Here is a 53,022-nt window from a genome sequence, read left to right as displayed (position 1 = left end):
GTTTCTGCCCTGTGTGAGTTCCTGTCCTGACTCTTCAATAGTGAACAGTGATATGGAAGTGTAAGCCAAATAAACTCTTTCCTCCCCAACTTGCTTTTTGGTCATGGTGTTTCGTTGCAGCAACAAAAACCCTAACTAAGACAGTCTGAACCAGGAGTGGGTTATTGCTGTGACAGACCTGACCATGTTCTTTGGGGGAGGATTGTGGAAGGACTTTGGAACTTTGTGCAAGAAAAGCCATTGAGTGTTCAGCACCTGGTAAGCTGTTCTGTAGGAGCTTGGAAGATAAGAATGTTGAGAGCAAAGCAGAGATAGAGGCCTGGCCTGTGAAGTTTCAGAGAGAAGTTTAAAGGCCCTACCAAAGCCATTTATTGTTTTGAATTAAGATTCTTTGGTTCTTGCTATCTGGGGTTGAAAAGAATCACCTGCAATTAATGAGAGACCAGAATTACTAAAGTAAAACCTTTGCTTTGCTGAAATACTGGATACTGGTTGGCTAAAGCTGAGAAATTAGTGGTGATTAAGAAGAGCCCAGCATTGTTGAGGTGAAATCTTCTGGGAAATGTTTGCTCAGGGTCAGCACACACAAGCTGTATTCCAGAAGCGGCCAAGGTTGTACCTTGTGCTGGCAGTTGAAGTTGGTAATGTAAGAATCACTCTGGTGGTACTGGTTTTGAAGGTGTGAAGGGGTCATGGAGAGCAGCTGAGGCTTGGCCCTGTGGGAGGACAGGAAAGGCCATTGGTGGAAGTGCAGCCCAGTTGCAGCAGAAGACCCAGCATTTTAGAGATGGTGGTACCATGGGATGACACAAAGAACAGCAGCATCAGTGGAGTGGAGCCAGAAAACAGGCTGTATGTGATGGGGAGGGCAGAGCCAGAGAAGTGACCAAACCCTGGGAGGAGCACAGAAGAATGCCAATGAATCCTCCACACTGGAGGCTGAGTTATCTACACTTTGGGAGTATGGTTTTGCTTTGATTTGATTGTTGCTGTTCCCTGGTTCTTCCCTCTTGAAATAAGAAAGTAATTTATTTTTTATTTTACTGGAGCTGAGAGACTTAGAATTTTAAAAGACTTTGGATTTTAAAAAAGATTGGCTATTTTAAAAAGACTGAACTTTTAATGTGTTTGAATTTGTAAGGGCTGTGGGATTTTATAAGTTATTTATATTTTTAATGAGAGATTTTGAGGATGAATGAGAAAGGAAAGGTTGTGGCTTAGCAGTGATGTGTTTGTGTGTCAAACTGACAAGGGGACAGTTATGCTGGACAATTTTATGTCAACTTGACACAAGCTAAAGTCATCTGAGAGGAGGGAACTTCAATTAAGAAAACACCTCTATAAGATCCTGGTTGTAGTCATGCCTTTAAGGCACTTTCTTAATTAGTAATTGATGGGGGAGGGCCCAGCCCATTGTGGGTGAGGCCATCTCTGGGCTGTGGTCCTGGGTTCTATAAGAAAGCAGCTGAGCCAGCCATGAGGAGCAAGCCAGTAAGCAGCACCCCTCCATGGCCTCTGCATCAGTTCCTTCCTCCAGGTTCCTGCCCTGTTTGAGTTCCTGTCCTGACTTCCTTTGATAATGAACAGCAATATGCAAGTGTAAGCCAAATAAACCCTTTCCTCCCCAACTTGTCTCTTGGTCATGGTGTTTCAATGCAGCAATAGAAACCCTAACTAAGACAGTCTGTACTTATACCTTATAATAAAACTTCCTGTTTCCTTCACAAAGACTTATGAGGGGCTAGAGAGATAGTTCAGCAGTTAAGAGCTCTTTCTGTTCTTACATGGGACAGGGATTCCCAGCACCCACATGGAAGCTCACAACTGTAACTCCAGTCCCAGGGGATCTGATGCCCTCTTCTGGCTTCTGGGCACCAGGCTCCCACGTAGTACAAAGACATGTATACAGGCCAATACATACACACACACACACACACACACACACACACACACACACACACACACACAAAGTAAAACAAACACAATATTCATAAACTTTTGAATGGCAGGAAGACTGAAAGAAAAAAAGAACCTATATAAGAATGTTCACAACTGCATTCCTAACAGCCTCAAATTGTAATAATAACCCAAAAGGATAAACTGTGGCATAATAATAGATGGTACACAAAGCAACACCAGAAACAATAAGCCTCCCCACCTCCTTCCCTCTCTATCTACCATCTATCTCCCTCTCTCTGTCTGTCTTCTTGGTTCTTAAGGACCAAGAGGAAGGAAAGGAAATCAGTAAAGGTATAAAATCCCCCTTCTAAATCCTATCTAGCTCCTAGACAAAAACTGAAAGCTGGCTCCTGAGAGCAATTTCAACAGGTAAACATAGGTTCATTACTGAGTAGTGTGTTGTGGTGTTCTTTTTTTAGCCCTGAAACGTAACTTCAAAAGGAAAAGCATCAGTCACAGAAAAGCAGAATGTTCTCCTAAGCAGTCCCTTTGTCTTTCAAATCAAACCAACCTAATTAGACTTTTTCTTCCTGCAAAGCGTCTTTACACTTAGGAAACCGTCAGCTTGAAACTGTAGTCTCTGATATTAGGTCACTGGCCAGTGCAGAGTAACTAAGAGTTCCCGTCAACACAAAGCGCCCGGGAACTTTTCTCCATGTTTTTTTTTTTTTCCTTCATTCTCGGTCTTGGTGGGAGTCCACAGAGGAAGATGAGCTGAGCCCAGAATCATTTCTCCTCGCCGCCCCCACCCTCCCCAACGACGCCACGCCCCCCGGCGGCGCCACGCCCCCTGAGTTTGGTGAGTCGCCTGCTGCTGTGTCTCTATGGAAACGGCTACTGCTTTCCCGGTGCCACAAGCAGAATGGCGGCTGGAGAGCCGGGTTATCTAGGCGGCTTCTACTTCAGATTCCTGCCTCAGAGAACCTTCTCGTCCCTGAGCACCCGGGAGATCACCAGCCGGCTCCGCCAGTGGTGAGGACCGGGGGAGGGAGGGCGGCCAGCGGCGGGCTCGGCTCCGGTGGGCTCCGGTGGGCTCCGGTGGGCTCCGCACTCTGCTCCCACTGACTCTCCCCCTCTGCCAGGTCCATGCTGGGCAGAATCCAGGCGCAGGCGTTCAGCTTTGACCAGACGTTCCAGCCCTACCAGAAGGATGATTTTGTCATGGTTGGTATGGGGAGGTCTCTTCTGATCTTGTTGGGAGCACTCCATGACGTACGTGTTCTTGGAGTATTAAAAAGTGCAAGTTGGGTTTTCTTTTGTTTTGTTTCTTACGGGGCTTTTTGAGACAGTGTCTCATTCTGTAGTGGTCTGGCCTGGCACTCACCGGGATCCTCTTGCCTATGCCTCCCAAGTGCCATCACGACCACCTTGCAAATCGTATCTCTTACCCACCTTTGGGATTCTACCTTCGGTAACTTTATAATTCTGTAATGTTTTTAGACAGTCTCACTGTGTAATTCATGATGGCTTTGAACCCATGTCAGTCATCCTGCCTCAGCATCTCCTGTGCTGGAATACGGAGATGTGTTACCGATTCTGACTGAAAATCGTGAGGGGTATTTTTTTTTTAACAAGCACATCTTATTTTTAAATACTATTGCCCAGCTTTATCCCTGACTTTATTAGGCTTAATACTTTGAAATACTTCCAAATACTTTGAAAATCACATCTTCCTGAGAAGTGGGCCTCAAGCTCCAACACAGTGCCCAAACAGGACTTCCTCCCAAAGGTTTCAAACAATGGCCTGCTTGGAAAAAGCCTTTAGCTAGAGAGGAACTCTTTGAAGAAGGCAAAGTTCATTCAAAGGTGTGAGTCTTAAAACTCAGCACTACTGTTTTCAATGTTGTCTCTTGCCCAACAAAAGAGAAAGTATTGTTAGGTGTGTGAAGTGACCTTCATTCTTTGCCATTGTCGTCTGAGCATTGGCTTTAGTTATGGTTGGCATGTAATCTATTCACTCTTGACACTTTTTGAAGACCTACTGTGTGCCAGGAACTTCTCAATAGCTAGAGATAGAAATGAGTCAAAAGATAATCCAGGTCCTTACCAAGAATGCCAGCAAATAACAGGTCATCTTCCAAACTGCCAAGAGTGAAAAGAGAGTGTCTCTGAAGATCAGGAGTGGTTCACTCTAATGAAACCTGTAGAAGTGAATCCTTGCCTACTCCTGGCTCCAGCTGACCAGCTTCCCATAATCCTTGTCATGACTTTGATCTCTTCTAAAGACACCAGTCGTACTGAATTAGGGACCTATCCTATGCCAGGATAACATTAACATCTGCAATGACCCTCTTTTTGACAGCATTTTCTGAGATTGAAGGAAGGATATGAATTTTGAGCTAAATTGGTCCATTTCCCTTTACCTATCATATGGTTATAATGCCATTGTAGCATAATACTATTATTATGTCTTAGCTTATTTATGGTTAGATTTTGATAATTAACCAGTACTGGCCCTCAACTATTTTTTTTTTCTTATTCTTCTCTCATACAATACATCCTGACCACAGCCTCTCCTCCTCCAGTCCTCCCAGTCCTTCCCCCAACCCCCACTTCTCCTCTTCTCCAGATCCACTGCTCTTCTATTTCCCTTTGGAAACTAGCAGGCCTCCCGGGGATATCAACCGAACATGGCATAACAAGATGCAATAAGACTAGACACAAACCTTCATATCAAGGCTGGATGGAGGCAACCCAGTAGGAGGAAAAGGGTCCCAAGAGCAGGCAAGAAGAGTCAATCCCCCAATTCCCACTGTTAGGAGTCCCACAAGAACACCAAGCTACACAACTGTAACATATATGTAGAGGGCCTAGATCAGTCCCATTTAGGACATTCAATCTCTGTGAGCCCCTATGACCCATGAGCCCAGGTTAGTTGATTCTGTGGGTTTTCTTGTGGTATCCTCAACCTCTGGATCCTACACTGCTTCCTCCCCATCTTCCGCAGGTTTCCCTGAGCACCACCTAATGTTTAGCTGTGGCTCGCTGCATCTGCTCCCATTGACTGCTGGAGGAAGCCTCTCATGTCAGCTGGGCTAGACATCAATCTATGAATATAGCAGAATATTGTTAGGAATCATTTCGTTTACTTTTTTTTTGTCAGTAGTGTTTGGTCTACCCTAGGTCTCTGAGCCATCCAGCTTCCGGTTCCTGGCATCTAGGCATTGTTGAGTACTCATCTTTTTTTTTTTTTTTTTAAGATCAGAATTTTGAAATGCTGTAAACTTTTTTCTTTTTTTTATTTATTTTTGAGACAGGCTCTTACTGTGTGGCCCTGGCTGGCCTCAAACTCGAGAGATCTGCCTGTCCAAGTGCTGAGGCTAAAGGTTTGTGCCATCACACCTGGCTTTTTTCTTTGATACTTTTTTTGTTTTCATATATAACTTTTTGTTTCTTTTTAGAGACAGGGTTTCTTTGTGTAGCATGTCTGTCTAGAACTAACTCTGTAGACCATGCTGGCCTCAAACTCACCTGCCTCTGCCTCCCAAGTGCTAGGATAAAAGGCATGCACCCCACCACTATCCAGCTCATATGTAATTTTCAATATCCCTGTTTATCCAGTAAATATTTGTTTAATGCTTTCTTTATCCCATTTGGGAGTAAGATGAGACCTCACCCTGACTTGTAAGACACACACAATTTCAGTAAACCAGCCTCCATGGGATGCTGAAGTAGTTGTTCTAATAGATGCTATAGAAACTGTCCTGGGCAGAGGGAAGGGTCACCTGTTGGAAGGTGACAGGTCTACATTTCTTACTTTTTTTTCTTTTTGGTTGCTCAGTAGAGTTCTTCAACAGGTTCAATATTTATTCATAAAAGTCAACAGACTTCTTTCCATAATTCCAAGCATTTCTTCCTCATTTTGAAGTTCTGCTCATGCTAAGGATGTAGCTGAGGCGGCAGAACGCTAGTTCAGCATGCATCTCCAGCCCACATAGACCAGGCCCAGTGACACTGGGAAGGTGGAGGCAGGGGGATTCAATCTGTCCAAGGACAGCTTTGGCCCATCTCAAAAGCCAAAATAAGACTCGTAGTTAAAATATTGGGGATCCAGTGTGGTGGCACATGCCTTTAATTCCAGCACTCAGGAGGCAAAGGCAGGTGGATCTCTGAGTTCAAGGCCAGCCTGATCTACACAGTTCCAAGACAGCCAGAACTACACAGAGAGACGCTGTCTAAAATAAATAGATAAATAAATGAACAAACAAATGAATAAAATATTAGGGAGCTGAGGAAGTGGCTCATGGTAGAGTACTAGCTTAGCTAGCATACACGGAGACCTGAGTTCTATCCCTGGCACTAGAAAATATATATACAATTCTTTAAAGTATTTTTAAAGATTTATTTGTGGGGCTAGCGAGATGTCTCATCTGTTAAAGACTAAAGCTCACAACCAAAATGATAAGATTTACAGGTGTGTCTTTGTGTCTATGGCTCTGTGAGTGTATGCATATTGTGTATGCCTGTGCCCAGAGACCAGAAGAGGATATTGAGTCCCTTGAAGTTTGAGTTGAATGCTCTTGTGAACCATCTTACATGGGGGACTAGGCTCAGTATACCAGTCCGTACATTGAGCAGCAAGTGTTCTTAACCACTGAGCCATCTCTCCAGCCAGTTTTTACAAATTTATTATTATATGTGTAGAGGGCATATGTTCAGGTGGCACCTATGGAATCTGTCTCTCCGCAGCTATAGTTGCAGGAGGTTGTGAGCTGCCAGCTTGAGTGCAGGGAACCAAACCTAGGTCCTCCACTAGAGCAATGTGGATGCTTAACCACTGAGCCAGTTTTCATTTTACTACGTAGTCCAAGCGGGGCTTGACTACCAGGCCTGGCTCAAAAGTTATTTTTTTAATAAAGTAATTAAAACCATACATGGCCGGGCGGTGGTGGCGCACGCCTTTAATCCCAGCACTCGGGAGGCAGAGCCAGGCGGATCTCTGTGAGTTCGAGGCCAGCCTGGGCTACCAAGCAAGTTCCAGGAAAGGCGCAAAGCTACACAGAGAAACCCTGTCTCGAAAAAACCAAAAAAAAAAAAAAACCATACATGATAGCTTATGTGTAGATTTGCAGCACCCAGAGACTGAGGCAGAAAGTGTAAGTTCAAGACTAGCTTGAGCTACATTGTGAAACCCTATTTTCTTTCCTTTCTGTTTTTTTTTTTTTTTTTTGCTTGTTTGTACACAAGGTTTCTCTGTGTACCCCTGGTAGTCCCAGAACTTACTCTGTAGACGCAGCTATCCTTGAACTAAGAGATGTGCCTGATGAGGTTAAAGGTGTGTGGCGCCACATCAGGTGTGTGGCACCACATCAAGTGTGAAACCCTATTTTCAAAGAACAATTACTTAAAACATTGATGTGACAGTTGTGTGAAAGGCTGGTTGCTCTGTTCAGAGTCTGGAAATAGTAAAACAAAATTGGACAACACCTCCAGACAGTGTTTGGTTCTGCATTGGTGGTATTGTGATGAGCATGGTTGCCTTCTGGACAGTGTTTGGTGGGGTCCTCATTTTAGACTAACCCTAAAAATAACTCAGAGAAGGGCATAGAGAGATGGCTCAGTGGTTAAGAGCACTGAGTGCTCTTCCAGAGGATCCAGGTTCAATTCCCAGCACCCACATGGCAGCTCACAACTGTCTATAATTCCAGTTCCAGGGGACCCAACACCCATGGCAAAACACCAATGCACTTAAAATAAAAATAAATAAATTTTAAAAAATGACTCAGAGAAGTACTTATGAGGGAAGCATAAGGGCTAAGATACTGAGAGTAAGGAGAGACAAACATGTTGGACAAATCCCAGGTTCCTGATGTAGTTGACTGGAGTAGCTGATTACACTATTAAACACGTAAAAGATGGAGAGTAAATGCTGAAAATAAGCTTAGCGTTAGGCATGCTCAGTCACAGGATGCATCCAGGTGGCTGTCTTCTAGCTCGTTGGCTGTAAAGTCTCACTTAAGGGTCTCAAGAGAGCACTATCAGATCAACATATAGTGCTCCGAGCCTTACCCTAGTGACATGTGCCAGATAATGAGGAGTTTTCCATGTAAACAGTGACAAGCTTTCTGTTTTGCAGTTTGCCCAGAGGCCTGCACATGCTCCTGTGTACATCTCAGGAGCAGAACTTAGGCCTATGGCTGTATCCCACCAACCCTAGCAGACTTGGGTGAGCGCATGCCAGCCCTACAGGGTGTGTGTGTTCTTTCATGTTACCAAACAAGTTTATTTAATCTTTATGTGCATTTTGATATCAATGCTTATTACTGCAAACTAGTTTATGAGTTTTTAATTTATTAAAAGTATATAAATATAACTCGAATTGCTAAATTGGTCTTATAATAAAAAACCTGGACTCAGGTATTGGGGTAAATACTAAAAGATCAGAGAGACAAAGGAACAAGCCACAGTCACATCTTACCTCTAGGACTCCTCAGTCTGATAAGCTTTAGTTCCTGTCTCCTCATGCCTTATGTACCTTTCTCTGCCCAGCCTTGTTAGTGCTGGGATTAAAGACGTGTGACTCCCAAGCATTAGGATTAAAGGTGTGTGCCACCACTGCCTGGCTCTGTTTCTCTCCTAGACTGAGTCAATCTCACGTAGTCCAAGGTGGCTTTGAACTCACAGAGATCCACACGGATCTCTGCCTCCCAAGTGCTAGGATTAAAGGTGTGTGCCACCACTGCCTGGCATCTATGTTAATCTAGTTGCTTGTTCTGTCCTCTGATCTTCAGACAAATTTTATTAGGGTACACAATATATCACCACACATCAGTTTTCCTAAAGTTGACATACAGGAAGTCCTTCTGATGCCTTGATGTCAGTGCTATAACAAACTAACAAAACTGTTTACACATATACAGACCCTCTCTGTTCTTTCTGTTTTTAATACATTTTTGCAGATATAGTTATAATTTCAATTTTTAAAAAGTTGTTTTGACTTACTTAAGAGGCCTTTATATAAAGTATTTCGGGGGGCTAGAGACATGGCTTAGCATTAAGAGCACTTGCTTCAGTTCTCAGCACCCACATGGTGGCTCACAACAACCTGTAACTCCAGTTCCAGAGGATTCAGCGATCTCTTCTGGTCTTCACACGTAGGGTACATTCATACATGCACGCCCAAAATGCTCATATGCACAAATAAAAGCAAAATCTTTTTATGAAATCTATTTTAAAATAAAAATACATTTTGATTGGCTCTAGGTCAATTGCTGCAAGTCAGTTGGTCTGCTTCTGTTTATGACAGCTAAACAGGGTTATAAGTAGCACCCGGGTTCTGAGACAGGACTGGCCCTATACTCTTGATCCTCCTGCCTCCGTCTTCTAAATGCTGAAGATTATAAGCATGTGCCCCCATATCGGATTGACTTAATTTCTTTCATTTAAAAAAATTCTGTCATTATTTTATGTGTATGTGTTCATGTGCATGGGTGAGCTTGTACCACAGTGCACATGTGGAAGCTGAAAGACAACTTTGGTTCTTCTACATGGAACCTGGGGTTGGACGTGGATTGTAAGGCTTGTGCCCTGTTAGCCTCTGAACCGTCTTCACTGTCCCTTGATTTCATTTCTTTTCTTTTCTTTCTTTCTTTTTTGTTTGTTTGTTTGTTTGTTTTGTTTTTCGAGACAGGAATTCTCCATGTAGTTTTGGAGCTTGTCCTGGATCTCGCTCTGTAGCCCAGGCTGGCCTCGAACTCACAGAGATCTACCTGGCTCTGCCTCCAGAGTGCTGGGATTAAAGGCATGCACTATTGCCACCTGGCTTCTTTTGTTTCTTTAAAAGAAAGTTCATTAACCTTTTATTGACTTAAAGCTCTTCCAGCCAGTATGATGGTACACACATCTCACCCAACACTTGAAAGATAGAGGCAGGGGCCTCAGGAGTTAAAGGTTATCCTTGGGTATATAGTGAGTTACAAGTGTATTGCTGCATGGAGAGCCAGCCTCCAGGAAGCCCAGGGTATACAAAAAAAAAATCCATAAATGTGGTGAGGGCTAGACTTTTTCAATCTGAGAGCTAAGGAAGAAATGAAATACAGTCTTTCTGATTGTAACTTTCTCTTTTACTTCATCTTAAAAAAATCTTTTTCTGAAAATCTCTCTGTCTTCACACAGCTACATCTCTTTACACAGCTACATCTACTCTACACAGCTCCCTCTACACAGCTCTCTCACACAGATCTATCAGTTCTCTCTACACAGCTCTCTCACACAGATCTCTCACACAGATCTCTCTATCAGCTCTCTCTACACAGATCTCTTGTAGCCAGAAGTTTTCCTGGTCCTACCCGGCTCCCACAGTCCTGTAGTCCTGCAGCCGCTCAGACCCAAATGAACACACAGAGGCTTAATATTAATTAAAACTGCTTGGCCATTAGCTCAGGCTAACTACTGACTGGCTCTTACACTTAAACTCAGCCCATTTCTGTTCATCTATATGTCGCCACATTTTCCTTGGCTTTACCTGTGTGCCATTACATGCTGCTCCCTGGACAGCAGGCTGGCGTCTCCTCCTCAGTTCTGTTTTTCATTCCCAGAATTCTCCTTTTCTGCTTATTCCACCTATACTTCCTGTCTGGCTACTAGCCAATCAGCGTTTTATTTATCATCCAATCAGAGCAACACATTTACAGCATGCAGAATATCCCACAGCACCTCCCCTTTTTTGTCTAATCAAAAAGGAAGGGTTTAACTTTAACACAGTAAAATTACATATAACAAACAGTTATCAAGAAAGAATTACAATATCTAGTTACAGTTACAATATCTAGTCTATTTGTATTTTGTAAAATTAAAGAAAATATTCTATCTATCCTATATTTGTGAGTAAAGTTTCATATCCAATTTATCTTTTATCATAACCAAGGAAAATAATAACTATCTAGTCTTCAACTACATCAAAGACCTCAGAAGGATACAGTATTACCTAAGTAAACAGGAAGTACATTGTAAGCAACTTCCAAAAATCTAGAATGACAGAGACAGCTGTCTGCCTGGACAGACATCCCAAGTTCCTCTGTAATGTCCAGGTATCCATCTTCAGTCCACAGGCCTAGAGTCTCTCAGTCACTTCTCTCTGTATCCTGTAGAATGTCTGGCAATTTCTTCTGCAAAGCAGGAACCTGAAGGACCATCTCACCTTGCAAAGTTCAGTGGTCACCTTCCTATGGGTCATGCATGTCCAGTTTATACAACATTTTATCAAACAGTCCAGGCAAGAACCATTTCTTACCCAAATGGCTATTTTTGCCAAGAAGAAGATAAACTCCATATGGAGTGTCTTCGATGCCCATCCTTCTTTTTAAAGTAAATCAGTCCTGCCAGGAACAGACGTGTCTCATTGTCCAGAAAGTCTAAGTTTTTAAAACATTTTAAATGCCATATTCTGTAGGTCTTTGAAGTGTTCGAAGATTACCTACCTAATTGAAATATATCTATGTATACCTAGAAAACTTAACTAACATGACTGTAAGTTTTATTATCATAGATGACTAATTATTAATCTATTTCTTAATTATCCATTACAATTTAAATGAGTTATATGAACATAATACCTTAAACAAGAGTAGAAATATACATACAATATAACAAAATTAACTTTAAATTTGTATCAATTAACCAAAATCCATAGCAATGTAAAATATTTTAAGCAAGTTGTTGCTTTTTAAAAGTAGGTTCAGGGCTGGAGAGATGGCTCAGAGGTTAAGAGCACTGACTGCTCTTCCAGAGGTCCTGAGTTCAATTCCCAGCAACCACATGGTGGTTCACAACCATTTGTAATGAGATCTGGCGCCCTCTTCTGTGTACATAATAAATAAATAAATCTTAAAAAAATAAATAAAAAAGTAGATTCAATAATCTACCCTTTCATCCTATCATATCTATATCCTGTATTTCTATATCATATCCTCCTTTCTTCTTTTAGAAAGAGATTGACTATGACCAATAACAATTTGCAGCCAACAATCTAAACAAAGACAAACATCCATAATCCATTTTTTGTGAATGTGGGCATAGTGTTCTAGGCTATTTCCTACTGATGGGGGCACTGGTAGTCTTATGGGGCTCCTGAGAAAATTCAAGATAATAGTCAAGTCTTGGGAAGACCGTTGTTAATAGGTACCATCTGTTAAGGTTCAGGAGGTGGTCTTCCATCTGAATCTGCCTTATTGTGAATCTATTGCTTTAAACTGTAGCATGACTAGGACTGAAATGGCAGCTTTGGCTGCTGGCTCTGCCCACCTAAGCTTTCCAACATGGCAGTGGTATATTTACAGCCAGTTCTGGGAACCAAGCTGACCACCAACTCTGGGAAGCAGTGGGTCTATGCTTCCATTCCGCAGCGTCTAGTCCAGAAACTTTTTTTTTCTTTTCTTTTTTTTTTTTTTTTTTTGTCTGTACTAGCAAAGGCTAAATCCACCAGGCACCACACTGTGCAGCTTGGAGACACCTCTGTGTACTGTGGCAGGAATCCACAGCCATGCCGTGGGTCAAGCCCACACACCAGGTACCCACCATACTTTAGCTCCAGCCCACATGTTGCCTTGTCTTACTGCCCACATGAGACATGAAGGAGGAACCTGTTTTTGGCTCCGTTTAGAAGTGCTTATTAAATATTCTCAGGTTTCTGTTGGGCGCCATTGTAGCTGGAAGATTTCCTGTGTCCCAGCCTGCAGGTGGTCAGGACAAATCTCTCCCACTTGCATCCCCCAAGTAAACACACAGAGGCTTATATTAATTATAACTGCATGGCCATGGCTCAAGCCTTTAGCTAGCTAACTCTATGTCTTAAATTAGCCCATAACTATTAATCTATGTAACGCCACATGTTCCATGGCTTTCCCTGCGTCCCATTACATGTTGCTCCTTGGGCAGCTCACTGCTGTCTCTCCCCGCCTTCTTCCTGTCTCTCTCTCTGAATTTCCTGCCTGCCTCTAAGCTGCCTTGCCATAGGTCAAATGGCTTTATCAACCAATTAGAGCAACACATGTTCAAATCATACAGAAAGACATTCCCCCATCACTCTCTCTACACAGCTCTCTACAAAGCTCTCTCACACAGCCCATCTCTTCCACTACACATCTCTCTTCATTTCTCTTTTCACATATCTTGAAAAATCTTGTCATCAGGCCGGGCGGTGGTGGCGCACGCCTTTAATCCCAGCATTCGGGAGGCAGAGCCAGGCGGATCTCTGTGAGTTCGAGGCCAGCCTGGGCTACCAAGTGAGTTCCAGGACAGGCGCAAAGCTACACAGAGAAACCCTGTCTCGAAAAACCAAAAAAAAAAAAAAAAAAAATCTTGTCATCAAAAGAAAACTCTAGACAATATATGAACTACACCTTCAGGGTCACAAAGCATTTCTTGAGTAAATAATAAGTGGTGGCACACGCCTTTAATCCCAGCACTCAGGAGGCAGAGCCAGGCAAAACTCTCTGAGTTCAAGACCAGCCTGGTCTACAGAGTGAGTTCCAGGACAGGCTCCAAAGCTACACAGAGAAACCCTGTCTCAAAAAAAACAAAAGCAAACAAACAAACAAAAACAACCCCCCCCCCCAAAAAAAAAAAAAAGAAACACAGAGCTATTCTGATCACACAGTTTTTTTTCAGGCTAGGGAAGTCACATTGGCTGGAAGTAAGTAACCATGGCAACACTTGGCTGTGTGGTTGGGAGGCACATAGCCTCAGAGACATCACAGAGAGTGACATTGAATTCAGGACCTAAGCAATAAACAGTTGGCTGGCTGAACCTTGAGCCTTGTATCATAAAAGTAAAAAAGTGAGGTTAGGAGTACATGCAGAAGGTCAGTTGCTGAGAGGATTTGTACAGGGAGTTGTGTCTTTAATGTTATCTGCCAGGCGTTTGCAAGTGAAAAACTGGCACTAAAGTTGTTTTGTGTCTGACCTTGATTCAACAGACACCTGAGAATCTGTCCTTGTGCATTCATTTGCACAGGCAACTAGTCTGCTTTGAATTAGTTTTGAGGTCTAAAATCAGATAGTGGTGTAAAAAGCTGTCTTTGTAACTGAGAATATTGCTACTTTCCTATGTCATTCTGAGCTATGAAAAATATCCTAGTATTATTTCTGTTCATCAAAATTATACAGATTAAGAAGAAATCATCTTCCTGACCATCCACAGATAAATGTGCCCAAAGAGTACAAAGCATAACACCAATGGGCTGTGGAAAGAACCCCACAGCTGTTCTTTTTAGGGAGGAATTGTGGCAGCCCATGAGTAAAATTACAGATAGAAGCAACCAGTTTCCACAGCCAGTAACGCCATGGTCTTTGCCTAGTGGGGCTCTCCATCAGAGTTATTCATCTGGTGGGTTGACCTGTTGAATATTAGTTGTCGTCTGCTGCATTTATGTCATGGCCTGTGACAAGCCTGGATACATGAGATCCTGTCTCAAAAAAGAACACAAAGTCCTTCAAGCTGGACATAGTGGCACACACCTGTGATCCTAGCACACAGTGCTGGGACCAGAGGACTAAGGTTTTTAGGGAAACCTGGGCTGCATAGCAAATTCAAAGCCAGCTTGAGCTACATAGTGAGACCCTGTCAAAAAGTCAAGGGCTGGGGTAATAGCTCAGGAGTAGAGCAGTTGCTCAGTGTAGACAAGGGCCTGGGTTCGATGCCCAGGACCTTAGGAAAAAAAAAAACACAGTAATTAAAGCAGGGCTTTTCTTTTTTACTTTGGATTAAATGATGTTTTATTAATTTTGTTTCAGAAGTTAATTTTATTTATGATAAAGTTTCTAACATGTTCCCTTGCAATTTGTGTTTTAGGCTTTTTTCAAAGACCCAAATGTTATTCCAAATTTGCAGTTACTCTCAGATTCTTCTGGACAGTGGACCACATTAGGTAAAGAAAATTAATTTTAATATTTCTAAGTTAACTATTTTAATAAAATTTGCCTCGGCCATTATCACTAGTGATTTGTGTCACTAAAATACAAATTGTGACATTCGTAATAATGTGTGACCAGCTGTGGCAGGCCTGCCCTGCCTCTCTGTTCTGGAAATCTCTTGCTATCATCCTGGCATCGCACATCAGAGCAATTTTCTTTTAGTAGTTTAGAAAATATCCATCCTAGGCCTTCCATTTACTCTGCTAAATGCAAGTCACGCCAAGATGAGCAAGAAGAACATGGCACTCATGGAGTTCATGGATCCTCTAAGGGAGGCTGGGGATACAGCGCTGTGTGTTGTTCAGTCCCCAGCATCACTGTGGCCTTGTTGGAGTAGGTGTGATCCTCCTTGGAGGAAGTATATCATTGTGGGGGAGGGCTTTGAGGTCTCATATATGGTCAAGTCATGCCCAGCAAGTCAGTTCACTTCCTGTTGCCTGTGGAGCAAAGATGTAAGAATTCTCAGAACTTTCTCCAGTACCGTGTCTGCCTGCATGCTGACATACTCCCAGCCACCATGCTCTCCACCATGATGATAATGGATAACTGTAAGCCACCACCTCCATTAAATGTTTTCTTTTTTTAAATATGAGTTATTTATTTGCATTGGTGCATCTGTGTAAGGGTGTTGGATCGCCTAGAACTGGAATTACAGACAGTTGTGAGCTACTATGTGGGTGCTGAGAATTGAACCCGGATCTTCTGAAAGAGCAGCCAATGCTCTTAACTGCTGAGCCATCTTCCCAGCCCCTAAATGTTTTCTTCTATAAAAGTTGCCATGGTCATGGTGTCTCTTCACAGCAATAGAAACCCTAACTAAGACAATTACATAAAACACACCTGTAATACCTGTAATCCCGATACTGGAGAGGTAGAGACAGGAGGATCAGAAGTTTCAGGCCATCCTCTGATACATGGCAAATTGAGGCCAGCCTAGACAACATGAGATCCTGTCTTAAAATAATAATAAAAAAAATTAAAAATAAAAAAGGGAGAGGAATGGTATGGAAGGAAAGAAAAGGAGGGGGAGCTAGAGAGATGGCTCAGTGGTTAAGAGCACTGCCTGCTCTTCCAGAGGTCCTGAGTTCAATCCCCAACAACCACATGGTAGCTCACAACCATCTCTAGTGGGATCTGGTGCCCTCTTCCGGCATAAAGTTGTACATGCAGATAAAGCACTCATATACATAAATTAATAAGGAAAGAAAAAGAGGGGCTGGAGAGATGGTTAAGAGGCTTAGTGACCCTCCAGAGGACCTGAGTCCACTTCCCAGTACCCCATATCCAGCATCACAGCCTATGACCCCAGCTCCTGGGGGTCCAGGACCTGTGGCCTCTGTAACACCTGTGCATACATGCACGCCCTCCCACGGACATATACACAGTCATGTAATTAAAAATCTTAAATGAGCCGGGCGGTGGTGGCGCACGCCTTTAATCCCAGCACTCGGGAGGCAGAGGCAGGCGGATCTCTGTGAGTTCGAGGCCAGCCTGGTCTACAGCGCGAGATCCAGGAAAGGCGCAAAGCTACACAGAGAAACCCTGTCTCGAAAAACCAAAAAAAAAAAAAATCTTAAATGAATAAGTGAAATAAAGACTATAATAGTGCATTCTAGGTTTTTCCATAGAAGTGAGAACATGGGGAAGGAGATGGTCAGTTCTACCCAGGACAGCGTCCACTGATGGGAGTGCCTGGGCAGAGTGCAGCTGCAGCTCACAGGGGCTTTGACAGGAATTGACTGCCCTGGAACTTTGTAGAATAACAACAAATCATAGAGAAATGACTTCTTAAAGGGGGGCCTTTCTCTAGATGACACTTTAATAATATACTAAAACATACCTGGGGAATTTTAGTGTGTGTGTGTGTGTGTGTGTGTGTGTGTGTGTGTGTGTGTGTGTGTGCAAGCATGCTATATGGAGGTCAGAGGCCAGCTTTCCGGAATCAGTTCGTCTAAACTGAGCCATCAACTGACATGCCCACCACTTTTCCCACCTCAGCCACCACCTCCCCCAAAGACTGTTGTGAAAACCAACGTGAATGCTGTATTTTAAATTCAAGTTTGAGTTCTCAACCATGGAACAGATAACACCATTCCATTTAGAAAAAGAATCTGTAATACCAATTTGTGCACAAGAAAATGCAAATTGCTTAGAAAATAGATTATTTGTTTAAGAGGGGGTCTTTTGTTAAACAAAGTGTGTCTTCATGAAATTCTAAGAAGCTGTAAGACAAAGTCACTTTTTTAGAGTATTAGGTAAGAACAAAATGACAAAAAGGTTCCTGTTAGACCCAGCAAGTCAGATTTTATTGCTTTTGGCCAAGAACTGCTGCCAAATTTGCAGAGGAGAAAGCTGGTAGAGCCTGATCTGCAGACTACATACAAAATTAAACTCAGTTCCTAAGCTCATATATTTGCCAGCTTGGATTTTTGAAGAGAATAATCAGAGCCATGTAGCACGGAGTTTTTTAAACGTTTAATCTTTTAAAAAGAAAACGATATCCAAAGAAGTGTGAGCGGTCTCCCCCATCTCAGCACAGACTTCACAGAATAGGGCTAACTTGGTCCTAAGTTTTGTTCAAGTTTTTGTTTGTTTGTTTTGTTTTGTTTTTCATGATTGTCTTAGCTAGGGTTTCTATTGCTGTGAAGAGACACCATGACCACAGCCTCTCTCATAAAGGAAAACATTTCATGAAGGTGGCAGCTTGTAGTTTAGAGGTTTAGTCCATTATCATCATGGCAGGGAGCGCGGCAGCTGTGATTATGTGGGTGTGCAGGCAGACATGGTGCTGGAGCTGAGAGTCCTACATCCTGCAGGCAACAGGAGGCGGTCTGTCTCACTGGGAGTGGCTTGAGCATACATGAGCCCTCAAAGCCTGCCCCCACAGTGACACACTTCCTCCAAGGAGAACCACACCTACCCAACGAGGCCACACCTCCTAGTAGTGCCACTCCCTTGGGGGCCATTTTCTTTCAAACCACCACAGTGATTTAATTTCTTTTTAATGTATTTTGTTTTTGTTTTTCAAAACAGGGTTTCTGTGTAACAACCCTGGCTGTCCTTGAACTCTCTCTGTAGACCAAGATGGCCTAGAACTCATAGAGATCCACCTGCCTCTGCCTTGGAGTGCTGCTATTATAGGTGTGCACCACCACCACTTGGCTTCTATATTTTTTTAAAGCTAACTCTCCAGGCCCAGTAGTAGTGATGTTCAGGTGTACATGGGTTTGGGGTATCCCCTGGAGCACGGGTGGCTTACCAGAGGCCACTCCCCAAAAAGAAGAATGATTCTGTCTCCCCCCAGGGACTGTTGGCTCCTGTGTTAAGGCCGGGTCCTTCTTAGCTCACACCCCCACCCCGATGGAATTCTAGCAGGTGGGTCCTGTGCAGGTAAGCACAGCTGTTGTAAGCTTGCAGCAGACCTGTCATGTCCAGAGGACAGCATTCCACAGCACTCTGCCCCATCTTCCAGCTCTTACACTCTGTCCACCTCCTCCACCAAGGTGGTCCCTGAGCCTTTGCTATTGAATCTTAAAATTACGTTTATTTACTGTGTGTGTGTGTGTGTGTGTGTAGGTCAGGGGACAGTTTGCAGGAGTTGGTTCTCCTTCTATCATGTGGGTCCCAGGGATTGAACTCAGGTGCTGACCTCATCAGGTCCCTTTCCCCTCCGAGCCATCTCAGCAGACCTTATTCTAAGTTTGGATTAAAGCGCTGCACAAAGAGAACTTCTGAAGTGCCGTATTGCTTGACAAGTAAATTAGAAACTCTCCACTTGGGTTTGTTTTTCTTTATTTTTATTTATGTGTACATGTATGGGTGTGCACGTGCAGGTGCCCAGAGAGACCAGACAAAGGTATTGGATCCCCTGGAGCTACCTGGCTGGATGCTGAGATCTGTAAGAGCAGAAGGTGTTCTTAACCACGAGGCTTCTCTCCAGCCCAGCACTCATGTTTTTGTATGTTACCAATGCTCTTCCACCAGCTTGGCTCCCTCTCATTTTCTGCATTTTGTTGTTGTTGTTGTTGTTATTTTTCTGGTATATTGAAGTCTTCCCCTCAGTTTTCATTTGGAGTTCTTATAACCTCTCCCCCCCCAAAAAAAATCACCTTTTGTGTTTTTCCCTTACTTCCCTTCATAGCCCAGGCTGTTAAGATTCTGTATGTAATTCAAACTTAACTTTGAACTCAAAGCAGTCCTCCTGGCTCAGCTTCTGGAGTGCTGGGTTACAGGCCTGCACCACCACACCCACTCTATGCTCTGCTGGGGATTGAACCCAGGGCTTCATGCATGCTAGGAAGTACTCTACCACCTGAGCTGTCTACAGCTTGAAAAGGAGGCATTTTTTTTTTAAAGATTTATTTATTTATTTTGTATACAGCAAGTATGACCAGAAGAGGGCACCAGATCTCATTACAGATGGTTGTGAACCACCATGTGGTTGCTGGGAATTAAACTCAGGACCTCTGGAAGAGCAGTCAGTGTTCTTAACCTCTGAGCCATCTCTCCAGCCCCCGAGAAGGAGGCATTGTTAAGAAGGGACTCAGCCGGGCGGTGGTGGCGCACGCCTTTAATCCCAGCACTCGGGAGGCAGAGCCAGGCGGATCTGTGAGTTCGAGGCCAGCCTGGTCTACAGAGCGAGATCCAGGAAAGGCGCAAAGCTATACAGAGAAACCCTGTCTCGAAAAACCAAAAAAAAAAAAAAAATTAAAAAAAAAAGAAGGGACTCGAAGGGGATGTGAAGGTTCATGGCCTTGCTAGATTGTGAGAAACAAGAAACCCTGTTCTGAAGAGAACACCAAGGATATGGTAGGAAAACCATCTGATAAAGAGATCAGGGTGTGACTCATGGATTTAATCAGTCATTTCAGCAGAAACCAAAAAAGAATGGGATAGTATCAGTGAAGATGTTGCTAGCTGATACTAAAGGGCTCTTGACTTCTTAACTCCTATGGGCTGGTCCATAGAGCTTCTCAGCTGCCAACATGAGCTATTTGTTAAGGAAAGACCCAGAAGGCGAATCAGGGCTGGAGAAATGGCTCAGCAATTAAGAGCTTGTACTGCTCTTCCAGAGGACCTGAATTCAGTTCCCAGTGCCCTTGTTAGGCCATTCAGATTCAGGGAATCCAACACCTCTGGCCTCTGAAGGCATGTGCATTCACACACACAGCACAGCACAATTTAAAAAATAATCTTGGTAACAAGTCTTTGTCTGTCCCACCAGCCAGTTCCCAAATAATGACACGGAAACTTATTAATTATGAAAGCTTGGCCTTAGCTTTGGCTTGTTTTTAACTAGCTCTTATAACTTAAATTAACCCATTTATATTAATCTACATTCTCTCACATACCACCCACCCTGCTTCCTCCATGTCGCCTCTATCTCTCTGTCTCGCGCATGCCTAGATTTCTCCCCCTACTTCCTCTCTCTGCCCCGAAGTCCCACCTATACCTCCTGCCTAGCTATTGGCCATTGAGCTTTTTATTACACCAATCAGAGCAATACAACTTCACAAAATATACAAATATCTCATAACAAATCTTTTTAAAAAGAGGTAAGTCAGAGGTCATTTTACCAGACCAAATAGTCTCTAATCTTATCCTCATAGACAGGGCCACCCATACAGAGTTTGGGGCCAAGTTAACCCCAGAAACCTTAGGAATTGGTTCACCTGGTGCCTGAAGGGCTCTCCCCAGAACAGGAAGCTGTGAAACACTACCCCAGTGGGTCCAGAAGGCATAATATAATAAAGCAAAAGTGCACTATCCTTGAGTCCAAGAGTTGGAGGACTCAGCCTCCTCTCGGTTAGACTTGCTGGGAAACTAGCACCCAGTCCCTAATAAATGTTTCTCTGGTTTGGGGCCAGAAATGCTTGTCCCATGTTCATCCCATCAGTGTATTTTATTTTTGGTTTCTCACTCTGTAGACCAGGCTGGCCTCGAACCCAGAGATCCTCCTGCCTCTCCCTTCTGAGTGCAGGGATTAAAGGGTGTACCACACTGCCTGGCCCATCAGTGTATTTTAGAAGCATATACTTGATGTAACAGGTTTACATAGAGAGGAATTCAGCCCCAGAATGAACTGCACCTCAGTCTTACTTTGTATCAAGTTTAAATGAAACTTTGGACCTGAATGAGTTCAAATTTGGAGTCTTTTGAAGTGGAATGAATAGTATTTTGCATGTGAGGAAACTGAATTTAGGAACTAGGGACAAAATCCTATTAGCTGAATTGTGTTGCCCAAAGTCCAGTCTTAGTTACTGTCCAGCTGTTCCAGCTCAGAATGCAGTTTCACTGGGTTAGGCCATCATCCTGTGAACTGATGATATACATCAGTCCATAGCAGGTGCTATTTTCACAACTTAGACTAAGTGGTTTGAATTTAATTTAGTAAATCAGACGTATTAAAATGGCATGTGCCGGGCGGTGGTGGCGCACGCCTTTAATCCCAGCACTCGGGAGGCAGAGGCAGGCGGATCTCTGTGAGTTCGAGGCCAGCCTGGGCTACAGCGCGAGATCCAGGAAAGGCGCAAAGCTACACAGAGAAACCCTGTCTCGAAAACCCAAAAAAAAAAAAAAATGGCATGCTAGCCAGGTGGGAGTGTGCACCAGTAGTCCCTTCACTGGGTAAGGGAGATGCAGGGCATTGTCAGTTCAGGACCAGCCTGGTTTACAAAGACACACACACACACACACACACACACACACACACACACACACCACACACACACAGACATACACACACACACACACCACACACACACAGACATACACACACACACACACACACACACACACACACACACACACACCACACCCCCCACACACACACACCGTCTCTTTTCCTATGTGGTACTCACCAGCCAATTTTATGGAACTGCTAGGCTCTCTGTACTACCCTTCCATTTTTCAGAAGCATCCAGAGCTAGTCCATCATAGTCTGTAGGCTTTTTGCTTTATCTGCTCCCTAAATGGATTGGGCCTCAGAAACAAGAAGAGCTTCTTTTTCAGGAGCACAGCTTTTGAAGTCATTGAAACACACATAGTTCTTGGCTTTAGGCATCTTTCTCGTCCCCATGTCCAGGATCATGATCTGCAATGACAGGTTCCAGCATGACCTGGTGAACAGTCAAAACAGGAAGTGCAAACAATTGCCAGGATTACTTTTAAGCCCTGGCATTTCTAGCAATACAGCAGTGGGGCCTGTAGGTGGAACACAGCAGTAGCATGTACAGGGCCCTGAGTTCAGGCCTGTACCCCCAAAACCAACAAGGTAGCCAGAAGACAAAAGACCATCATCTCCTTATATCAGACTGTGTATTAAAAGAAAGGGGAAGTTGATTGAGGTGATAATAAAAATATTTGTCTTAATCTTTATGGCTATATAATTTAAGTTGTACTAACAGGAAAAATATTTCTAAAAGATATATTCAAGAAATAAGTGTGGCCTGGGGACTGGGAAGCAAAGAAGGAAGAGCTAAGGCTATAAAAGAAGCCAAGAGCCGGGCGGTGGTGGCGCACGCCTTTAATCCCAGCACTCGGGAGGCAGAGCCAGGCGGATCTCTGTGAGTTTGAGGCCAGCCTGGGCTACCAAGTGAGTTCCAGGAGAGGCGCAAAGCTACACAGAGAAACCCTGTCTCGAAAAACCAAAAAAAAAAAAAAAAAAAAGAAGCCAAGCCCACCAGACAGTGGTGGCACACGCCTTTAATCCCAGCACTCAGGAGGCACAGGCAGGTGGATCTCTGTGAGTTCAAGGCCAGCCTGGTCTACAGAGTGAGTTCCAGGACAGCCTTGTCTACACAGAGAAACCCTGTCTTGAAAAACAAAGAAGCAGCTGAGCCCCAGTACAGTTATCCCACCCTTCTCTTCTGAACCTATGATGACCCGACCAGCACTGCCTTAAGTTTAACCTTGGCTTGGAAAACTGTGTCGTACACACTGTCAGTGAGACCTCATAGGAGACTTTGTAATGAAGAGAAAATATTCTCAAGGCATCCTCAAAGACTTTACAAATGATCATTAATTAAATTATTGTTTTGGTTTTGATGTTTTGTTTTCTGAAATAAGGCCTCTTTGCAGCCCTAGTTGGAACTTGCTATGTCTGTCTGTCTTCCTGCTTTGCCTCAAGTGATAGGATTATAGCCATGAGCCACAGTGCTGCTTCTTGTTGTTGACATTTATTTGGTGTGAGTGTGTATTTATGTGCACATACATGCCAGAGGATAATTTTCAGGAGTTGGTTCTGTCCTTCCACCATGTGGGTCCAGTGTCTTGAACTTAGGTCATAAAAATTGGTAGTAAACACTTTTGTCTACCATTGTGCCAACCGTTGGTGTTTTGGTTTTGGTTTGGTTTGCTTTGCGGGTGTGTGTCTGTGTGTCTGTGTGTGTGTGCAGGTGCCTGTGGAGGTCAGAGCTGTCAGATCTGGGAGCTGGAGTTACAGGGTCTTGTGAGCCATCCATTGTGGGTTCTGGGAACTGACGTCAGGTCCCCTGCAAGAGCAGTCTGTGCTCTTAACCACAGAGCCATCTTTTCAGACTACCCCCACTGCACCCATACCTACCTGTTTTGAGACAGGGTTTCACTTTGAAGCCCAGACTGGCCTGAGGCTTACCCTGTGGCTAGCTGAGAATGCTAGTCTACCTCACCTCTCAAGTGTAGGCCTTATGGGTCTATGCTGTCAAACCTAACTCTAAATTTGTATAATCCAAACTATAGAGCATTTGGCATTATGGAAATCCAAAATTATGTGAAGAAAGCTTATGGTTTTCATTGGCAATTCTAGACTTGATCTTTGCCAAAGGCCAAGGAGCCCTGGGTTCTAGGCAGTTCTGACATATGCATTTCAGTAGAGTGCATGCCTGGCATGTGGGAGCCCTGGGTTCTGTCCCCAACACCAACTAGAGCTGGGTATGGCTGTGCAGACCTGTAATCCTACCATAGAAGAGGTAGAAGCAGGAGGATCAGAAGGTCAAGCTCATCCCCTGCTGCACAGTGATTTCAGGGTTAGCATGGGCTACGTGATACCTTGTCCCAATAACATACACATGCACACGCACATGCACACACGCGTGCGCGCGCTCCCCGTCTATAAACCCCTGACTAAACACACAAAGTATTTTGCTTTACGGCAGTCTCTAGTTCAGGGATTCTCAACCTTTGGGTTGAGACTCCTTGGGGTGGAATGACCATTTCATAGGGGTCACATATCAGATATCCTTTATGTCAGATATTTACATTATGATTCATAGCAGTAGCAAAATTACAATTATGGAGTAGCAATGAAAATAATGTTATGGTTGGAGTCACCACAACATGAACTGTATTAAAGGGTCACAGCATTAGGAAGGTTGAGAACCACTGCTCTAGTTTATGTTCACCTAGTTCTGAAATAAGATTTTATTATAAACTGTTTTTGTTTTGGAACTCGAGTATCACCCTGTGGCCTGTGCTGGCTTGGAACTTACTGTGCAGCCCAGCCATCCTCAGGCTTGGGGTAGTCTTCCTGCTTTACTCTCCTGGATGCTGACATCGTAGCCACTAGCAACCTGGAGCTAAACGATTTTTAAGATTTATTTTATTAAAACCAAAAAAACCTTAAATAAATAAAAAAGATTTATGTCTGTGTGTTGGGGTGGGGTGCCTACTGAGTCTTATTGGAGCTAAAGTTACAGGTGATTGTGAACCACTTGAAGGGGGTGCTGGGATCCAAACACTGGTCCTCTGGAAGACTCTTAACCACTGATTCACCTCTCCAGCCCCTAAACTTTATTTCAGTTTAATGTATTATTAGTAGTAGTATGTCTGTGTGTGTGCTCATGCACTACAGAAGCTGCTTGGGGGATGGGTTTTGTCTTTTCATGGTAGTTCAGAGACCTAACTCATGACTTTGTGTAGCACGTTTATCCACTGAGCCATTGAGATATGTGTCCTATTTGGTTACTTCTTAGAATCTATACATAATGATTGATTTTAAAAATAACTAAAAATTGGGGCTGGTGGCACACAACTTTAATCCCAGCACTCGAGGAAAGACAACTGTCTGTGAGTTTGAGGCCAGCCCAGTCTATATAGTGAGTTCCAGGACAGCGAGGGCCATATACCGGGACCTTGACTCAAAAACAAAACAAAAACAGAGAAGTGGAATTTGAATCCCTGTCATATGGCTCACAGCCACCTGTCACAGCAGGTCCAGGGAGTCTGATGCTGCCTTCTGGCTTCTGTGGGTACCCGGTGCACACATGTGGCAGACACACAGATACCACATATGCACACAAATAAAAAAAATAAATAAAACATCATTTTTAAAAGTTTAGAAATAACTAAAATCACTAAATTTCACTTTTACATTGTCACTCTTTACAAAATCTCTTTTCTCAGGAACTGAAGTGAAAAATATTGAAGCTATAAATGTTCCATGCACACAACTTTCAATGTCATTTTTCCAACGGTTATACGATGAAAATATTGTACGAGAAAGTGGGCACATTGTCAAGTGCTTAGATTCTTTCTGTGATCCATTTCTCGTTTCAGATGAACTACGAAAAGTAAGTACAGAATTTTAAATTTTCACAGTGGAAGTTTATTGAAGGAAATGAAAAATGCCAAAACCTTAAGCCTGGTTAAAACTTGTTACCTCTAACTAGTCAATCTGACCAGTGCAAACCGTCTCTTCTTACTGTGAACGTACTGTGGACCTGTACCTGTCAGTCAGACACTGCTGTCACAGGACAGTTCCTCCCGACAGTCGCCTGGCTCAGTGTATCAGCACTTCCCAGGGAAAGAGACTCTGGCCTTTTTCATGACTAGCTACTGTCTTCTGTAGGAGTCTTTACATCAAATGACTATTAAGAATATACGTGGAAAGCTGGTAATAGTGGCACATGCCTGTAAGCCTAGCACTCAGAAGGTGGAGGCGGGGATCAGGAGTTCAAGGCCAGTCTGGCTTATGTAGTTACAGGCTATCCTGGGCTATATAGCGAGACGTATCTCAAAAGCAAAACCAACAAACCTAAACTAAAAATGGGGCTTGGGACATAGCACGGTTGAGAGACTACTTCATCTAGTGTACACAAAGCCTTGGGTGTGATCCCCAGCACTTCATAAACATGACATGGTGGCACATGCCTATTAACCTAGTACTTGGGAGGTGGAAACAGGAGGATCAGGAGTTGAAAGTCATCCTCATCTATATAGTTCAAGGTCAGCTTGGGATACATGAGACCCTGCCCAAGAATTTTTTAAAAAGTAAAATAAAGAAAGATAATAGTAACTTGGTTTTTTTTAAGGATATTTTGTGTGTGTGTGTGTGTGTGTGTGTGTGTGTGTGTGTGTGTGTGTGTGTGAATGTTTTATCTATATCAACGTGTATGTACTGCATGTGTGCCTAGTGTTCATGAAGGCCAGACAAAATCTGGATTCCCTGGTATTAGAGTTACAGACGGTTGTGAACCACCATGCAGGTGCTGGGAACTGAGTCCTTTGCAAGAGGCGGAAGCTAAGCCATCTCTCCAACCCCTGTATTGTTTGTTTATGACAGCCTCATGTATCCCAGGCTGACCTTGAACTCACTGTGCGGTTTAGGATGACCCTGACCTGATCCTCAGGTTTCCATCTCCCAGTGCTGGGTTACAGAATACACCACTGTGACTGGCTGTGACTGGCTCTCAAAAAAAATCTTAAGATTGGTCAGGGAGTGCAATTCAATGGTAGAGCACACACCTATCATAACACTACTCTGTGTGATGCCCAGCACCACAAAAAGTACTAATTTTAAAGTACTGATTTTAAGGACATGTTAAAACTTCCAAAAGCTTAAAATCATAACCCTATATAATATAACTCTATAATCATAACCCATAATGTTATACATTACATTGCTTTATGATGACTTTTCTCATCTTAGGTTTTGCTCATGGAAGATTCTGAAAAATATGAAGTCTTCAGCCCGCTGGAAAGGGATGAGTTCCTGTTCCGTCTCTTTAAGCACCTCTGCCTTGGAGGGTCTCTTTGTCAGTATGAAGATATGCTCAAGCCGTATCTGGAGACGGCAAAGCTGATCTATAAGGACCTGGTGAGGTAATTAGATCTCGAGCCAGTAGAGAGAGTTCTTTTTGTTTAACCCTGGTGGGATTACCCAGCCTCACTGGTGTTCCTATTGGCAATGCCACCGGCCCTTTTGTAACCTGCCTCTCCCTCCTCCGGCCAGAAGGGTTTTGTGACTGTTTTTGTTTGTTGTTTGTTCATGAGATAATTGTTTCTTCCCAATGCTGATATTGAACTGAAGACCTTGATTTACAGGCAAGCATTCTACCACTGAGGCACAGCCCTGTCTTTAGGGTTATTATCAGTTTTTGTGTGTCTTGTCTGGTGAGACAGTCTTACACTGCAACTCAAGCTGCCTTAGAACTATGTGTTCCAAGCAGGCCTGCTTGGACAGCCCAAGTGCTGTGTTACTGCAGCGCCCAGCTCCCCAGGCTTCGTTCCCAGTCTTTCCTCCTTTCCTCATTCAGACTGGTCGTTCTCTCTGCCCCACCCAGTCCTATGCACCTGCCTGCCATCTTCTGTTCCTCTCTCCACTCTCCTCCCTTCAAATGCCAAAGGAACACAAGAGATCACATGTGCACACATGTGTGTGATGTGTGTTAAACCTTTATGCTAAACAAGTGGAAGAATTTTCATTTAGATGTAATCTTTACCCTTCCAAATTAATCCCGAAGACATGTAGTTAATTTTAAGTATTCTACTAGGCTCACCCTCCTTCTTCCCACCCTTCCTTACTTTTTGAAGCTCAAATGAAGATTAAACTATAAACTTGAGCCTGGAGAGAGGCTCAGCACTTAGGAGAGTCTCCTGTTCTTTAAGAGGACTCCAGTTTAGTTCCCAGAACCCACATGGCAGCTCACAACCACTTGTGACTGCACTTCCAAGGGATCTGATGCCCTTTTCTGGCTTCTTTGGACACTACATACATGTGGTATGCATACAGGCAAACATTCAGACACACAAAATATAAATAAAGAAATCTTTAAAAGCCATAATTTCAAGATTAGGAATTGGGAGCCATGCCTGTAATTCCAGCCCCAAGGAGGCAGAAGCAGGAGGATCACTGCAGGCTCTAGGCTAACCTGGTCTGCATTCTGATTCCAGGCCAGCCTAGGTTCCATAGTGAGACTCTGCCTAAAAAAAAAAAAGGTCACAGAAATGTGAAGGCAGCAAGACGACTCGGCAGGTAAAGAATCTTGCATTACTAACCAAATGGCCTGAGCTCAGTCTCTGAGACCCATGTAAAGGGAGAAGAGAATAGAGCATAAAGCTGACCTCTAACCTCTACACTGATGCTGTGGAAGAGAAAGCATTTTCAGGAAAAGCATGCATATCCAGCCAACATTCATCTGTAGCTCCTGTGAACCCAGGAACCTGAAGTCCTTCCTCAATGCATGCCAGCCGTGCATGCACAGGCTACCACTCCGCCCTGCCACAGGAGCCTGTGGAATGTCTCACTGCTGTGTGTAGTGGGGAAGGGTTCACTGGAGTATTTGAAACAAGTAGCTCTAGAGCTTACACACTGCAGAAATGCTCTTTCCACCAGACCCTACTCATAGTCTAACCTGCAGCTTTCTCTACATTTACAAAGGGCCTATTGGTGTCTATTAGTTATACATAACAATGGGTTTTATCATGATAATTTAATAGAAATATGTGTAATGTATTTTGATTGTATTCTCCCCATTGCCCTCTTCTACATTTTTTTGTGTTAAAATTTCAAAAAGACCTGAAGAGTAACAACAGTTCATAAAAAGAGCAGCTAAATTGATGATGTCTTATTTTTCATGATTTATTTGTATGTGTACACATGCACAAGTCCAAGGAGGCCAGAAAAGAGTGTCGGATCCCTGGAGCTGGGGTTACAGGAGGTTACAAATCACCTGATGTGGGTTCTGGGAACCAAACCCAGATCCTCTGCCTTCCCTTGGAAGTGCAGTCACAAGTGGTTGTGAGCTGCCATGTGGGTTCTGGGAACTAAACTGGAGTCCTCTTAAAGAACAGGAGACTCTCCTAAGTGCTGAGCCTCTCTCCAGGCTCAAGTTTATAGTTTAATCTTCATTTGAGCTTCAAAAAGTAAGGAAGGGTGGGAAGAAGGAGGGTGAGCCTAGTAGAATACTTAAAATTAACTACATGTCTTCGGGATTAATTTGGAAGGGTAAAGATTACATCTAAATGAAAATTCTTCCACTTGTTTAGCATAAAGGTTTAACACACATCACACACACGTGTGCACATGTGATCTCTTGTCTTTTTGTAATATTATATGGGCATTTTGTCTGCATGTATGTCTGTTCACCATATGTATGCCTGGTTCCTGAGGAGCCAGAAGAGGGTGTCAGAACCCCTGGAACTGGTTGTAAGGATATTTTCAAGCTGCCCTGTGCATCCTGGAAACTGAGCCCAGGTCCTCTGCCAGAGCAGTGGGTGCTCATAACCACTGAGCCAGTTCTCCAGGCTCTGGCTTGTTATATTTTAAATATGCCTTTTCCCCTCATCTTAGTGTTCGGAAACATCCTCGAACCAAGGAAATACAAATTACCTCTTCTGTCTTTAAAGTGAAAGCCTACGTGAGTATTGAGCTTCTTGATTACTCAGTACAGATAGAATTGCTGTACTTGTGGCTTAGGAAGTAGAGCTAGATTATGCCTGGGGGGAAAGATGCTGCTCCTAAGTATTTTCTGAAATTCAAACGTGATAGGGTACAGCTTCATGGGAGGGAGTCAGGGCTGGAACCTGGAGCCAGAAGCAGAGACTGTGGAGGGATGTTGCTGCCTGGTTTGCTCTCAGTACTCTCTTCCAAGTCCCCACAGAAGAGCCCACTACACTTTGAGCACTAAAGGCTTTCCCAGCTCAGAGCTCCAAACTCCTTCCACAGTTCTTCCCAAACAACATGGTCAGGTGTGTCCCAGCAACACCTCACTCTCTGGTACCAGGTTCTATATTCGTTTGCTCTCTGTTGTGATGAAACACTGACCTAAACCAGCTTAGGGGAGGAGAGGGTTTATTTGCCTTGCATGTCCCAGCCTCACTCCACTATTGAGGAAGCAGAGGCCGTGGGAAAGCGCTGCTTACCAGCTTGCCTCATGGCTTATTCAGCCTGCTTTCTCATGTGATCCAGACCACCGGTCAGTGTTGGCACCACCCGCAGTGGCCTAGAGTCCCAGGGCCCAAGGGACTAAGGCAGAGGGCTCCTGAGCTCTAGCTTGGTCTACACAGTGAAACCCTGTCCCAGCATACACACAAGTAAGGAAAAGCCAGTGGGCATGGTGACTCACACCTTTAATCCCAGCACTAAGGCAGGATCATCATGAGTTTGAGGCCAGCCTGGGGCACACACTTAAAGCGCAACAAAACAGCAAAAATATCATGGAAAGAATATGATTGGACTATACATTCCTTAAGGGCAAGAGTTACAGTTGTGATACATGTGTGTAATAGATATGTACTGTTAATAATACTATTGGCAGTTTATTGCCAATTTATTATCAAAAATTATTATATATGTTTAATGTTTTCTTTTTTTTATTGAGACAGACATCTTGCTGTGCATTTCAGACTGGCCTCAAACTCAGTCCTTCTGCCTCAGCCCCCAAAGGACTGGGACTAAAGGTGTGTGCCATTACACCTGCCTATGTTTCATGATACTTGGGCAGAAAAATGTATGATAGTCAAAGACTTCAATGTGGTTGAACACTGATTCAGGTTTATCTCTTCAGGACTCTGCTGGTGTGTGCTACCCTTCAGCTAAAGAGCATGAGCAGACGTTCTCTTACTTCGTCGTGGATCCCATCAAGCGTCATGTGAATGTCTTATACCACTGCTATGGTGTGGGCGAAATGGCTTAGGCTCCTCAGTCACTGGTCTCTGTGTAAGCACTAGTGGACGGAGGTGTGCTCTGGCAGAGCAGTTGAAAGCAACTGTCAAGAGCCTATTTCCAGCTGAAACACTAAAGTGCCTCTCTCTCTACATTTGCCCACACACTCCTGCAGGGATCCCTGAAGGAACCTGCACAGAGCAGAAAGTCACAGTTTGTTTCTTCTATCAAGATGCAGCCACATTCTCAATTTCCTGTATTTTACAGTTGTTTGGCAAAGACAGACAGATCTCCATGAGTTTGTGGCCAGCCTGGCCTACAGAACTAGTGCCAGGACAGCCAAACCCTGTCTTGAAAAACCAAATACATAAATTAAACTGTTTTTAGTTTTTTGAGAAGTGTCTCATCTAGCCCAGGACAAATGAGCCTTAAACTCACTATGTAGCAGAAGCTGCTCTTGAACTCCTGATCCGCCTGCTCTATCTCTTGGGATACAAACATGTCCCGCCAGGCCTTGCTGTAAGTATTTTGTTTGGGAAGCTAATTAATTCTGGATTAGAATCGAAGCATTCGACATTTCCACCACCAGTCATTAATGTGAATTAGTACAGTCTGTAAACTTCAGTTCACGTAATTACATTTTTCTCATTGCAGAAAGGTTTATGTCTCGCTGGTGTAATGGTGCACACCTTCAGTCCCAGCACTCAGGAGGCAGAGGCAGCAGATCTCTGTGAGTTTGAGACTAGCCTGGTCTACAGAGCGAGTTCTAGGATAGCCAGGGCTATACAGAGAAATGCTGTCTTGAAAAGAAAAAAGGAAAAAAAAAGGAAGGTTTATGTCTGTACAGTTAGGAGAAAACAGAATTCTTTTACTTCAATTTTTTTCCACTTAAAATCCTCAATTAAAAATAATTGTAAATTCTTATTCTATAACAAATTCCAACTCTGACTGCCATACCGTTTCTACTGCTGCACAGTAGTGATACAGATGTTATGGGGCACACGGGAGGTGGTGCTGTACCGTTTCTACTGCTACATAGTAGTGATACAGATGTTATGGGGCACACGGGAGGTGGTGCCATACCGTTTCTACTGCTGCACAGTAGTGATACAGATGTTATGGGGCACACTGGAGGTGGTGCCATACCGTTTCTACTGCTGCACAGTAGTGATACAGATGTTATGGGGCACACTGGAGGTGGTGCTGCCAATACTGGAACCCAGCATTCTGCGCATGAATGCTAGGCAAGTGCTCTACCCACCGTGACGTCAGTGCGAGGTCTCATAGCTGGTCTGCAGATTATCCAGGGATAACCTGAGATAACACAGAAACCCAGTTCCAAAAAAACCCAAAACTAAAACAACAACAAAAAACAAAAGCCAGCAACAAAATGGAATTGATGGGCCAACAAGATGACTGAGTGACAGGTGCTTGGTGACAAGGCTAGCAGACCTGATTCTAGCCTCAGGACCCGAGCAGTGGAAGAAGACAGTGCAGGTTGTCCTCTGACCTCCGTACCCAGACCATGGCTCCATAAATAAATGTAATTAAAAAAAACTCAGATCAGGGCTGGGAGCATAGCCCCATGCCAGAGCACTTGCCTGCAGTGTGTGAGTTCCTGTGTTCAGCCCCAACACTGCAAAAGAAGAAATGGAGTCAGACAAAATCAATGTGACCCAAAAAGGAAAGGGTTAGGCGGCTGGCTGAGTTCTGAGGTTACAGGGCTCTGCGACCCGGAAGTGGGGTTTGTGGGGGAAGTTGTGGTTAGCCAGGGGAAATCCCTCAGCTGAGCCTTCCCTTTTCCTCTATGCCCTGAGCCTTTGTTCTCTGATTCACAAGCCCGCAGGCATTGTTCTTGAGGCACTGCTCTAAGCTGCGCTCCACTCTTGGACCTCACACTTTTGAAAACAGGTTTACAGACCCTAAAAGCTGGCTGGAGGCTTTTTAAGGAACTATCCTAAATTCTCTTAACCAATTAATCAGCACTAAATGGTACAAACTAATGTAGCTGGGTGTGGCTGCACACACCTATAATCCTAACAGGTGGGAGGCTTTTCAAAACAAACAAAAACCTGTTTTTGTTTATTATAATTGCCTACTGTGTTCCAGCCACAATGCACGTATTCTGTGTAAAGGTTTGGAGTGGTGAGTCCTGCTTGTAGTCTCACTACTAGAGAGGCCTTAGCTGGGATTCCTGCAAGTCTGAGGCCAGGATGACCCACATGATGGCCTGACTGGAGACGAAGACGACAAGGGCTCTCAAAAAGGACCTGAATGTGGTTCCCAGCACCATCAGGCCACTCACAGTCCTCGGTACTCCAGGGAGTCCGACACCGGCTTCTGACCTCCCCAGGCATCTGCATGCATGTGCACACATTCACATACATACACATACTTTATACATAAATACATTTTTTCAAAGAGTAAGCTCTTTTCTTGTTCTGCCCATTCTCTACAAAAGGTTAAAATTTAATATATTTTTAAAGGTGTATTTTTATTTTTGTGTGAATGTGTGCATGTGAGTGTGTGTGTGTGTGTATGTCACATGTTCAAATGCTCAAGGAGGCCAGAAGATGGTGTCAGACCCCTGAAGCTGAAGTTACAGGCAGTTTTAAGCCACCCAATGTAAGTGCTGGGAACTGAGTCATGTCCCCCCAATGTAAATTCTGGGAACTGTGTCATGCCCCCCCCCCCCCAGAGCAGTAAGCACCCTTAATCCCTGAGCTATCCCTCTAGCTCTGATGTAAGTTTTAAGCAAAGACCCCTGTGACCATTATGTGGTAAATGGGTTCAAGAGGCTATGTAGAAGTGAGAAAACAGTGTCTGAACTAATGACTACGAAAAGCAGTTGAGCTAGATGGCTTCTGTGAAGATGGAGTATTATGGGAAGAATTGAGCCCTCTTCCTGAATTTGTCTTACAAATATACGTTCATTTTTGTTTTGTCTAACAAAAAAAAATTAATTGGTAGTACCCCAGAAGGTAACTGTATTTGGAGATAGTACCTTTAAAGAGATAATTAAAATGAAATTAGATTGTATGGGGTAGGCCAATCTTATTGCTGTTCTTAGAAGGGAAACAGGTTGGAACACAGAAGGAGCTGGGCAAGATGGCTCAGGGGATCAAGGAGGTTGCTGCATAAACTGACTACCTGAGTTTGGTCTCCAGAACCCACAATGGAAGAGAGAAACAATTCTTAAAGTTCTCCTTTGATTTCTGTAATGTGTGGCGTGCATACACACACACACACACACACACACACACACACACACACCAATAAATTTTTTTTTTTTAAAAAAAAAACAGAGATAGACCAACAGGGAAGAACGTGCAGAAACCAGGAATACAAACAAGAATTAAACCTCAGGAGAAACCAACCTCACAAAGGCCTTGACCTCAGGCTTCTGGTCTCCAGGACTATTGGGAAACATGCTGCTGCTCAGACCGGCTAAGAGGGAGGGAAGTAAATGTTCCAGATGCTGCCTTGAACCCGGAACCAGTGCTACTTGCTGGTGGACTTCAAAGAGACTTGTGTGCATTAGAACAGTTGGGAGTTAGCATGGTGATGGCAGTGAACAGAGGCTTTGAGATCAAGAGGGATGGGAACTAATGAGATGGCTACTGTGTGTGGAAGCCTTGCGAACTGGACAAGTGCTGTGCAGATGAAGTCACTGTTAACTTCTTCATGGCTGATGTTAGTGTGAGATACACAATGGGGACCAAGCAGTTTTCAATGGGTGAGCAAGGATGAAAACTGGTGTGGAATGGTAAAAGATTGATGGGAACAGGAAAGACTTGATGGACACTGGGAGAGCAGCCAGGAGCTGACTGGAAAAACTGAGGTGTGAGTTGAGAAGGGGCTGATGTCTCTGAGAAAGTCAGAGGGACTAGAGACACTTCAGTAACACACACACACACACACACACACACACACACACACACACACACACACACACAGAAGCACACCACACCATTTTCTATATACACAGCAATCCTGCCCAAACCAACTCATCTCTTAAGCAGCCTGTGTAAAATCAGGATGGATGCCTACAACACATGCTTTGTGGAGAAAATGAATAAATGTTCATATAATAGAAAAATAATCTAGCCTCGAATTTTTGAAAATCCTCCCTCCTCTGCTTCCTCAATGCCTGGATTGCAGGCATGCACCCCCATGCCCAGCTAGAGAAGTAATTATATTTTGTCTTTCTAGTGAGGTTCTCACAGAATACAGAATTCTCTATCACTAACGAGCTCTATGGCTCTGCGCAAATCACACACACCAGTCTGTCCCAGAAGCCTCTGTGATGAGGGGACCACACAATGCCAGTCATAGCCACACATGAAGTTCTCAGTGCCTTTAGTGGTTGCCCTACCAAACAGTGCAGAACAACCCCCTGAAACCACAGAAGCTTCCTTGAAGGAGCAAACTATGATCTGGGCTCTTGTTTGCCTTTTAGTTCTAACACCCTGCCATTCCAACTCACACAAATGCATGGGCTTCACAGAAGAGAACAAGTTCTGACCTCCCCAAACAAAACATATTACTAAAGAATGTGACATTATATTTTGTACATATAGAGAAGTAGACAAGTATTAATCAGTTGTATATAAATGATGTTTTCGATGATCTGTGGTTTGTATACTATACCATTAACTGGAAAATTCATGGTGAATTTGAAGAGGAGTCAGAGCTGTGGGAAGATGACTGAAGAGTTGAGGAGCAGACTGAGTCAAGGTTAAGCAACTGATTTGTTTAGAGAAACAGACAGGCAAGCTTTACCATGGTATTCCAGCATAGAAGTTATTCAATAGTACCAGCCATTCTTCATTGACCAGACAAAACCCTAGGAAACTACATAGGCTTTAAGAGTTGTTTCCAGAGTTCGGCATTTTATTTACTTTATTTTTAAGATTTATTTATTTATTATGTATACAGCATGTATGACTGCAGGCCAGAAGAGGGCACCAGATCTCATTACAGATGGTTGTGAGCCACCATGTGGTTGCTGGGAATTGAACTCAGGACCTCTGGAAGAACAGTCAGTGCTCTTAACCTCTGAGCCATCTCTCCAGCCCGAGTTTTACTTACGTGTGTGTGTGTGTGTGTGTGTGTGTGTGTGTGTGTGTGTGTATGTATGTGGGGATAGATCTTCTGGGGCCTGAACTCAGGTTCCCTGCAAGCATAGCAAGTACACTTAACTACGGAGCCATCTCTCCAGCCCTAAAATAAAGTTTTTAATTAAATGTTTGTTTTTAAATTTTATTTTATGTGCATGGATGTTTCGACTTCAGGTATGTCTGTGTACCAAGTGCGTGTCTGGTACCTGCAGAGTCCAGGAGAGGAGGCCAGATCCTGTGGAACTGGAGTTACAGAAGGAGCCATGTGGGTGCTGGGAATGGAACCCAAGTCCTCTGGGAGAGCTAGTGTTCGGACCGTCTCTCTAAGCCATAATTAAATAGTTCTAACTACAAACAGAGCAGGCAGAGTGCCCCGTGTCTGTCATTCTATCTACTTGAGGGGGGTCTGGGGGGCCAAGGCAGGAAGACTGGACTCTCAGGGTTTGGTCTGGGTTTTGAGACAAGGTTTTGTTATATAGACTAACCTTAAGCATAAGATCTTCCCTCAGCCTCCTCAGTGCTGAGGTTACTGGCATGTCCCCACATCTGTGGAAGACTCCATCTTATAAAAATAAAGACAAATAAATAAAAAAATTTTGTTTTTAAATGAAAACAGAAAAATCAGGCTGAAGATATAGTGTAGATTTTTCTTTGGGCCTCCAGCTCCCAAATAACCACATGGAGACTTGTTAATTATGAAAGCTTGGCCTTAGCTTTGGCTTGTTCTCAACTAGTTCTTATAACTTAAATTAATCCATTTATATTAATCTACGTTCTGTCACATGGGGTTTCCTTTCTTCCATCTCACATTTCCTGTTTCCTGTCCTTGTCTCACTGGTGAATCTGCACCTAGATTCCTCCCCTCAGTTTCTCTCTCTGCCTGGAAGTCCCGCCTATTCTCTCCTGTCAGCTATTGGCCATTCAGATCTTTATTAAATCAATCAGAAGATGCCTTAGGCAGAGACACCTTGTCAGGTGGCTCATAATTGCTTATAACTCCAGTTCCAGGGGACTCTATGTTCTAGTCTGCCTTTGAAGGCACCCACCACTACCACACAGCAAACACAGAGACACCCATATAAAGACACATACAAAAATAAATAAATAAATATTTTAAAAGATTAAAAAATAAAATAACATTGTCAGTTTTTGTTTTGTGGGTTTTCTTCCCCCCTCACCCTTTTTTTTTTTTGGTTTTTTGAGACGTGGTTTCTCTGTGCAACAACTATAGCTGTCATGGAACATGTTTTGTAGACGAGGCTGGCCTTGAACTCAGAGATCCACCTGCCTCTGCCTACCAAGGTGTGTGCCACCACTGCCTGGCTTTCTTCTCATTTTCTTTTTTTTTAATTGGAAAGGCTCTCAGGCAGCACAGGCTGACCTAGTCAAAGATGACCTCTAACTTCTGAATATTGTCAGCTTTCAGATAAGAGTCAGGACATCACTTTTAGTGATCCTTTATACACAAAACATTATCAACTATTTTCAACAATCAACTAAACACATATTATATTATGTATAAAATTTCTGGAATAAATGATTAGGTAATGAGAGTGTTTACTTAGATGCATAAACTTACACAAATGAGTTCTTTAAAGAACAAAATGGTGTAGAATATAATATGGTGTATTGGTTTTCAAATGTTATCATGTAACAGAGTTACCATGATGGCTCAGTAAGACCCAGATTGCACCTGGGAGTGGTGGTGTATGCCTGCCAGGAGTTGAGGCCAGCCTGGGCGAAAGACCCTGTCTCAAAACAGAACAAACAAGAACTCTAACTGAAAATTACACTACAGTATATGTAACTTTTTGCTTTTGTCTTCTGAGAAAATGTCTCACTCTTTAGCCCAAGCTGGCTTTGAACTTGCCCCAACTCTCTGCTCTAGCCTCCTATATATAACTATACTTTACAGAAGCGGCCTCCATGCAGAGTAGTTGTTATATAGTCTATAGTTGTTATAATACTAAACTGCCTCCATATATATATAACACTACACAGGAGAAGCCCGCACACATCTATAGTTGTTACAACACTATACAACACACACACCTGAAAGGAGTGGGCCTTTCTGCAAGACTGTGTAAGTTAGCCAGTCACACAAATCTGTGCCAGCAAAGCCAAGTGAACAGAGAAAAAACCCTGGCATTCTCAACTGGGTGATGGTGGTGCATACTTTTAATCCTAGGACTTGGAAGGCAGAGACACATGGATCTCTGAGTTCAAGGCCAGAATGGCCTACATAGAGAGTTCCAGGACAGCCAGGGCTACAGAGAAACCTTGTCTCGAAAAACCAAATTCACATTAAAAAAAAATTATCTATCTTTCTGTGTATGAGTCTTGCCTGTATGTATGTCTGTGTGTCATACATGTGTCTGGTGCCCACAGAAGGCAAAAGAAGGAGTCAGACTCCCTGGAACAGGAGTCACAGACAATTGTGAGCTGCCATGTGGGTGTAAGCAACCAAATCCAGGTCTGAAAGAACAGCAAATTCTGAGCTACCTCTCCTGTCCAATCATTTCTTTGTGAGTCAGGGTCGTCTTACCACATAGCATTGACTGCCCTGGAACTCACTCGGTAGCCCAGGCTGGCCTCAAACTCAGAGATCCGCCTGCCTCTGCCTCCCGAGTGCTGGAATTAAAGGCGTGCACCACCACAATCTTCTTTCTTTTGATTTTTAAATTTATTGTGTTTTATTTGCTTTTTATTTGTGTTTTGTTTGCAGTCATTTGTTTCATCGTGACATTTTCGTACATAATTTGTTTTTGTTTATTTCCTCCTGCATCCTGTACCCCAACTTTGCCCACCCATCCCCAGTGTCCCCTTTACACCTTCATGTCACAACGATTCTACCCTCTTCTACGCTCCTCCTCGAAACCTTTCAGCTCTGCTGACCTGTGCTCACCACCTACATATATACTGACATATGAAAGTTCATAACTCTGATGTCCATATGAGAGAACATGCAGGATTATCTCATTTCACAGAAGAATTTCCAGGTCTTCAATTTTCCTACGTGATTTCATTTTTCTTTGTGGCTAAGTAAAACCTCACTGTGTATATTACTACACTTTCCTTACCTGTCAATGCCCAGCGAGGACAGTTCTGTCTCCTTGCTACTGTGAACAGGGCAGTGACAAGCACAGGTGGAGTCCTTCAAGCATGTGACCAGTCATATGATCATATGGTCATGTTTTCCGGGTTTTGAGGAACCTTCATACTGCTCCGTCGAGGCTGACCTAGTTTATACTCCCAAAAGCAATGAATAGGGTCCTCTCTCCCCACACCCACAGTGTCTATCACAGAACTAACTGTTACTTTTCTTCCATCAAAAAAATTGTGGACGGAGCAGAGCTCAACATTAGAGCGCTTGGCCTACTACATATGAAAACCTATGTTCGAAACCCTGCACTGAAAAAAGAAAGAAAGAAAGAAAGAAAAAAGAAAACAGGCAGAATTCTCTAACACTTAATAAATACCATGAAATCTTGTAGGTGTGAGGCCTAGAAACCTCACACAGTCTCAAGAATGTCTGGGATCCTCATTTTTCTCTTTCTCCCTCTCCCTCTCTCTCCTACTTTTCATGTTTATTAAACATCTATTATTTGTTAAGCATTCCTGTCATGGGCTATAGAAATAGGAACACCATTGCAGAAGAATTAAGTGGTCCTACCAACCCACACTATAAGCTGTTACAGCAAACAGTGGCACTGTTTGGGCCCAGAGATGAAGCTTCTTTCTGCCTGCTGTGAGAAGGGAAGGGACACGGGGGCCACCTTGAAGGAGCTTGGAGTTTCAGGAGCAAGGGGGGAATGGGGAGCAAGTTCCAGGCCTGAGTGATTACATCTGCAGAGGACAAGGGCCAGAGTGAAAACTGTTCAAGGAACCACAGTGGCTCAGTATGCCTGGAGCCAGAACCCAACCACCAGCCACACTGGCACATGCCTGTAATCCTTGCACTTAGGAGACTGAGACAGGAGCACCAGGCATTTGAGGACAGTCTGGGTTACATAGTAGGGAGGAGAAAAGGAGTGGACAGAGCGACGGAGAGATAAAGAGCATGTACAGGAGAGCAGCCAGAGGCAGAGGGTAGCCAGGGCTGGAACATGCCATACTTGGGTGCTGAATCTGGAGGGTTCCAAACTAGGAACCAGCTCACACAGCGGAAAGGTCATGCTGATGTCAGAGCACAAGTCTCCTGGAGTCCAGTACAACTAGAAACAACATGGACTTCGCAGGCACTACAACAAGGGTAGACTGCTTTTGGAGTTGAGTGGCAGATACTCGGAGAGCCAACAGAAATTAACCCACACCAGGAAGCTGAAGGTAAGTGATGGACGCCCAGTCCTCTGGCTTGAACAAATGGATGAACTGTGCTAGCATTAACATGGTGAATCTGGAGGATGTGGAGGGACTGGTGGGCTGCTGGAGCTCGAGGCGGGTGGGAGTGAAGCGCTCTGTGTTAGGTTGGTAGACAACAAAAGGGAAAGCCTAGGCCAGCTTTCCCAAAACCAGCAGGTGGGGGGGGGGGGCTCCTAGTGTTTGTTTGAGATGGAGTCTCATGCTGTAGCCAGGATAGGCTGGAACTAACTAGGCAGTCCAGGCTGACAGTGAATTTGCTGAAATCCTCCTGCTTCAGCCTCCCAAGTGCTGGGATTACCCTCATGAGCTTGGTTCCTAAACGTTAACAGTTTAATCCCTTTAACGCATGATAAATTCTTACAAGAAATAATGTGCTAGTCACCAGGCATTATAGAATTTCTTACGGACTAATTCATAATGCACCACAGGTACTGTCATTTGATGATGGGATGAAGTTTAGAGTTCTACAGTGAATGATGTCATGCAGTTGCACGGCACAGTCCTATCACCAGAATAGTGGTATCAAGCCCCTGTAAGAGTGCCAAATGCTTCGTTGAAGCTTTTAATTGATGTGAGTCCAGGCCCCATACTGCCATGCCGGGTGGTACACGGAAGAAAAAAAGTTGCACTGAAATCATTAGCACAACCTCCAGGTGGGAGCAAGCTCTGATGATGGAGTGCATCCTGAATTAATTCTGGGAGGTCACAAACATTCACACAGCAGAAGAAGAGGAAGCTAAGTGGTTCGGGAGAGAAGGTCATGACAAATGAGATAGGAATACTGGAACCACACTGCCAATCGGTTGTCAAGAGGAGGAGATGACACAGTTTCCACGTCCCAACTGCAATGTTCTGAACAATGGGTTTGGGAATCAAGTGAAGCAAAGATGAAGGTCTACTGTTGCAGAGTCCAATTATTTTGTTTTGTTTTTGTTTGTTTTTTCAAGACAGGGTTTCTTGTGTAGTTCTGGCTGTCCCAGAACTCACTCTGTAGACCAGGCTGGCCTTGAACTCAGAGATCCACCTGCCTGTGCCTCCCGAGTGCCAGAATTAAAGTTGCACACCACTACCACACAGTGAGTCCAACTAACTGTAAAGTCAGTGACCTCCACAGACATTGATAATGGTCCAGGACAATGGTAGATTCTTTAAAATGTTTTATTTTTTATTTTTTTTTAAGATTTATTTATTTATTATGTATTCAGTGTTCTGTTTGTACGTATGTCTGCACACCAGGAGAGGGCACCAGATCTCATTATAGATGGTTGTGAGCCACCATATGGTTGCTGGGAATTGAACTCCAGACCTCTGGAAGAGCAGTCAGTGCTCTTAACCTCTGAGCCATCTCTCCAGCCCCCTAAAATGTTTTATTTGTATGACTGTTTTGCCTGAGTGTATTTCCATGCACCCTGTGCCTGTTTGCTGACTGCAGAGGCTGAAAGACGGTGTCAGATCTCTTGGAACTGGAGTTAACAGGGGTTGTGAGCTGCCACGTGGGTGCAGGGAATCAAATCGGGGTCCATGGGAAGAGCAGCCACTGCTCTTAACCCCTGTGCCACGCCTCCAGCTCCCAATGGTAGATCTATATATGAAGATGCCTCCCAAGTGGGGCATGGTGGTACATGCCTGTAAACTCAGCAATCAGGAGGCTGAGGCAGGAAGACTGTGAGTTCAAGACCATCCTGGACTAGAGCCTGAGATCTTGTCTCAGGATACCACACACAAAGAAAAGCTGCCCTTCCGTTTCAAGGGGGCTTAAAATAATAACTGCTGGGGGGGGGTAGGTCAGGCAAGGAGAGAAAAGGCTGAAACCCATTGTCCCCATCTCTTACTAACTTGTGACTGAAATGCTGGAAAGAATGGTAAGGGACACAGTCTCAGTGAAGATACAGAAGTCCTAACTGAACATAAAATCACTCCAGAAAGCCTTTAATCCACAGTAACTTTGTTCTCAATTCAAAGGCTGGTGAAACTATTGACCAAAGTACCCAAACCCTTTAATGACAGTGTCCACAGTAGTAAAACTATAGTTAGGGGACAGCTTCCATTGCAACCTGTGGTCACAGTCATGTTTAGTCTACACATTTCCCTTCAGCTGGACGTCTTGCTGTTCTGAGACAGGGTCTCATGTAGCCTCAGGCGCCTTTACACTTAACTGTGTCCATGAGATTGGCCTTGAACTCTTAACCTCCGCTTTCCACCATGCCACCACGCCCATGTGAGACGGGGTCTCTCTATATATGTAGTTCAGCCAGGCCTAGAAGTCGTGGCAATCCTCCTGCCTCAGCCTCCCAAATTTCCAGATTTCAGTTCAACTTGGTTTTTTTTGTTTGTTTGTTTGTTTGTTTTGGTTTTTCGAGACAGGGTTTTTCTGTGTAGTTTTGCGCCTTTCCTGGGACTCACTTGGTAGCCCAGGGTGGCCTCGAACTCACAGAGATCCGCCTGACTCTGCCTCCCGAGTGCTGGGATTAAAGGCGTGCGCCACCACCGCCCGGCTTGTTTGTTTTTTTGAGACAGAGTCTCCCTATGTAGCCCTGGCTGTCCTGAAATTTACTGTATAGACCAGGCTGTATAGATATTTACTGTATAGTGATCCCCCTGCCTCTGCCTCTGTTGTGCTGGATTAAAGGCATGAGCCACCACGCCTGGATTCAGCTCAACTTTTAATTGCAGATTGTTTTGCCCAAAGGTTTTGTTTGTGGATGAAGGAGGGAAGGCTATGGGGTTCTAAAAGAGCTCTGGCACAACAGGCCGGGTTACTACCAGTGAAGTAACCTGGAAACATGGGGCAATGGTAATGGCTGACAGCAACTAAGAATCTGCCTTGTGCCACAAACTGGGCCAGGCGCTTTATGTCCATTAACTCATTTAATGTCTCAACAACATGAGGTGGATGTCATTACCCTGACGCCAAAATTAAAGAGCAGGAAGTAGTTTGCTCAGTATCTCACGGCTGCTGCACGGGGAACCTGGATTCTGAAGTTCTAGAATCCACAAGACTGTGGTTAAATGCTCTTGGCGCTTGGTGGGGTGGGGACCAAACCTGGAACCAGTCCTAGGGAGGATATTTACCCTACTTCCTCTCTTGGACAGGAAACTGAGGCTCCTGAGCAGTTGATTAAAATCTTGCCTGTCTGAATCTGGCTCACCCTGCTCTACCACACTAAGTGATAGAGATTGCTGCTGAGAATTCTCCCGGGCATGTCCTGGCTGGAAGAAGAGATTATCTTTTTGCTCAAGGGTCCTTTCTTTGCTTAATCCTATTTATACTCATTTCACTTGCACTGCAGACAAAATCATTAAAACAAGAAACCAGATTTCTCGAGAAGAAATTTGTGTGTTTAAAAATCAGTGTTGCACAACCCTGGGAATAGACTCAAAAAGCACTGAATTGATTAAGTGGAAAACTATACTATGTGAGTTATATCTCAATAAAACTTCTTTTGTTTTTGTTTTTGTTTTTAGTTCATTACTTCAACACTGCATTACTTCACTGGCTGCTCTTCAGAGGGCCCAGGTTCGAATTCCAGCACCCTCATGGCAGCTGACAAACAGTGGTACTCTAGTTCCACGGAATATAAGACCTTCTTCTGGTCTCTGTGGGACCCAGGCAATCATGTGATGCAAAGACATATATGCAGACAAAACACCCAACACAAAACAATGAACTAAAAATAACAACAACAAGGGATTTTCATCATTTTTGAGTGATTCCAGATAGGCTCCTGATAAAAGACCCATAAAAAAGAGAATCAGGGGCTACCGAGACCTCCATTGCTTATTCTGTTCAGTCTTTCCTCAGTCTACCCTTGTACCAAGCACAGGAGGAAAAAGGAGCGTGCTCCCTCAAGTTTATGTTTTGAGTTGAAGTTCTCAGAGACTAAATAGCAAGTTTTGGTGCTAAAAAAAATTGATTTGACTCTGGGCATGGTGGAGCATGCCTTTAATTCCAGCACTCCGGAGGCAGAGGCCAGTCTGGGCTACTGAGCAGGTTCCAGTACAGCCAGGGCTACACAGAGAAATCCTGTCTTGAAAAACCAAACCAAACCAACCAACTAAAAATTTGATTTTCACTTAATAATAATAATAATAATAATAATAATAATAATAATAATAATAATAATAATAATGGTTTGCTGGGCAAAGTGGCCCACATTTGTAATCCCAGCCCTTTAGAGGCTGAGGCAGGAGGAACAAGAATTTAAAGCTAGCCTTAGCTACACAGTGAGTTGGACACCAGCCTGTGCTATGTGCGCGAGCGCAAGAAAATTAAGAAAAAAAAAAAAAAGAAAGAAAGAAACCGATTCCAAAAGCAGGGAAGCAGAGGCCTTTGCTTGGAATCCTAGCAGTCAGGAAGCTGTGGCACAAAGTTAGTCTGCGGTTGGAGGATGTCCTTGGCTACAGGCAGCCTGTTTTTAAAACAAAACTTAAAGTAAAATGTTTTCTTTTGTAAGATACACTGCGTGTAAGACCTGGTCTCCAAGCTTCAATTTGTAATCATTTGCACTCCCCTCAAGTGTTTTGTTTTGGTTTGTTTTTCTGCAAACTCTGGTAAATGGCAAAACTGGAATCGATGTTAAAACGTGAACCCGATAAAATCAGTGCGGGTGCGTAGGATCGCTTTCCATGCAGCCTCCCCAGCAGGCTACCGAGCCGCGCGGCCGAGGAGGTCTGGGTGCCCGGACGCGCAGCTCCAAGGCGGCCGGTGCGCACGCAGCGAGCGCGGCAGCCCGGGTCACGTGCGCCCGGGAGTCTGCAGGAATGTAGCGACGCACAGGGAAAGTTTCCCCGGGGGCCCAGGCCGCGGATTCGGTGCGGGCGGGCGCGCAGAGGAAGGAAGAGCGGCGAGGAGGCGGAGCCCGCGAGACGCGCGGGCGGGCGCTCTGCGCAACTTTTTAGTTTGGGCGTCTGGGGCCGAAGTTTCTGTCTCAGTCGGGACGCCGCCGCGGTCGGGGCGAAGAAAGGGAGGAAGGAAGGAGCTCGGGGAGGGCAGGGAAGGCTCGGCGGCCTCGGGCACGGAGTGCAGGGCGATGCGGGCGCGCGACGCAGCCCCCCGAGCCTGAGCGCAGCGCCCCAGCGTCGAGCGAGGCCGCAGCCATGGAGCCCGCGCAGCAGCCGCCGCCCCAGCCAGCCCCGCAAGGCCCCGCGCCGTCGTCGGCGCCCGGGCCTCCGGCGGGGACCCCCACGGCCCCGCCCGCGCCCCCGGCCGGCCATCAGGTCGTGCACGTCCGCGGAGACTCGGAGACCGACCTGGAGGCGCTCTTCAACGCCGTCATGAACCCCAAGACGGCCAACGTGCCTCAGACCGTGCCCATGCGGCTGCGCAAGCTGCCCGACTCCTTCTTCAAGCCACCCGAGCCCAAGTCCCACTCGCGACAGGTAGCGGGGGCCCGGGGCCGCGTGGGGTGCGGGGCTGGGGGTTGTTTTCCCGAAGTTGGCGGCCGCGGGGGGCTGCACAATGCGCGCGCCTCCGCTCCGCACCTTCGCTCAGGCGGGGAGGGGGAGGGGGAGGGGGGAGGGGAGAGGGAAGGGGGCCCGGCGCCTGGAGCGGGACCCCCGTCCGGGGCCACCCCGCCTCCCCTGCCCGCGCCACTTGAGTCCCCCGTGGCGCCGCGTTTACTGTCCCCTTGTTTTCCCGAGTTGGTGAGGGGTGGGGGTTGAACCGGTCCATTGAGTTTCTGGTTCCTTCTCTCGGTCCCCTCCCCCTCCCGCTCGCGAAGCTTGCTGCTCCGGCGGCCCAGGCGCGGTCCGAGTGCAGGGTTCGGGCTCCTCCCGGGACTTTGCCGAGCTCCCTCGGGCCCCGCTCGCCCTCGCCGTGCCCTGGGACTCGCGCGGGCGGGATCTTTTCACACTCGGTGGGCTCACGTGTCGCCTTCCCAATCGTAACCTATTATTTACCGTTCGGCCCGCAAGCTTTGAAATGGGCCACATCCGTGCGTTGCGCAGGAACTAGGCTGCGCTCACGGCGCACAGCCTCTGCGCCGGCCTTTGATAGCGCGTTGCAGGTTGACTCATAGGCCGAGTCCTGCCGGGCTCAACTGTGATTAAAGGTAATGTTTGGGAAGCAATGACTAATTCCAGGCTCGCCATTGCTTTTTAACTGACTGCGGATGTGAACATGGTTGCTTATCCACATCCACGACGCCTGGTTATTTTCCCAACTGGATCCTACACAGAAGTGAAACCGTTTCAAAGTATTAACATTCCGATAGGTCCTGGTAGATTTCTTTAGTGTCGCTCCCCCCCCTTCCTCCATTTAATTACTTAATTTTTAAAGACCTTGCTTTAGGCTAAACCAGCAGAGGAACTTTGCCCAAAACTTAATTGGTTTTCCAAACACTGCCATCGTTAGCCCACTCGGGCTGTAACTTGAGTGGAAAGACTTGCCGCCCCCACTCCAGTCCTCCTCCTAGGCAGGCCTGCTTGCAGAACAGGGGGTTTTGGAGCTCCGAAAAGCTCGATTAACCTCGCTACAAAAAGTCGAGTTAAGGAGGAAGGAAGGAAAGGTTATTTAGCCGCTAGCCTAAACACTTAATTTGTAACAACAGTAGACGTACATACTATTCATGACTCCCTCCCCCACAAGTGGGTTTCTGGACTCACTGAGCTAAATGTATGTTGGCATGCAATCACAGACGGCCGCGGAAACTTTGAAGGAACACGCAGATTGAATGCTCCATTTTGTAGCACTTAGAAGTCAGAATGGAAAGTGTACTTGTAGTACCCAACTTCCACCCCGCCGTTTGTGGGGTACATTTGCCTTCTCACTAGCATTTTAAGAGAGTTGTGCATCACGAAATTTACTTTTTCTGTTTGCTAATCATTTCCTAACCCTAAATTTAATCTGATCTGAGACTAAGACGTGCCCCTGGCTTTGCTGTGGGGCTTTAAGTGACTGCTGGGTCCTTTCAGTTTCCTTATTCGCATGAGTCTGGGAAATCAAACGTTTTTGATAAACCCTAATTCTAATAAAAGGTTTAGATTATGAATAGTATGTATCTGAGTTGTAAATAATTGTCTATAGGTTCCCGCTTGAGAATTCTTATACCCCCTATGTGCTTCTGGCATGAAAAAACTAATTTACAGAAATGAAGACAAGTTCATTTCTGATACCTCGTATAACATTAGTCTGGTTGAACCCAGATTCGAATCCTTGGGGTCTCTGCAGGTTTTCCTTTTTCCTAACCCCTGCTGTTATGTGTGTATGTGAATCCTTAAGTTATAATTAAATTGATTACATCTTATCCTCTAGGCACAAAGAGGGTTGGTTGGTTGACTTCTTTTCATTAGGTAGCTTTTAGCATTGGTGCAGTTCTGAGCCTTTGAATTCATTAAAAGTTGTATAATTTATAATGATTGATTTATTGATCACACTTGTTCACAGTCAAAAAAAAGTGACAGATGGGGGCATTAGTTATTTAAAACGAAGTAAGAGAAAACTGCATAGTAATCCCCTAGGTTTTGTTCTAGGACTTTGAAAAGCAACCGTACTGCTTGGAAAATGTACTGATTTATTTTGGGGTGTGTGGGATAAACTATGTTCTCTACTACCAAATAACACCTCAGTTGTTTTGAAAATAGGTTTTAATGCCCAGTATTTGCTGTTTTCACAGGTCTAGGAGGTAGACATTCAGATGGGCTGCTCCTCAGTAAAATAACATTTATAGCGCATATTAAATTTATGTACTTTAAAAGTGGTCCATTTGGACACCTGTGCTCCTTAGTGTCAAAAATTGAACATTGAAGTTTGCTTTTGATATTTAGATATTTGGTTGCCATGAAATTCTATCTAGGGGATTGGGGGTATGTGCTATTGTCTCTCGGTTGTGTAAATTTTTATTTTACTATTTCCAATAGGCCAGCACCGATGCAGGCACTGCAGGAGCTCTGACCCCACAGCACGTGCGAGCTCACTCCTCTCCAGCATCCCTGCAGCTGGGAGCTGTTTCTCCTGGGACACTCACACCCACTGTGGTCCCTGGCCCAGCCGCCACCCCTGCAGCACAACATCTCCGACAGTCTTCCTTTGAGATTCCTGATGATGTACCGCTGCCAGCAGGCTGGGAGATGGCCAAGACATCTTCTGGTCAGAGATACTTCTTAAAGTAAGTAAAGATAATGCTGGGAGGTGGCAGTGAATAACATTATTTATTTATTCTGCTGGTGCTAAAGATAGACTTGGTCTTATGAATGGTAAACAAGCATACTTTACCATTGAGCTGCACCCCAGCTTCTATTTTTATATATACGAGTACCCTCTGTAGTGTTGGTCAGGTCTTAAAAGCCTTGTGTGTTCTTGGTTTAGAGCCTTTCTGCAAACCTTTGTTTTGTGGCAATGTGGGGTAATCTCACTTTGAGTTTGTGCCATATTTGTTAATTAGCCTGGCACAAAATGGAATACCATGAACAAATTTAAATTTTAAATAACAAGCTGGGCGGTGGTGGCGCACGCCTTTAATCCCAACACTCGGGAGGCAGAGGCAGGCGGATCTCCGTGAGTTCGAGGCCAGCCTGGTCTCCAAAGCGAGTTCCAGGAAAGGCGCAAAGCTACACAGAGAAACCCTGTCTTGGGAAAAAAAAAATTTTTTTTAAATAACAAGACTGGCATGTGTTATATTTTCTGTACCCCCTCCTCACATACGTGTGTGTGTGTGTGTGTGTGTGTGTGTGTGTGTGTGTGTGTGTGTGTGTGTTGAGTATTGAACACAGGACCTTGTGTATTCTTTCCAAATAAACCATTGGTAGAGAAGGAGATAGGACTTGGGAAAGAGGTGACTTTACAGTACGCAATTGAGAAACGGCAAACACTTAAGCTGCATTTTGATGTCATTTATCAACTTTTTCCCTCAAAAATGTTTGGCCTCAGGTCATGCATACTTTCAGGCTGTGGTCCTCAGAAGCTGTACCTTCTCTGAGAAGTGGAAACAAGGGCAGCTCTGGGGATCCCCCCCCCCCCCCCCCCCCCCGGCTTTTTGTCTTTAACAAAACGGCAAAATTACATTTTTCTGAAAAGGACACAATAGAATTTTATCCCCTCTAATTTTGAAATTGGAAGTGAAGCTAATTTCCTGGGGCTTGTTTGGATTTAGAATGTGCAGACTATCTAAGACAGGTTGTCACAGACTGGGTGTCGTTCTGTTATTCTTTGATTGGTTAATTGGTTGAGATAATGAAGTGAAGAACAATGCTCATTTTGATTCAGTGGGAAGTAAAAGCAGCCTTATTTATTGGATCTGAGGACTCCAGTGAGACCCTTGTTTTGTTTGTGAGCCCTTCCCAACCTCCCCAGTCTGTATTTTTAAGTTGATTGTCTTGGGTGGGTTGCTACTTTGTTTTGTGTTTTGAGACAGGGTTTCTCTGTGTAGCCCTGGCTGCCCTGGAACTCTATGTAAACCAGGCTGGTTTCGAACTCAGATCTGCCTGCCTCTGCCTCCTGAGTGCTGGGATTAAAAAGGTTTGGGTAGTAAGGACACAGTTTTGTGACAGGCCCTTCAGGAAGACAAAGGAAAAGATTTGATCTTGATCTTGCAAAGCCACCCCCTACCCCCACAAACAACCTTGTTTTTTGTTTTGTTGCTATTTTTTCCCCCTGTAACTTTTTCTTTTTAAAAAAAATTTTCTGGTGTCCTGGTACTCATTTCAAACGGTCATGTTTCAAGAACAATAAAGGGCCCGAGACCGGGAGACCCGGGAGACCCGGAGCCAGACCATTTGTTCTCTAAGGGAGGCCCCAAGGAACTGACTGAAGAGGGGCTGGCTGTGAGCGACCGTCCTAAGGGGAAGGAGGAGAAACAAACAGGTTGATGGGGTGGGAAGAGAAAGGCCCTGGACTCCTGCTGTGTCCCATGGCGGAGGGGATTTTAAACAGCTTCATAGCTGCAGCCTTCACTTGTGGCTGTGGCTGGGAGCAGAAGGGTAACGGCAACATTTATATTGTTTTTACTTTGTGTTTTCTTAAAATCGCTTGTTGGTGACCTCTGTCTGCATCTTCATTATTTGAGTGAGTGATCACTGTCTGAGCTGAAATAAACCTCATTGTAGATTCTTGCTTTAAAATGTTTTCGATGGTTCTTCCCACGGCAAGTGAGTGCTGGGTCTGTGGGTTTGAGGAGGTGCTCCACTAACTCCATTCTCACTTGGCATCCTCCCCTCCCTTTTCAAGGGGGCTAGAAAGAAGGTAAACAAAACTAAGACTTGCCATAGGAGGCCTGGGGAGAGCTTTGCCCAGGACATGAGAGAGGTATTGTTTCTGTGGTTGCCAGTGGAAATCACAGCTGCTTCTCTGATCAATGAGGTGTTTGCGGTTCTGCAGAGCTTTTTCATTATCGTGCTCTTAGAAGTAGGTCACCTGCAGCGGTGACTTGAACCCTCACAGCAGGTGAGCTGAGTCACGGTAGGAGGTGGGTGCTGTTGTCTTAGGAAATTGCTGTTTCTGAAGAGGAAGTGCTTTATGAACAATGTGCAGTTTGGAGAAGTGATGTGAAGCACAACTTTCTCTCCGGTGTTGACTTCCCTCTGGTGTTAGGTACCGGGTAGTTGCCTTAAAGAGCTGTCGCATACCAGATGAACCAAATCCTTCTGCCCCGACTGAGCCAGAGATGATGGCAACTAAAGCTTTGGTGCCACGTAGCTATTGTGTCCAATTTTATTTTTATCTTCGTTTTTTAGAATTTACTTCTCTTCACAATCAATACTTTCCTTTTGTCTGCAGCTTCTTCTGAGGTTCTGAAGATAGCTTACAGTATTAGTGTGAGCCCCAGGACCCACATGATGAAAGGAGAGAGCTGACTCCTGAAAAGTGTCCTTAGACATTACACACTCAGGGCCATGGTGTGTCCATGCTCACATTTGAATATGCACACACAGGTGCATCAATAAATAATTGTAATGAAAACTTCAAAAGATAACAGCCAGCTGTGGAGTGAAGATCTGAACTAGTTTCTGAATTTTAGCTCATTACCTGCCATAAAAAACTAAACCTTTCATTCCAATTTTTAAGTATTTACTGGGACAAAGTATATAATTTCTTGAGATTTATACATGGCAGGAAGGATTCTGACCCCAAATGGTCCACGCTGGCGTGGTGTTGTAACTTGAGAGATCTGGGAGAATTGTTGACTTGGGGAACAGCTATGGTTGCCTTGTGACTATGGAGGAATGTGTGTTGAAGTCTCTTGGCCCATCCTCCAGTTTCAAGGCCATCTAATTACCATGGTTGGTGTTAAAGCCCGTCCTGGGTCAGCGAGATCTAGAGACTTGGACTTTCTTTTGGCAAATGACATGGGTGGGTCTGTGGGGCAAAAGCACCTCTCCCCTGCACGGGGACCCAGACTCCAGAGAGTGCACAGTACCTAAAAAAGGCATGGTCATTGGGGATGCCACATCTGTGTCACCAAACTCACCATTTGAAACCCATTTCACCACAGTGCCATGAGTTTTTATTTGAAAAGAATCAATTTTCATTATAGCCCAGCACTTCTGCAGGCTTTCCTGCAGGAAATGGTTCCTCAAGTAGTTGGTCAACAACTTCCTATTTCTTTTATAAGCTTCTGAATAACTTCCTGAATTACCATTCTATAATATCTTTGGTTACAAGGAGTGCTTCTACTTCTCAGGTTTATTTTATTGAATCTGGTACCTTGTAACCTTTGCCAAGTACAAAGAACTTATTGTAAACTATGTACCATGTAGGCGTTACAATGTGATGTACCAAATGTATCTAGTGATTTAATGCATTTGTAGGTATACATTGTTTTAATAATGTTCTAACAGTTTTTAAAAGGTTTTCTGTGAGGGTGTTTTCATTTGTTTTTCTGAATAGCACCAGCTCTAGTGTTTTAAGGTCTTAGGGCTGTGGTTTATTTAAAAGAGTATTTTAGACGATGGGAATGTAGTTCTGGTACAGCAAGCACAAGGCCCTGGGTTTGCTCTGTTAACTTCCTAGCCCACTTATGGCAGGCTGGGGTAGGAGGCCCAGATAAGCCAGTGAGATGGCATGGTGGATAAAACCCCTGCTCAGCAAACTAATGACCTGGCCTCCATCCCCAGATCCCCACCTCCCCAAAGTTGTCTAATCTCCATGTGTGTGTCATTTGTGGTCTCTCATGAACACAGAGTAATGGTCAGTTTGAAAAAAAGATTGCACCCAGTTGTGGTAGTGCACCTTTAATCCCAGTGGAAGCAGGGGAATGTCTGAGTTTGGGGCCCACTGGTTTACATGGCAAGCTCCAAAGCAAGCAGGCTGCATAGAGACTGTATCAAAAAACACCCCTGCGCCAACAAAAGGAGAGAGAGAGAGAGAGAGAGAGAGAGAGAGAGAGAGAGAGAGAGAGAGAAGACAGGAAAAAAGGCAAATTAAATAGCTTGTGGTTTTGAATGACTTTAAAAAAGTATGTGAAAGTAGAGTATCTTGTTCCATCATTTCAAAAGGTTATTTTCTCAGATTTTTTTGGGAGTTACTCAGCGTTCAGCTTAGCCATACCAGTACGGAATGTACCTACCTCATGAGTGTACTTCATGAATAACAAATATAAGTACAGTAAGTACAGTAGTTTGATTCTATCTCTGTTACATGCTGTTTTTAGAAGAAGGCACTTCCTGGCCCCACCCCCACCCCCATTTTTTGTTTTGTTTTGTTGGGTTTCTCTGGAATTCCCTGTATAGACCAGGCTGGCCTCGAACTCAGAGTGGGGTGTGGCACCCTTGCCGCTGTCAGGGCCCTGATTGAACGCCACCTGGGAGTTGCGCTGTTCTTGTGATCGGCCCTTCTGGAGGACTGCGAACACTGCACACTCTGTAAAGATGAAA

General features: G+C 44.5%; 2 protein-coding genes across 8 annotated transcripts in view; both read left to right on the top strand.

The window, feature by feature from the left end:
- Positions 1-2,726: 2,726 nt before the first annotated feature.
- Cfap300 (cilia and flagella associated protein 300) lies at positions 2,727-31,115 on the top strand. 4 transcript variants are annotated; one of them, XM_052751813.1, is made up of 8 exons: positions 2,727-2,931; positions 3,042-3,171; positions 14,750-14,825; positions 25,252-25,418; positions 26,777-26,949; positions 29,420-29,486; positions 30,454-30,528; positions 30,636-31,115. In XM_052751813.1, exons 1-8 carry the CDS (start codon positions 2,822-2,824, stop codon positions 30,762-30,764), a joined length of 927 nt encoding a protein of 308 aa, XP_052607773.1. In that variant the 5' UTR covers positions 2,727-2,821; the 3' UTR covers positions 30,765-31,115. The 4 variants fall into 4 exon arrangements, with proteins under 4 accessions (XP_052607773.1, XP_052607781.1, XP_052607790.1 ...); XM_052751821.1 differs by having other exon boundaries at positions 2,729-2,931; positions 3,042-3,123; XM_052751830.1 differs by lacking the exon at positions 30,454-30,528 and having other exon boundaries at positions 2,730-2,931.
- A 13,869-nt stretch (positions 31,116-44,984) lies between these two features.
- Positions 44,985-53,022, top strand: part of Yap1 (Yes1 associated transcriptional regulator) — a 99,040-nt gene continuing 91,002 nt past the window's right edge. For 2 of the 4 annotated variants that reach the window (XM_052751781.1, XM_052751767.1), the window contains exons 1-2: positions 44,985-45,594; positions 48,073-48,320. In XM_052751781.1, coding sequence (XP_052607741.1) covers positions 45,313-45,594; positions 48,073-48,320 — 530 coding nt within the window. In that variant the 5' untranslated portion in view covers positions 44,985-45,312. The remainder of the gene's footprint in view (positions 45,595-48,072; positions 48,321-53,022) is intronic. The other 2 variants (XM_052751773.1, XM_052751790.1) reach the window with 2 other exon arrangements.

The sequence above is a fragment of the Peromyscus californicus genome, unplaced genomic scaffold, assembly GCF_007827085.1.
Source record: "Peromyscus californicus insignis strain IS unplaced genomic scaffold, ASM782708v3 Scaffold_11__1_contigs__length_118956290, whole genome shotgun sequence".
Classification (NCBI taxonomy): domain Eukaryota; kingdom Metazoa; phylum Chordata; class Mammalia; order Rodentia; family Cricetidae; genus Peromyscus; species Peromyscus californicus.
The sequence above is the reverse complement of the archived record's forward strand: the minus strand, read 5'-3'. Positions and strand labels throughout refer to the sequence as shown.

Excerpts from the sequence above, each read along its gene's own strand:
- Cfap300 (XM_052751813.1), top strand. The coding sequence starts at position 2,822 with ATGGCGGCTGGAGAGCCGGGTTATCTAGGCGGCTTCTACTTCAGATTC. Across the intron at positions 14,826-25,251 it reads TGGACAGTGGACCACATTAG|GAACTGAAGTGAAAAATATT; the intron begins GTAAAGAAAATT and ends CTCTTTTCTCAG. Across the intron at positions 29,487-30,453 it reads TCTTTAAAGTGAAAGCCTAC|ACATCTTGCTGTGCATTTCA; the intron begins GTGAGTATTGAG and ends TTATTGAGACAG.